The 72,089-nt window shown below is 36.2% G+C and overlaps 1 protein-coding gene and 1 non-coding gene across 2 annotated transcripts; one reads left to right on the top strand and one right to left on the bottom strand.

Moving 5' to 3' along the window:
* The first annotated feature begins 18,242 nt into the window (after positions 1-18,242).
* LOC145091661 (pleckstrin homology (PH) domain-containing protein) lies at positions 18,243-42,651 on the top strand. Its single transcript, XM_079029430.1, has 58 exons — positions 18,243-18,608; positions 19,728-19,831; positions 19,969-20,103; positions 20,179-20,229; positions 20,456-20,550; positions 20,619-20,736; positions 21,081-21,182; positions 21,257-21,442; positions 21,550-21,710; positions 21,903-22,073; positions 22,229-22,318; positions 22,403-22,727; positions 22,818-22,922; positions 22,996-23,088; positions 23,182-23,249; positions 23,651-23,771; positions 23,852-24,061; positions 24,140-24,343; positions 24,432-24,541; positions 24,626-24,722; positions 24,841-24,939; positions 25,109-25,273; positions 25,350-25,424; positions 25,498-25,941; positions 26,029-26,370; positions 26,471-26,602; positions 27,139-27,252; positions 27,327-27,511; positions 27,635-27,743; positions 27,928-28,071; positions 28,243-28,536; positions 29,132-29,779; positions 29,856-30,044; positions 31,457-31,560; positions 32,578-32,867; positions 32,953-33,037; positions 33,132-33,443; positions 33,517-34,360; positions 34,541-34,704; positions 34,824-34,986; positions 35,078-35,344; positions 35,569-35,766; positions 36,177-36,219; positions 36,523-36,632; positions 36,726-37,703; positions 37,796-37,869; positions 37,959-38,298; positions 38,385-38,483; positions 38,568-38,723; positions 38,820-39,001; positions 39,118-39,817; positions 39,891-40,027; positions 40,110-40,236; positions 40,335-40,556; positions 40,632-41,150; positions 41,232-41,729; positions 41,813-41,974; positions 42,076-42,651. The coding sequence occupies exons 1-58, from the start codon at positions 18,512-18,514 to the stop codon at positions 42,424-42,426; spliced, it is 12,708 nt and encodes a 4,235-aa protein (XP_078885556.1). The 5' UTR covers positions 18,243-18,511; the 3' UTR covers positions 42,427-42,651.
* Positions 30,565-30,638, bottom strand: TRNAR-ACG (transfer RNA arginine (anticodon ACG)). The gene has a single exon. It is a non-coding gene; the product is annotated as a tRNA-Arg (tRNA).
* Positions 42,652-72,089: the final 29,438 nt, after the last annotated feature.

The raw sequence follows: 72,089 nt of genomic DNA, 5'->3' as shown, positions 1-72,089 counted from the left end.
GGGAGCGTACGAGAGTACTCTAGTACCCATACTTTTATTTTGATAGAGCTTTCGAGTCAGCGTTTCTTTTATGAGGTGATCGACTGAGCTTCATATGTCAGCGTTTTCTTTCACGAAGTAATTAAGGGAACTTCGTAGACTGCCTAATAAAGTGTGTCGGTAATAGACCACTGCTAGGTATGTCTGGTGTTATATTGTTGGATAGGGTGCGTCTGGGGGTGAAATACCTCATGTATTCAGGCCACTGCTAGGCAAAGTTCGATGCTGGGATAGGTAGAGTCTGGGGGTATAATACCTCATGATAGTCGGACCACGCCTCGACATTGTTATCTAGATAACTACCCCAACCTTAAAATTTCTTGTGGTTCTTTCTTTTACGAACAAAGGTTTGTGGTGAAACTTATTCCATTCCCCTCATTTGATGTCTTTATTGATCCTCGTTTGCTGCTAGGGAGTTTCCGAAGCAGCTTCGTCAGTTGTTGTTCATATCGATTTCCTTAGGCTAGATCTCGTAAGATCATTGTATAGGGTCAGTATGTGGGGATCGACGGGATGGGATAGATCGTTTTATAAATATGGTATATATGCGTTAATAATATTAGTGGTTTTGCAGGATCGAGATATACATTATTATCATCATTGTTTGAACTAAGAGCTTTCGTACTCTGTATTCCTTAGGTGATTGGGTTCACCAGGGATATTTGAACTAATATTTCATTAGGTGTTTTTGAACTAGGTGTTCATTAATTATCGTGAACTGCGAGTTCACCATAGGTAATCTAAGAACCTTTGCATCACTAAAATTTGTGCCAATTCCTTAGGGCAATCCTTAGGAATGAATGGGAGAAGGGTAATCGGTTCTTAGGATAAATATTTAAGAAATAAATGGAGATAAAGGAGGTGGGTAATTGGATTGATTCTTTGATAATTAAATATAATAATTATATTATTGTGGGTTGAAAACCCTATATGCTCACCAGGCTCTCAAGCCTGACCCTCTCAGTTTTCTTTGTATTACAGGTTATGGCACGAGAGCATAAGTTGGATGACATAACGAGCGATTTTGGATTATAGGCCAGTAGTTATGAATAACTGTTGTAAGGTCTATTTTGTTATGTTTATGCTTTTGGTCTATATTGAGCATGACATCCCGAGATTTTGTTATAAAATGAAAATACATTTCTTTAAAGAAATGCTTTGATAAATCTTTATCATATTTTGGGAACAAATTCCGCAACTGTTTTCTTTAAAAGATTACTCTGATTTTAAAAAACAAAGAATAAACAAATCGGTCTTTTCTGGCCGTGAAATTGGGAATGTCACACAATTCATCCTCTAAGTGCATTCTGATAGCTAAGAAAAGGAGTTATGAATTGTTGAAGTGGTTAAATAATGAAGATGAGTTATACTTCGTTCCAAAACAAGTCTTAGAGTCATACTCCAAGACTGTAAGTTGAGTGACATATCTTAAAGAAAGGTTTTAAACACTTGTCAATTATAAGAGTAAAAGTGTCCTACTCTTGTACATTTGGAATTGGTAAGTTGTGATGTTTTGGATAAAACAAAGATCAACTTATGCCAATTGTGTGAAGTGTTTGTCATGATAAAGAATTCACACTATCTCTTGAATATTTGACAAGATAGTCTTATATATCATGAGGACAGTGGGAGTCTTAAAGATCCTAAAAAGTATTTCAAGATCTAATCAAGAATAAAAACTTGTAGTCTGACACTAGCACACGACGTGAGGTTTATAACCTATTGTGTTGACATATTTATGTTTTTGTGCCCATTCCAGTTAAAGTTGACTTTGCATATGAGTTCTTAGAGTTCTCAATTGGTTGCATAACCCCTTGGAGGTAATGGCAGGCCCTTGAGCTGCCAGGTGGCAAGAGGTTAAGATTGCAGAAGTTTAATCCATATGAGTTAGTAATGGGTTTTGAACAAACAATCCTATGTGTGCATGCAACCCTAGATTTGGATCTATGTTTTCATTATTAGATACACAACTTTACGAACACATGAAGAAACCCTAATATGTCCTAGTATTTTCGAAATACACATAGAAGGTTAGATCACATACCTCTTGTTGCTATATTGCAATAACAACTCAAATCTTCAAACCCTAAGTCTTGAAAGCAAGTACCACAAGTGTAGTACCTCTAATGGCTCACAAACACCACAAGCAATTGGAGAAGCAATAGAGAGAGGGAAGAGGTATGAAATCAACCCTAAGAACCCTTAGGAAGGCATGGACGAAATCATGTGCTAAAGGGGTGTTTATATAGGTGTAGAGATTAGGGTTTCAGTCCTTATCCTTATCTAGTTGCTTGACCACCAAGTAACCAAACGATAAGCCTTGAAAGCCCTTATCCTTTATCCTTTGGAAGATCTCAAGGATATCTTATCCCTTGAATTCGTCCAACCTATATCTAGGATAACCATTACCCTATTTTGTAAGTATCACATAATTACAATTCAGCCCCTCTAGTTTAATTAATTACACTTGATCACTAAGATAATTCTTAATTAATTATTGACCAATATTAATTAAACAAATATGATTTCTCCTTTAATATATAATTCTTATAACATATTAATAAATCATAATAACCTCTTTCTCTATTATTTCTTCAGTCAAGTTGCTCTAGTGAAGGCAACCCAAAAGGGCCATGCACAATCGGGTCAAGTACTTGACAAATATGGTTACGGGTTTAGACACTAATCCAACAGTCTCCCACTTGGATAAGTCTAGTAACTATAATAGTAAGTACAACCTGATTAGTAATCGTAGCTCTCAAAGATGCTGTCGAACTCTGATCTTATCAGTAACCTGTCCTTTAGATAAGGGATCGTAAATTCCTCCATTCTAGATATCGTATAGACGTGAGAAATGAATTGAAATCATTCTCTCAATTTATGTTTTGTTTCTCGATTTCCGATTTATGACGACTGACTAATTGAACAAATCAAATTAGCCCTAGCCCGGACGAACATTTACGTTTGTCATCACTAAATCATCGATGGGCCCACAGATATCGCTTTTACCCCACTTTGGGTAAAAGGAACGGATAAACATCGACTCAATGCTTGCTTGCACTCACTCACCAAATCACACACAACAATAAGTTTTATAACACCAAGTTATTGGTGCGTTTACATATTATCAATGTGTAACCGGTTCGCAAGATACAAATCACACATCTCGGTTTCAAGAATACAAGATATTATCATCTCACCAATCGCTCGTGACAAAATTCATGAAGCAATCTAGGTGAGCGTGGGTTTAATCCAATGCTCAAAATCATATTCATAAGCACTTATGAACGTTGTAGCAACCCTTTGCTATGTCTAATACACTTTAGACAATCTACAAACCAATTCATGACAGTCTTCATTCACACCTACTTCCAACGTATGACCGACTGTGGACCGTTTGAATAATTCGATTATTCTTAATAAACTCAATTATTCTGGAAGTCAAAACATGCAAAGAGAAACACAATGATAATACTTAATCTTATATGACCCCAAACTTGTGAGTATAAATAAAACACCTTTATTTAATCACCATATTGATTACTCATTATCCATTGTTTAATGTTTCAGATAATCAACTTTATAACTCGAATCATAACCACAATTGTCCCATGCTCCAAGCATGCACACTTTGGTTTCCTATGGTCCATACTTTGTGAAATAGATCAATTGAAAAACTTTTCAAATGAAACTCATTTCACAATCCCCAATCCTTATTATTAGTGTAAGAATACCAAATTCTTGCCATCTTTTAGAATATGTCAAATTCTAATATTTTATGCAATGATCCTCTTGTGAAGTCACGACCCAAAATCACAAAGACTCAGCCAACTAAATCACAAGGCACTCTATCAAAATTGTTACAGAACAATTTTATAGACGTGATGTCTCTCACTCAAAGTACATTCCTTTGAACATCATTTTGCATAAAATTTTATAATCTAGACATGAATTCTTAATTTCCAACTCCCAATTATGGAAACATTTCCATATTTACCACATGACAACTCATTCTTAATAGAATCTTATCTATTCATAAGAATAATGTCGATATTGTCCATTCATTACCATACTTCCAACTACTCACAAGCGACCAATCCTCAGCGAACTTTAGATCGTCCTTTGATAGCTGTTTAATTATCTTAGTCAAAACCGATTCTTGTCCTTCTTCCTTCTTAATGCACTAGACATTTGGAAAATTTTAGAATGGTCAAATATTATAGCATATGCAATTATTCCTATACCCGAAGTGTATGGGATATGATGCATAATGTCTTACATAAAGATATGATACTTTATCAATCTTCTGCCATAATATTTTATGTGTCATGTTCTCACTATTCGAACTATGAAGAGGAATACCTTAATCATAATCAAAATTTGAGAACTCACTATGTATCCTTGACTAAATTTATTAACATTCCACAATCTAAGCATATTATTCTTTCCCTTAATTATAGCAAAACAACTTTTCAAACCTTACAAATTTACAAAGTATAACTCTTGTTTTCTATAACTAATATTGCTAACTAGCAATACTTACCATAATAATCATGCTCCCACTTACATGATAATTATTTCTTTACCAGCATAACACTTATGCTCCCACTAGCTTCGACATGTATTCAGGAATCAGTTGAACTTCTAGAAAACAATTTCTTAAGTTCATATTTCTAATACTAGATGCTTTAATAAGATTGTATCTAAGCTTCTCAAATTCATACACTTTTCCTTGGACAGCTCATATGTATATGTCTAAACGATTCTAGGACTCATATCAATAAGTATAAAATGTTCAGACCCATTTGCCATTTCCCACAATTCGAACTATGAAGAGGTATGCCATAATCATAGTTGAATTTGAGAAACCCAGATCACATAATGTTATCTTCAAAATCTCTCTTAGTGAAAGAGTTTACTCACAATCATTTTCATGAATGAGAGAAACCTTATGACACTTAGATTTTGTGGTGTATACCCATCCATGTGCATTCATCATAACCATAATCACAAGATAATGTTAGTGACAAATTCAAAATTCTTATGGATAGAACTTGTTCTTCTTAATTTATTTCCATCAAGGGTCCCACCATTACTTCCAAGTTATGGAACAGCCCACCCCTTCATTTCAATGTACTTTCCATTGAACAAGGTGCCTTGCCCCTATACAACCCATTGAGAACTCGTAGAACTCACATGCATAATTAACTCAATTGGAATGGCACAAAAACAAAATTAGTGTCAACACAATAGGTTGTAAACCTCAAGTCGTGTGCTGGGGATGATTAATAAGGTTTATTCTTGAAACCTTTCAAGACCATTAAGACTCCCACTGACTCCTTGACATATAAGATTCTCTTGTCAAGAAACATTTCTTGAAAAACAAATATTCAAGAGTTAGTGTAGCTTTTATCTAGATAAAACACTTCACATAATTGGTCCTAGTTGGTCTTCATCTTATCCAAGACATCACAACTTACCAATTTCAGATATGCAAGAATAAGAAAATCCTTTTTCCAAATTCCACATTTGATGAATGTTATAAACCTTCTTAAGACTTGTCACTCAATTCATAATCTTGGAGTATAACTCTAAGACTTGATGTTGGAACGAAGTATGATTGACTTCTTGATTTAACCATTTCCACAATTCTCCATTTCTCTTCTTAGACATAGAAACTGTACTAAGACTCATTTAGAGGATCAATCGAGATATGGTTCTTAATCATTAAGACTTATCATAAAACATAATAAAAGGTACCCTCCATTCTTCTTAGAATAGAGAAACTTTTATCTTTCTGCCTATTTGATTCTTCTTATTCGTTCTGCTATTGATTGAAACTCTTTCAATAAGTCTTAGAATTATACTCAATCTTATAGGTATAACCATATTCACTAAACTTTAGTAAATCATGACGAATATCTTTGTCACTCTTGTGGTAGACTTGATCAACGTACGACCTAGTGTATTTGATCTCCTAGTCCTTCAATTGACACTTTGTCAAGGAATTAGTCCAAATTTCCCAAATGTGAAAGTTTCCATTCATCATATAATACTTGTTATACGATTCCAAGTTCCTATCCACTTGAAACTTAGGCGATGAGAAACTCTCCCTATTTGGTAAACTCTAGACACTTCCATAAATAACCTAATTAAGAATCAAATCCATTTTGCTAATAATAGAAGTACACAAACATCAATTTTTCATATATGCCATTGTAAGGACAAACAAATAAGATAAAACCAAAATTTATTTTATTCATAAAAGCAGCGGAAAACATGTCCTTACAATGCAAAAATCGAATGAAAAACTATGTAATCAAATACTCCTAACAAATATATCATAACTTCCTAAACTCAAAATCTGATCTTCGAATCCATGCGATCGTAATCCATTTCTTCGTGATCAGACTCATCTTGCTCTTCCATCAAACTTCTTCTCTTTTCTCTAATTCTGTAAAACATTCAAATGTAATCTTATCACATTATGTATAAAGAATAGGAATTTAATGGGGTTAGATAGTGGATTTTATACCTGAAGTAGAGCCATACTTCTTGACTCTCCCATCTCTTAGACTCTTCAGGTCCTTTGGGCAGCTTCGTATCCATTGCCCCTTCTCTTGGCAGCAGAAACAGGTGGGTTCTTCTAGAGTGTCCACGGAAGCCTGGTTGGTTGAATTATCAGACAAATATGCTCCATTACTTCGCCAAAGCATTTCTGATTCAACAGCAATAAGGATGTAAGTTAGGTCAATGAGGGTCGCGTTAGGATCCATCATATAATACTCTCTTATGAACTTATCATATGATTTAGGGAGTGACTGAAGAACCCAGTCCACAACCAACTTATTGGGGAAAGACGCACCCAACATAATCAACCTATCAATGTGTGATTTCATCCCTAGGACGTGAGCACACACGGGTTTACCATCTTCATGTTCCATTGCCAATAGGGTTTCGGTGATCTTGAACCTTTCAAATCTTCGATCTCGTGGGTCAGGGAGAACAACGGGAGGAAGAGGAGGGAGTGAAATCAAGCTAGTCCACATTGATCCTTCACTTTGGAACAAGCTTTTACTTTCAACATGAATACCTTTTCCTTGGGATTCGGGAAGACCACGGTTAGAATCAGACATCTACAAAACGGGAGAAATTTCAAGTTAGTTGATTGAATACTTAATGAAACACCCAAATGAGACATTAAGGTTAGGATCTAACAACATTATTTACACATTAGAAGATGGATGCCGTAATCCAACATGCAAATAACTTGGAGGTAAGTGAATGACGATTCACTAATTCTTCATCATGAAAAACATAAAGGCTTAAGTTTAAATGTATTAAGAATTCCTCGATTTCCTTTGAGATTCATTGAACTTTTCAATGGCATGTTTAAATCTCGATATGTCCTTCTCGTTTGTGACTGGGATGCCGAGGATCACAAAGTGGGTGTGAATAACCATGCAAATCTACATGGTGCCCTCATTGTTACAGTCACCTATTCGATGTGCCGGTAAACCACACACACTCCATCGAACTATGACAAACATTGAGTCACCCTTTGTCATCTCTGCTTAGAACCCAATTAGTGTGCCGGTTAACCACACGCGCTCCACTAACGTTTTAGCAAGGGTACAAAGTGTAATTTCATGGGATTGCATCAATTTCACTTTTGCCTAAAGTAACTAGGATTGGGAATTTGTAAAATCGTTTAGTTACTTTACATAGATTCATTATACTTATTAATGAAGAAATGATTGCTCTATCCTACCCGTTCGGCTAATGATCCTCCACCAATCAAGGAAGCCGTGGGTAAGAGTGGATACCCATTAAACGGCCATTTTATAGGCCATAACCTTATACCCCCTTTATAGATCGACTTTGTGAATGAGGCCTACTAACGGTAAGACTAGCATTTTAGTTATACATATATAATATTAGACTTTTAATGTTATACATAGTATAAGGGTGTATTTTACACTTTTAAAATACTAGGTGGTTTAAATTTTATAAATTACACTTTTAATAAAATATAAACCTCATCATTATGGAATTATTAACTCTCTTTTAATTATACACTTAATTAATTTAATAAAACCATAAGGGTGTAATTTGAACTTTTTCAAAATTAGGGTTTTAGAAATTAACATTTTTCAAAATTAAAATTTTAATCAACCAATTTAAATTCCAAAACTTGAGGGCAGGTTTTGAAACTTTTCAAAACAATTAGGTTTTAATCTCACTTTAAAATTTTCGAAATTTAAGACTATTTAAATTAAAATTTTTAATAGTAAAACTCTTGATTTAATAATTATCTTGAATTAAACTATTAATTTAAATTATTAAATCATAAGGGATTAAATCATGAAGGATAATTACCAATTAAATAAATAATTTATCCTAATCATTTTAATCCCTCTAAATTTCAAAAATTATGGGATAGGATAATTCAAAGTCTTTAATTACAATTTATAATCATTAAAGGATAATTACAAGATATAGGATAATCCAAATCCCTAAAATTTAGGATCTTATCTTGGGGAAGAAGGCTAATCTCGAAAATCCTAGGGTTTGCAAACCCTAGATTTTGAAATCTTGAACCAAAGGAAAGGATTTAAAAAACCCTTTCATAATTTTCGCAAATTTAGGGTTTAGAAACCCTAATCTCGAAATTCTTGCATCCTAGGGTTTATTGGCTATAAACCCTAATATGTCAAGTTCATACAATTGTATAATACTAATTGAAAACAAGTTAACCAAAGTCTCTAATACCACTAATGGGTTTTGAACAAACAATCCTATGTGTGCATGCAACCCTAGATTTGGATCTATGTTTTCACTATTAGATACACAACTTTACGAACACATGAAGAAACCCTAATATGTCCTAGTATTTTCGAAATACACATAGAAGGTTAGATCACATACCTCTTGTTGTTATATTGCAATAACAACTCAAACCTTCAATCCCTAAGTCTTGAAAGCAAGTACCACAAATGTAGTACCTCTAATAGCTCACAAACACCACAAGCAATTGGAGAGGCAATGGAGAGATGGAGGAGGTATGAAATCGACCCTAAGAACCCTTAGGAAGGCATGGACGAAATCATGTGCTAAAGGGGTGTTTATATAGGTGTAGAGATTAGGGTTTCAGTCCTTATCCTTATCTAGTTGCTTGCCTACCAAGTAACCAAAAGATAAGCCTTGGAAGCCCTTATCATTTATCCTTTGGAAGATTTCAAGGATATCTTATCCCTTGAATTCGTCCAACCTATATCTAGGATAACCATTACCCTATTTTGTAACTATCACATAATTACAATTCAGCCCCTCTAGTTTAATTAATTACACTTGATCACTAAGATAATTCTTATTATTGACCAATATTAATTAAACAAATATGATTTCTCCTTTAATATATTATTCTTATAACATATTAATAAATCATAATAACCTCTTTCTCTATTATTTCTTCAGTCAAGTTGCTCTGGTGAAGACAACCCAAAAGGGCCATGCACAATCGGGTCAAGTACTTGACAAATATGGTTACGGGCTTAGACATTAATCCAACAATTAGGATTTGTCACTAACCTAGTCTTGTGATTATGGTTTTGACAAATTCACGTGGATAAGAACACATACACCATAAAATCTAAGTGTCATAAGGTTTCTATCCGATTCATGAAAATGATGGTGAGGAAATTCTTTCACTAAGTAGATTTTAAGTAGATAACAATTGTGATATTTGCAGTTCTCAAAGTTGTTAGTGAAGCGTGCGTGGTTAACCAGCACACTAACATTGACTTATGAGAAATGAAAAAAAGTCTAAACAATTGAGACTATGATTATGGCATCCCTTTTCATAGTTCTGAAATTGTTTAGACACACCTGTGAGCTATGTAAGATAAGGTGTATGATTTTGATAAAAATCTTATCAAAGCAATCTAGTATCAAAAATCTGAACTTTGGTAAGAATGTCAATAAAGTATTGACTTCTAGAGGTCCAACTGTTTACTGGATACATGTCAAAGCTAGTGGGAGCATAAGTGTTATGATAATAATCATCATGTTAGTGGGAGCAAGATAACTATGATAAGTATTGCAAGTTAGCAATGTTAATTATAGAAAACAAAAGTTTCAATTCGTGAGGTTGCAGGGGTTGAAAAAGTTGTTTTGCTATAATTAAGGGAGAAGAAATTATACTTCATTTCAATTCTAAAAAGCTTAGATTGAGTTTAATAATCATTCTAAAGAGCTTATATTGAGGTTTTAATCACCTTTAATCAAGAATATATATATGAATTTCATGTTGGATTGGTTCAACTTAAGAAAATTCTATACATTGCGTTCTCAAAATTCGATTGTGATTACGGCATCCCTTTTCATAGTCAAATTTTGAGAATATGGCAAACAAAAATTATTATGGCAAAAGACTGGTCTAGAACCATGTTTTTATGTGAAACATCATGAATCGTGTCCCATTTACTTTGGGTACAAGATCTATTACATGTGCTATAATATTTATTCGTTCAGAATTTTCCAAATGCCTTGGGGCATCAAGGAGGAAAATGTCTAGAATTAGATATGACTAAAGTGATTAAGTAATTGTCGAGGACAATCTAAGGTTTACCAAAGATTGGTTGCTCAAGGACAGTTGGAATTATACTGTTAATATTGGAAGGACCATATTGACATAGTCTGAAAAGAGGCAACTCTTGTTCAGAAGTGATAGTCGAAATGGGAATATAGAGTTGTCTTCATAGGTGGAAGCAATATGTGTAAGGTTAAAGAAACTTAATGCAAGAAGCATGTTCAAAGCGATGCGCTTTGAATCTGAGACATCGTTTCCATGGAATTGCTCTCCGTTGGGATACTCTGTAATGATTGTTGCCAAGTCTTTGTGGCTTTGTGCATAATCATTACAAGAGGAACAATGCATATAAGTTTAAAATCTAAACAGATTTCGATAAATGTTAGGAATTCTTACATTTACGACAAGGATTTGGGAGTGTGAAAAGAGAATCATTGAAATTATGTTCAATTGATCTAGTTCACAAAGAAAAGGATTATAGACAAACATAGAGTTCATACTTGGTGTATGGGAAAGCTATTGTTTAGAAAACATAGTGTACATGCTTGGAGCATGGGACACCTAGTGTTTTAATTCAAGTATAACGTTGATAAAACCGAAACAATGAATAATGAGTAATTAGTATGGTGATAAATAGAAAGTGTTTTATTTATATTCATAAGTTTTGATACCATATTATATTCATTTCTTCTTATGTTTCACTTTGCATGTTTTGACTTCCATAATAACTATGTTATTCTTCCGGAATGACTAAGATATTCAAACCATCCACAGTCGATCATATGTTGGAAGTAGATACGAATCAAGATTGTCATGGGCTGGCTTGTAGAGGTCCAAGTTGGTGGAAAAAGTTGTGCTACAACACTCATGAGTGCTCATAAGTTCTGAGTATTGGATTCAACCCGCACTCATTTGAATCTCTTCATGGATTTTATCACAAGTGATCATGAGACGATAATATCTTATATTCTTCAAACCTAGAGATATGAGTTGTTACTATGAGTTAGTTGTACATTGGTTGCATGAAAACCCGTTCGGTAACTCGATCTTATAAATTGTGCCTTTGTGTATGATTCAACAAGTAGTAGAACAAGCCATATGAGTCGAAGTTTATCCATTCCTTTTACCTTCGGGATAAAAGCGATATCTGCGGGCCCCTCGATGATTTAGCGATGACACATGTGAGTGCTTGGCCAAGCTAGGACTGATTTGATTTCTTCAATCAGTCAGTCATCATAAATCGGAAATCGGGAAACAACAAATGGACTGAGAGAATGATTATAATCCATGTCTCAGTCCATATGATATCTAGAATGGAAGAATCTATGATCCCTCATCTAATGGACAAGTCATTGACAAAGGTCAGAGTTCGTTGACAAGGCCAGAGTTCGACAACGACTTTAAGAGTTATGATTGCCAGTTAGGTTTTGAAGTCATACTCAATAATAGTTCTAGACTTATCCAAGTGGGAGACTATTGGATTAATGTCTAAGTCCATAACTATATTTGGTATGTACTTGACCCGACTCGGCATGGTCCATTTGGGTTGCACTTCACAAACACAATTTATATGGTTAGTATTTTGAGAATAGTATATTTATGATTTATATTAATATATTATAAGTTCTAATATATTAATATGGAATCATATTATTTAATTAGTATTGATCAAGAATTAATTTAGAATTAATTATGTGTGTATATATATATATATATATATATATATATATATATATATATGGAATGGGCCAAGTTCATTTAGGTTGGGCTAAGCTATCATGGATACTCCATGGAGTTTTAACCCATGGATCCTATGAAATGAAAGGTCATGGGTATTAGGGTTTACATAAATGTAACTCTAATCCTCCATACTATATAAAGAGGCCTTTGGCACAAGAAATGGCGCTAGTATGTGAAGACATAAGAGTGGGCCGATTTTAGTGTGCATACATATTCTCTCAAGTTCTGCCAAGGTGTTTTGGTGATTTGTGATTCCACTTGTGGCTTCCACACTATTGGGGCTAAACTCTTAAAGCTTGAAGACATCAAGCTACATCAAAAGGTATGTTATCTAACTAGAACTTTGTAGTATAGGTGCTTCATAATATGCTAGTTAGGATGAAACATTGGAATATTTAATATTTGCATGTATAATAAAGAAAACATAGATCCAAGGTTTATAGGGTTGCATGTACACCATAGGAGTGTTAGAATGCTCAAAACACATCAATTAGTACATTGGTAGTTACTTATATACAATACTACAATACATCGTTATTTTCCCATTGCATTCACATTGTGATCTTCTCACATAAACGGTAATGTAAACTATATTTTGGTAATTATAGTCATACTTGGGAAAGATACACACTTTTACAAACAAACAACATACAGAACATTCGAGCCTTGGTAGAAGGTTACTTTTTAGTAGAAAATATAGGATTTTCTAGGAGATACAAACATTTACTACAAACACTTACAAACATTTACATCAAACATTTACAAACACTTTCATATAAACAATGACACTAAAATACTTATGAGCTCACCAGCTTTAATGCTGATCTATGCTTTCAAAATAACTTGTATTCTCAGGTCAGTAGTAGACAGGTACCGATGACCATGTTTTTGAGAAGACGGAGCTTTCAAGACTCGTCTTTATTTTGATTATTCGTTTTTGGTGTCTTATAAACTATACACAGAACACACTTGTATTAAAATTATATTATTAATGCAATTGATGATGTTGTTGCTTGTTTACTATTATGCATTGTTGTGATACTGTACACGACGTCCTCCGCCCCAAAACGTTTCCGTCGTTCCGGTTTTGGGGTGTGACATAATAAGGATGATGATTATGCATAATTTTTTAGGGGAAAGGTTAGTAAGCGATATCGGTGAGTAAAGTGATAGTAACAATTGGAATGGTGTCAAATGGAAATTTTTTGAGACAAGGTTGAAGGTATTTGTTGATGGAGGTGCAACCATGAACATGTTGAACAGTTTTTATGCTCGATGCTTAACTGCTCAGTGATGAATGTGAATTAGGCATGGATTTGGTCAAGAACGTACTACGTGAGCATTATAAATCATCTAAGCTCTTTTTGTTTGATATATATATTTTATGCAACTTGTTTGCGCATTGTGTTTCAAGTTGTTGCAATTGCTATTGAGATACGTATTGTTGTACAACACAATGTGTGAAACAGAGGTTCTTGATGTTTCTGTAAAATTTGTTTGGGAATTAGTCATAGGAAACATTCTATCTTTTTGTTATTGAATCATATTGATTATGGGGAATTAAAATACGCTTTTTCTCTATATGTTGATAATTTCCTTGTCTGTGGGTTTGTTTTCTGTGTATTTTGTAAATGTATGAATTATATGCATTTTATATTTGGATTTGAAATGATTTATTAAACAAATACATTTTATTCGACACAAAATAAAACATAAGGGTAATATGGTTATTTTCATCTTAGTCAGATGCATAATCAAACAATATGGTTTCAATCAGAACAGACTCAGTCAGATTTTCTAACTCAGTCAGGCCTATGATTCAGTCAGATCTGACTCAATCAACAACTATCAAACAACCCCTAAGTGAATAGTTATACTCTGTATTGTTATAGTATCACATGAACATAAAGATTGTATTTGAAAGTGAATTACTAGTATTGTAATTTGGTCTAGTTATAGTCTAGGGTTTGTCAAGGATACCTAGTTCAAAGTAAGTTGAATAAACATGTAGTTTTATATTGGGTTGTATGTGAGATTGAAACAGAGAGTAGAGCTTTGTTCTATGACACTATTAATAGTGTCGGGGTACCAATTACGTATCATAGTACTGTACCAATATTCCTTGTCTTTTTAGACAACCAGAAATGGTGTGTCTGTATCAGACTACTGGAGGGTATGTCTGGTCATCCGCCGTAGTAAGATGACAACCAAAGACAAACCATATTGTGGAACGCTAGCAAAATTATAATGTTAACAAATTATACCCATCCAAGGAAAATGATTGTATGTTCATTTAAGTACTCATCCCTCCATGGTTTCCCTTATTGACTTACGCCTACTACTAAGGAATCTTTGAAGTAGTATTGTCAACTCGTTGCTTGTAGTGATCCATCAGGATAGATCTTATAAGATCATTGTTATTGGATCAGTATGTGAGGGTCGAATGGATGGGTAACTAAGGGTAGAATGTCTTTTATATATATATATATATATATATATATATATATATATATATATATATATATAATTTAATAAGAGTTGGTTTTGCATGGTTAATACATGTAACTTATTATCATTAAAATATTATGAGATTGAAAACCCTATATGTCTCACCAGGTTTTCTAAAACCCAACCAACTCAAATTATATGCATCACATGTATCGATGTTAAGGTTACTGAAGCTTGAGTAAGATGCTAAGCGATTTAAAGAGACAACCTGCAATAGTATTTAAGACCATTATGTCTTTACGCTGTAACTTATGTTTTGTATTTGTAACGCTTGGTTTATGGTATGTATGTAAAATCATAATTTATTCACTTTCATTGAGGAACTCGATGAGTTGGGAGCCCCAAACTTGTCGAGTAGGAATAATTTGGGACTCGGGTTAAGAAACCTACTCGACGAGTTGTGAGGCCTCAACTTGACGAGTAGGATGACAGAAATGAAACCCTAATTTCCAGGGTTTTGCATCTTATTTAAAAGGCCTTAATGTTTCATTGTGGCTTCCCTCATCGTCCCCTCAATATAGAGAAAACCCTAATTGTGCCTCTTTCCCCATTTTGAGTGTGTGTGTGTCTAAAGAGTGTTCTTTGGTGCTTTTCTTGAAGGAGTGTGAAGTTGGTGGTGCAAAGTTGAAGGGAGAAACTCTAGATTCGGGATTTTCAGTGCTGTTGCAACCATTTGGAGGTATAAAGTCGATACCTTGACTATTTATTTGCTAGATCTCTTATTTGAGAAGTTTATGGCCTTTAGTAGCTTGTTTTGGTGTCATTTATGGATTTGAACATGTTATGAAGTTATGACTTCAGATCTAGACATTTCATGCCCTATTGAGACTTAAAGTTGCCAGCTTTATCAAGTCTTGGTCCTCCTCCATGCCCTAGGTCCCTTATAAAGCTTAGTTTAGTGTTTTTAACCTCTTGATACCATGCATGGACGTAAAGTTAGCAACTTTACGTGATATCTCAGCCCAAGGGGACCAAATCTATGGTTTGGAGGCATTAGACTCGCTTGGAAGTGACTAAATGAGTTAAGACTAAAGAAACTCGACGAGTTGTCTACCCAACTCGGCGAGTTGGATCGTGGTCCCCCGACCTTTTTGATTACTGAGCAAACCCGACGAGTTGAAGAGATGACTCGACGAGTTGGCTAGAGTTTTATCGGTTTTCTAAAGACAGAAGGAGCTCGACGAGTCCATAAGGGGACTCAGCGAGTTGTACTAAAAAGCCTCGATTATGTTGAGAAGGAGGAACTCAACGAGTTGAAGGAAAGACTCAATGAGTTGGATCGCACTTTCACGATTTTATGATTTATGGGAACTCGACGAGTTGAGTCAACTCAAAGTGTTGACTTTGAATTTGACTTGGACAAAGTTGACCCTTAAGGGGTTATGAGTATGAATGGGTAATTAAGGAAATCTTTTATGTATAGGAGCTTGAGCTGGGTTGATTTTCAGGAGCCGAGGACTTTCAACTACTTTCCAGTATTTGAGGTGAGTTACCTTCCTGGTATAAGTGGGTCGAAGGCACCAAAGTCGGCCTACTAGTAGTTGTTTACAGTAGAGATGATTGTCTTTGTGATAATTGTCTGGTATGCCAATATCTGTTGAGATTTATGTGCTAGTATACCATGTTATTATGTGGCAGTGGTAGGGGTGAAATAATCCCCATAGCCGGTTGAAAGACCGAAGGGGTAGGCCAGCACTCAAATATGCTAGGCAGTATGTGATTATGTGTTTATAGACTAGGACACTATGTGGTAGTGGTAAGGGGTGAAATAGTCCCTGTAACCGGTTGAAAGAGACCGAAGGAGTATGCCAACACCCTGATATGCTAGGCAGTTACCGGTTGAAAGAGACCGAAGGGGGTAGGCCAACACCCTGATTTGCTAGGCGGTTACCGGTTGAAAGAGACCGAATGGGTAGGCCCGCACCCGAATATGCCTGACAATATGTATTGTATGATATATGGTATGATGGGGGAACTCACTAAGTTTTGTGCTTACGGTTTTCAGTTTTGGTTTCAGGTACTTCTTCTTCGAAAGGAAAGGAGCCGACATGATTGCAACACATCACCCCATGATTTCCGCACATGTAATCTCTGGGAGTTATACTCCGATGATGTTTTATTATGACATGTTTTGATTATTGATATATTACTTTTGATATGGGTTGACACTATGAATATTTTCAGACAATTGGTTTTATAATTATTAAATTAAAAATAAAACTTTTGGTATTAAATTTTGGAATGTTACAGTATTAGTTATGACATTTTTTTTTTGTATTTTGAAACAATAGTATTCAAAATATTTTAATAAAATACAACTTCCGCAAATTGTTTTAATATATTAGGATTTTCCGCAAACAAAGATCATATGTTTTGAAACTGTAAAAAAAGGTTTTTTTTTTTTTTTGTTATAAAAATAGAGGATGCCACAACATTTTTATTTCGAACAACAAGAATTATATTTGTGATTCATGTAATAAAATAATAATCGATTCCTTAAACCTATAGGAAGACAAATCAAATTTTGGAAAATTGGTATACGTGCATTCCTTGAGAAACTCTAAGAGACCTTAAAAATTGGAGGTGTTGCAGTAATATATTCCATGGAGTCGATGTGTGTTACTGATCAGATGGTGGTAGCTAGGAAGTCAATGTGTGTCCCTTGTGGATTCTTAGAAGTGGGGGTAGAACATGCATGAGAAATGGGGAGGAGAATGAGCATTAGGTGTGGCCATATATGTTTTTTAAATGATAAATTATAAATTAAATAAAAAATTATGAAATTAATGACTTATAAAAATATTAAACTTTACTTATAAGTTACTTATGTCTTTTTCACATGTTTAATCGTTTATATTTTTTATACATATATGATCAATTTTTTTTTTTTTTTTTTTTTTTTTTTTTTTTTTTAATAATTAAATATATACACGAAATAAAACCTGTTATCCATATAAATCATTAACACTAAAACGATACCACACAAACCTTCTAAGTAACAAACGACAAACTTAGAAACCATATAATTAGAAAAAAAAAGACTGCTAATGCAATAATCATACATCAACATGACAACATATACTATTCTCGTAATTTAACTCTTAACATTTATTTAATAAAACATTACTTTTAAATGTAACATGTCTTTATGGCAATGTCGACAATAGACATAAACACCGGGTTTATTAACTAACCGAGTCTTGCGCAATGTCGACAACATATAACTCCCTTCAAAAAACCGGGTTTGTTACCTAACCGACTCCATTTAATCGTTGAAAATAGTGAGTAGTCAGCTGAACTCGTGACATCCATGGGATCTGATTAAAGGATATTTTATTTCATTCCTTTTTTGCTTCCTCCTGTCCCAAGTCGAATACGTGGGCCAACTCTGTCACGTTCTAGTCCCGTTGGAGGCGTTAATTCAGACGTGTCTTTCATAGCTCTCGTAATTCGTAAACCCTCTCTCTCTCTCTCTCTCTCTCTCTCGACTCGATACTTCACTTGCACCGAACGAATCCATCCTGATTCCTTTTCCCCCCAATTTCTTCCTTCCATTTCTCCCGTTGATACCGTTACCAGGATATGGAATAATCAACACCAAAATCAAAATCAAAGTCAGAATCAGCCTCTAAGATGTTGGAGGATCAAGTAGCGCATTTGTTGCAGAGGTATCTCGGCAACTATGTCCGTGGCCTCAGTAAAGAAGCTCTCAAAATCAGCGTCTGGCAGGGTATAAAATCATCATCATCATTATTCTTCTACTTTTTTGTTGATATACTTTTTTCGCTATGATCACTTTACTGACGGACTTTTTTAAAATTTCCCTGTGGTCGGTTTTTTTCATGTTTCGCGTGTGTATTGTTTGCTTTAGGGTTTATAGGTTTGTGCAGCCGGCGTCAATGTTACTAGTGTTTGTGTTATGTAAAAGGAATATAGAATGGATGCTTGTTTGGTAATATGAACAATGCTATTAGTTTCTGAATTTGAAATGATGGTTGCGTTGCTGGCGGTGGTACCGATTATGGCATGAAACTGGGGATAGAAATTCGGAATGTTACAGTTCTGTGAGACAGTCCATTAGAATTGCTCAATTGGTTTACTGACTTCAGACGGCTTCTGGCTTGCACTTTAGGGTGGTATGTAGTACTTCCAGTAGGGGTAAGTGGATGACTTTGGGGGCGAGTGATAACTGAACTGATGAGAGCCTGCCTGTTGGTTTAATGGTTTTGGGCGAATAAAACAGTAACATTTGTGTACTGTGAAATACTGAATGTTGTAACCTGCTAAGTGTGTGCCCTATTCATTTTTGGTTTACCATAACTAAGTTGAGTTCCAAGAAGGCCACTGTAGATATGTAAAGCTAGTAATCAACTTTGGCCTAGGATAATAGCCTTGAAATGGATAGAGTGGGCATTTTGTAATTCATTCATCAGTAATTACAGTAATGTGGTCAGATGTGTGAGATGAATGTGCTTTTAGGCTTAGGTGGTTCAGGAGGTGTTGGTGCATTGGAGTTATGTATTAATACTAGTTAATGGTTATGGTGTATATTACCGTTTATATGTCAGTTATTTAACATCCCAAGCCGAACTCAGAGTCTTGCATAATAACCTTCAAATCAAAATTAAAATGATGTAGGCCAGTTATCAGTAGCCCACTACAAATTTCATGCTATATCTTAATGAAGATCCTTGTATGATTGTATCTTGAATCAAATGTTGGTCTAGTTTGAAACCTTTGTTGCCCATCTTTTTGGTATATGCATATAAAGTTTCCAAAATTTGATTCCTTCATGTCAAATTTATTTCATACGCTATACTTTGAAATTCAATTGTTTGGTTTGTGACAGGCGATGTAGAATTAACAAATATGCAACTGAAGCCAGAGGCACTAAACGCGCTGAAGTTGCCTGTGAAGGTTAAGGCAGGGTTCCTTGGATCAGTGAAGCTCAAGGTGGGGGCTGATAAATCTTCTCTTAATCACATAGAGGATGTTGGAAGATGTCTGAAAGCATATTAATTAATGGGGACTTCTTATCTGCTTATCGTCTGTACTTATTTAAGTTTCTTTATGGTATTTATATTTCTCAGGTCCCTTGGAGCAGGATTGGTCAAGAACCAGTTTTGGTATACTTGGATCGTATATATTTGCTAGCCGAACCTGAGACCCAAGTTGAAGGGCATAGTGAGGATGCTGTTCAGAAAACTAAGAAGTCCCGAATACATGTAAGACATCAGCATACTGTTGTAAGATGCCTGATTTGATGATCCTATAATAACTTCTTATTATTATTGAAATAGGACATGGAAATGAAGATGCTGGAGAGTAGGCAGATATTGACCACAGAGATGGTATGCGCCTAAATTCAAAACCTCACCTATCCGGTACCATATAGTTTTCTCCTTTATAGAAGAAACACTAGCAATCTGCAGATAATTTGCCTCCTTGTTCTCTACTTTGCTACATTGAACTATTGAAGAAGTATTTATATCTATTTTAATGAGGATAACATGTTAAAATAATGCATGCTGACTTGCCCATTCAATCAAGTAACATGTTCATTTTATTTTCTTTAAGAATAAATCGTGGCTTGGATCCTTCATCGAAACAATAATTGGGAATTTAAAGCTGTCGATATCAAGTATTCATATCAGATATGAGGACACTGAAAGGTAATTAACTTCAAATTCTCTTTGTTGTCTTGTCACTGTGTTTCCAGCTAATTCTTTTTCTATTTTAGCAATCCTGGCCACCCATTTGCAGCTGGTGTGACCTTGGAGAAGCTCTCAGCTTCGACAGTTGATGATAGTGGGAAGGAGGCTTTTGTCACTGGTGGTGCATTAGAGCTCCTCCACAAGGTCTTTTTCTACAAGCTTTACATTGTTGGATGCAATTTCTTAATGTCATTCACATGTCCACTTTTCTTTTTAATAAGCTTTATTTACTGTTGTGATATTATTTGGAATTAACCTAACTTGTTTGAATTGATGTTTTTTTAAAAAAAAAAAATACTTGGGTATCATGTTTTGAGATTCTTTAGTTAGTTACTTTATTTCTATTATGGGTATTTTGGTCTTCTAGTATTTATCTATTCTCCAAGTTGGTGATAGGGTTATTGTTCCTTGTAATAGGACCATGATCTAGTGGGGTTCTAGTGAATTGTCATATTGATTATCGGTTTTGCTGTCATAACTTTTTCCAGTCTGTAGAGCTTGAAAGGCTGGCTGTTTATTTGGATTCTGATATAACTCCATGGCACATTAAGAAACCATGGGAGGATATGAAACCCTCTGAATGGGATCAGGTATATATATTCACCAGTGTAAATTGATCTTTTAGATTTCAGCCGCCATGTCATTGTACTAAGCTCTACTTCAGGTCTTCAGTTTTGGCACAAAAAATGGAAAACCAGCCAGTGCTCTTGCTCAGAAGCACACATACATTCTACAACCTGTAACCGGAAATGCTCAGTACTCAAAACCACGTTCAAATTCATCTATTCGAGATCAACCTTTACAGAAAGCGGTAGTGAACCTGGATGATGTCACAATTTGTTTGCCAAAGGTCAGCAAGTCTTTATTCTATCTGGTGACTTCATTGTGCGAGTGAGTGAGTCTGATGATTATTTTATCTATGTTACTCTAATAAACATTCCTTTCACAAATTTACAGAGTGGTTATAGAGATGTGCTGAAGTTAGCTGATAACTTTTCTGCGTTCAATCAGCGATTGAAATATGCTCATTTTCGGCCTCTTGTCCTGGTGAAATCAGATCCGAAAGCATGGTGGAAGTATGCCTACAGAGTTGTTTCAGACCAGATTAAGAAAGCAAGGTATTGACTTGACCTCCCCTCTAGCATCTCACAATCTTAATTATTTAGTTACTTTTTTTGTTTCTCTATTTGTTAAGAAAATATCTTGTTTTGAGAAAATGAGTTTTCTAACCATCATTCTTTTAGTTTCATATCAAACTACTATCTTATGCCTGGGAATTTTCCAATATATAATACTATTTGTGGTGGCAGTGGGAGAATGTCTTGGGATCAGGTCTTGAAATATGCAACCTTACGTAAAAGATACATATCTTTGTACGCTTCACTGCTAAAAGCTGACCCTGGTCGAGATGTCATTGATGATGATAAAGACATAGAGGAACTAGACCGTGAACTTGATATTGAGCTCATAGTTCAATGGAGGTATAATTTTCTTTCCGAGGTTTTAGTTATAGATCTTTTAGCATGTCATTATTTCTCTTTTAGTCAAGTTGACCAGCATGTTGAAAGTAGAAAAGGACTCCTATTTCACTACATCAAATCTAATCCATTTACTTCGTCCCTTGTGGTATGTGTAGGATGCTTGCACACAAGTTTTATGAGAAGTCGCAGTCTGATATTGCCATGAAGAAAGAGCAAACAAAGAAATCATGGTTTTCATTTGGATGGTAGTACCTTCACCCTATTTTCTTTACTCTATATCATGTGGCAAGACTTTTGTATATTTAAGTGATTGCACTGTGTGGTTTTAGGGGCAATGGAACTGCTGAAGATGATAATCAACCTTTGCAATTCACGGATGAGGACTGGAAACAATTGAATGACATTATTGGATACAAGGAAGGTGATAATGATGAGCAGTCGGGGAATAAAGATGAGCAGGGGGATGTCCTTCGTACATTGATAGAGGTTCACATGAAACATAATGCTTCAAAACTTACTGAAGCTCATGAGTTTGTTGCTGAGTTGTCATGTGAGAACCTCGATTGTTTGATGAAGTTTTACAAAGATGCAAAAGTTATTGACATGAAATTGGGATCTTACCGATTGTCATCTCCTGATGGTCTCCTTGCTGAGGTTAGGCTCTTAATACATTTGTGTATGTGTGTCTGACTGCTATAGTATATATGATTGTTTAAATACTTGGGTTCTGATTTTTTGATGCAGAGTGCGACATCCTCTGATTCATTAGTTGGGGTCTTCAACTATAAACCATTTGATGCTAAAGTGGACTGGAGTATGGTTGCTAAGGCATCTCCTTGTTATGTTACAGTAAGTTTTATTTTCATTAGGTATGTACTCTTTAAGGAAATAGATTTTGATCTGATAAGATGTCTTTTCTCAGTATCTGAAGAACTCCATCGATCAAATTACAAACTTTTTTGAAAGCAATGCTGTGAGTCAGAAGATAGCATTGGAAACTGCTGCTGCCATGCAGGTTTTGTTTCTTGAATAACGCAATAACGTTCTTTCCACTATCTCTGTGTGCTCTTTTCATTGTACGTTGCTGACAGCCATATTATTTGTTTAGCTTACAATCGATGAGGTTAAGCGCTCTGCACAACAGCAAGTAAACAGGGCCTTGAAGGAGCATGCCAGGTGTGTAACTTACTTCATGTGGTGATATTACCTTTGGCCATTAAGGAGAACATCATATTACTTGATTATAGCTGTTCACTAGATGTGAATTTTGTCTCCATCTTTTAAGTTGTGTGCCTGGGGGTGGACATTTCTCTAAAATAACTTTCATATTTCTTTGGAATTCTATTTGCCTTCCTCGACCCTTTCCGATTTCATTAGTAAAGTTTATGATGATAGGCATGTCCGTTTCTCTTTCTAATCATACCATCTGCTTTTTTGAATGGTTATGTGTTGATGATTGATGTGGATGTATCATAATGTTGTTGTTGTTGTACTTATACATCCATAGACAGTTCATATAACCTAAGAATACTTCATTTACAAAGCAAAGTGTGACACTTGAGTTAACTTGCTACTAGGTTCTTTTTGGACTTGGATATAGCAGCCCCCAAGATCACCATTCCAACTGAATATTGTCCGGACAATCTTCATCCCACAAAACTCTTGCTTGACCTGGGAAACTTGATAATCCGTACTCAGGTTGGTCCATAGTGATCTCTTTGATCAGCCCAAATATCCTTAAATGTAACTTTTTCATAAAATTTCTCAAACATGCACAGGATGATGATGATGATGATGTTTCTCACGAGAAGGATATTTATCTCCAATTCGGTGTAGTATTGAGTGATGTATCTGCTTTTTTTGTTGATGGTGACTATCACTGGAGTCAACGTTCGGTGACAGGAGGATCTGGCGGTTCTTCGCAGTCTAGTATCGTTAGTTTGTTGCCTATTATTGATAAGTGCGGTGTGACTTGTAAGCTTCAACAGGTAAATTCATTTCAAGTTTGAAACATGATTGTTATTATTATATGTTGTCAGTTGATAACACTTCATCTCTGTATCTAGATCCAATCAGAGAATCCATCTTTCCCCACAACAAGATTGGCCGTGCGGCTTCCTTTCCTAGGATTTCACTTTTCTCCGGCGCGTTATCATCGACTGATGCAAGTTGCAAAGATCTTTCAGGGAGAGGATAATGATAACGAAGGTCTTGTCCGCCCTTGGGATCAAGCTGACTTTGAGGGCTGGTTAGATGTTCTTAATTGGAAGGTTGGTTTGATTCTAGAACCACTCCTGCTTTCATCCAATCCAATCTTAAACTTTTGGAATTTTTTTATTTATCGTTATTTTGTTGTAGGGTGTGGGAAATAGGGAAGCTGTCTGGCAGAGGAGATATTTCTGTTTGGTGGGCCCTTTCCTGTACGTGCTTGAAGCGCCTGGCTCTAGGTCATACAAACAATCTTTCAGGTGCTTATATTTTGATGTTGATGGTTGTACTTAGCATACTTCCGGATTGGCTGTTTTGATGTTGATTACTTGTCTTATTTGCAGCCTGCTTGGAAAACAAGTATATGGCGTCCCATCTGAAACTATTGGCGATGTAGAAAATGTGTTGGCTGTCTGTCGTACAGAACGATCCATCAGCAAGGTTGTTTAGCTATTCTCTCACAGAGCATTTTGGTTAACCAAAAGAAACAATATTCTTATGTGTAATCTATTTAGTTGGCTTGATGGTCTGTTTCTCATTTGCATACGTTCATCTGTAGGTTGTGGAAGACGCAAATGCTCTGATATTACGATGCGAATCAGAGGAATCAAAGACAAACTGGAAACACTTATTGCAGGGGGCTATTTATCGGGCATCGGTAACCATTTTTGGCTCTCTTTGATTTATAGCTATTTGTGTGATTGCACTTGCTAAGTTTACCTTGCACTACGATGTCTTTACAAATATACTAGTATTGTTTTCCTTTCATATATTTTAATGTGAATGTCTGGAAGAAATTACAGGATCCTTTACCTGTTTCCATGCAGGGTTCCGCTCCCATCACTGGTCTATTGGAAACTTCGTCAGAGTCGGAAGATTCAGAAATTGAAGAGGTTCAGAAGCTTGATATGAAGGATGTTTCAAATACAGAGAAACTGTTTATAACCGGTGTTCTAGATGAGCTGAAACTGTGCTTCAATTATAGTACACAGGTAAAAGTGCTTTTGAAGTGGCTAGTTGAATTTGCACTGGCACAGGTAAACCTGACATTTCCTTTGACTTGTTTAGACGGACCGGAATCTTATAAAGGTGCTTCTGGCTGAGGAGATTCGTTTGTTTGAACTGCGGGCAATAGGTGGTCGGGTGAGATTTATTTGCATTACATTTTACAAGTCTGTAAATTTTATTTCTCATTTGAGTTCATGCTTCTGAACAGGTTGAGATTTCAATGAGAGCAAGTGATATGTTCATTGGAACTGTCCTGAAAGCATTGGAGGTAGAAGATTTAGTATCATGCAAGGGGTCCCGCAAACCTGTTTACTTGGCACGGTCATTTATACGTCATGCAGATGCTCCTTCTGTGTTTGATACTATCGAAGATCAGAGTTATGGTGGCAGCGATAAAAATCAAACTGAAGGAGATGATAGGTTTTATGAGGTATCTGATAGCCTAAATGATCCAGGAGATAGCCCAGGGCCATCAAAAGGAACAATTTTGAAGACCCCAAGTTTTACCCGTATTGCTGGTTTGTTACCTGATGATGTTAATCAAGATGGGGAAAATAATTTGGAAGTTACCGACACATTAGACAGTTTTGTGAAAGCTCAAATTGTTTTCATTGATTCAAACTCTGCTTTCTATGATAACGTTGATAAACGTGTGAGTTTCTTTCCCCGCTTTCGTTGGTTCTTTTTTTGTAAGCAATTGTTGGAACTCAAGGTCCTTTTTTTTTTTTTTAAACTTCAGGTGATGGTTACTCTAGCAACCTTATCGTTTTATTGTAGAAGGCCTATACTTGTAGCAATTATGGAATTTGTTAGTGCTATCACTGTTGAGGATGACAATCTGGAATCTTTCAGTGATCATTCTTCAACAGATGATGTGAATGATAGTTCTCGGGAGGTTGAAGTCAATAATCGGTCACCTGCTGTTGATGAGTTGAAAGTCACAGGTCTGCTGGGAAAGGGTAGGTCTAGAGTGGTATTCCTTTTGACACTGGAGATGGCACGTGCTCAAATTTTGTTGATGAAAGAAGATGGAACTAAGCTCGCTACTATGTCTCAAGATAATTTCACAACTGATATAAAGGTTCATTTGACTTCTTTCTTTAAAATACCAGTGAATCTACGTATTAAAATGGTGTCCTTCTAAAATAGTTTAATTTGTGTAATTATCTTTTCTTCCTCAGGTTTTCCCATCTTCTTTTAGCATAAAGGCATCCCTTGGGAACCTGAGAATAAGTGATGATAGTCTTCAGAGCAGTCATATGTATTTCTGGGCATGTGATATGAGAAATCCTGGTGGTAGTTCATTTGTGGAGGTAATGTAATTCGATTTTTATTTTTATTTATCTTTAAAAAATGGCTGTAGTGAGGTATGTGAAGGGTCTGAATATCTGATACCCTGTTCTTTGAGGTATAATTTTTGTAGTATGAAAGTTCCATAGCTCACATGCCATCTTGATGTGTAGTTCCGATCTGTTTTGTTTGGTTGGTTTGGTGCATAAGTGCATTGAATGGGCATAGAAGCAGCAGAGTGTCAGTTTTGTCCCGAATTGACACAACTTAGCTCGTCTTTATTGGAGCTTGCTTTCCTTTCTTGCTTTAATCTTCATCTAGTTATTTATTGACCCACAATAGAATGAATTGCTTGTGTCCATGTTTGTAATGCATGCATGTGGCATACTGTACTCCCTGCAACATGTAAGCACTATGCAGATTGGTGTTTTGAAACAATGAGTATATGATAATATTAGTTAATGTATTTGTTCTGATTGCTTCTTCTTGTTGGTTTCTGCCATTTACACCCATACACATGTCAAATTGATCACATTTTTCTTATTTGTCAAATCTACAGTTGGTTTTCAGTTCGTTTAGTGCTGATGATGAGGACTATGGTGGGTTTGATTATAGCTTTACTGGACAGCTTTCTGAAGTACGAGTGGTGTTCTTGAGTCGATTTATTCAGGAGGCAAGTTTTCTCTTCTTCTTGTTATATCTGATGTATTTTGCTATTGCTTAGGTTGGTGTTTTGTTGGCCTGTAGATTATCAGTTACTTCATGGGCCTTGTTCCTAACAACTCAGTGGCTGTTGTAAAAGTGAAAGATCAAGTAACAGATTCAGAGAAGTGGGTTAAAACAAGTGAAATTGAAGGCTCACCTGCTATAAAGTTGGACCTTTCGTTGAGGAAACCAATAATTCTAATGCCTCGTAGAACAGACAGCCCCGAGTAAGAGTTAAATTCTGTAACTAATTAATCATGTTTTGTGCCTGATCATGTTGTCTATATGTAAAATGGCCTTACTAGTCTTTGAGGGTTGTCACATATATCGTCCTTGTTTTGTTGTTGCAGTTATCTGAAGCTAGATATTGTTCATATAACTGTTCAGAACACTTTCCAGTGGTTTGGGGGTACCAAAAGAGAGATGAATGCTGTTCATTTGGATATAATGTCGGTCAAGGTGAGTCCTAGGATTCGACTTTGGGTTAAGTACTAAAAAAGTTGGCATGGTAAAATCTGTGTTGTTGACTATTTATTTTTCTTAGTTTGGAATCTGGTACTAGAGGAAGTAATCTAATTGCTTAACATAGAATGGAATCTGAATGATCTTTAAGGTTTCCCTAATGAGAGCTTTCTTTTGGTAGTTTGAGGACATCAACTTAAATGTTGGCATGGGAACCGAATTGGGTGAAAGCATAATACACGATGTGAAGGGCGTTTCCATTGTTATTCGGAGGTCACTTCGTGATTTGTTGCATCAAGTTCCAAGTATAGAAGTTGCCATTGAGGTATTACAACTCATCTTCGTATGTAAATATGTAATATGATTTAAGAGAGATGCTGGTGACACTGTTGCTGTCTCATGTCTGCGAAAGCTTCAAAATTCAAATTCACTGTTGTAATATTCTTGAAGGTGTCATTTTTCAACTTATATGATGTGTTTTTTACCACTTATTCAGATAGGTGAACTGAAAGCGGCTCTCTCCAATAAAGAGTATCAAATTATTTCAGAATGTGCACTGTCCAACATCTCAGAGACTCCGAATGCTATTCCCTCTTTGAACAACAACAGTGCTGTGTCGGCTTCTGCTGATGTTGTTGAATCTTTAGTTCTTCAAGATTCAGAAGGTCGTGAACATGGAGCTGAAAATGAACAGACTTGGATTTCTATGAAGCTTTCTGTTGTTGTTGGTCTTGTTGAATTGTCTCTTCATTATGGGATGGCTTCGGATGCAGCTCTCGCGACACTGCAGGTACTCCTTGACACTTAAAATTTTTCTTTGCAATTTCATTTTCGTCAATCTTGTGCAGATTCAGTGTTGCACTGCATTTTAGGGGTTGTTTCTTGCTGACTTAAAGAGCTGTGATTGAACTAGAAATCTGAAAATGAAAGCTTGCATTTGATAGTGAGGTTTAAGCCTCAATTTATATACAAAGGGAATACCAAAACAGGAAATGTTTAAAAGCAACTTAAGACACAATAAAACCCTATTCTATTTCTATCCTTAAATGAGCTAAGCCAAAAAAAAAACATGCTTAATGTATCAAGACACCAACCCATGCCTATCTGCGCTTCTCGTTTTGTTCACCCAACTCCTCTCATGTTAAACTTGATGAATATTGTGAAGTTTGTTTATTGGAATGTAAGGGTAAACCGATCATTTAATCTCATTCAGAAGGTTTATTAAGTCTAGAAAAGAAACAAACCTTTACGTATACAGCACTTGATCAGTTGATCCAGAGTGACAAACATCATTACTCATTAAGCCACTTCATCTTTACATGACTTAATGGAGAAAAAAAAGAAACAAACTCTTAGTTGTTCGCTTATGTGGCTCTTTGTCTCAGGTGAGTGGGCTATGGATGCTTTATAAAGCTAATACACGGGGAGAAGGTCTTCTGTCAGCGAGCCTGAAGGGATTCACTGTGAATGATGACCGTGAGGGGACAGAAGAAGAGCTTAGGCTAGCTGTGGGGCAGCCCAAGAGTCTGAGATACAGTCCAGATTATGAGGTTCACAATGAGGAGAACCAAATGGCGAAGGCAGACGAAGTGAAATATGATGAGATATTAGGAGTTCCCACAATGTTAATCCTTGATGCTAAATTTAGTCAGTATTCAACCTCATTGTCATTATGTATCCAAAGGCCACAATTGCTTGTTGCACTTGACTTCCTAATGGCGGTTGCTGAGTTTTTTGTACCTACTGTACGTGGCATGCTGTCAAATGAAGTGGATGAAACATCATTATATGTAGTTGATGCACTTGTTTTGGATAAACCAGTTTTTAGTCAAAGCGATGAGGTGTTGATACTCTCTCCTCAGAGGCCTTTGGTGGTTGATGGTGAAGATTTTGACCATTATATTTATGATGGTAGAGGTGGAACTTTGTTGTTACAAGACAGAGAAGGACAAATGATCTCTTCTACAAGCATAGAAACTATTATACATGTTGACAGTGGTAAACGATTGCAATTCAAAAATGTCACCATCAAGGTGTGTTTTCGCTTTTGATGCTGGTTTGATTGTTTTTCTTCTTCCAAACTTATGAAAATCAAATTTATTCATGCAGAATGGAGAATATCTAGACTTATGTGTTTCCCTAGGGTCCAACAGCAGTTTCTCAGCTTTGGAAGATGATCAAGTTTTTTTGGAAGAGGAGGAAGTTAGCTCACCAAATACTCAAGAGGAAACTACAAAAGATTTGCCTTCTCCAAACAATACAATGAGCAGACCCACAGAAACTTCCATCGAGTTGCAGGTGAATGTATTTTTCTGATAGCAGTCCATAGCATAGCGTAAGGTTAATTTTTCAATGATTATATCATTACCAAACCTGGGTCTATAAACCTTTTGCTTCCCGAGCAAACACCACTTGAACTTGACATTACATTCGTTCTTCCTTCTAACATCAATTTTTTCGTATCATCTAAAGAAAAAACTCATCTCAGTTAGTGAATTGTAGGCCATCGAAAAATAAGAGAGAACTTAAGACAATACTTCCATCAATGTTAATGTTCTTCCCTCCAAGTTTGTACTTGCTCTGCTATTCTGCCCCATCCTGGCTGAGGAAGAGTTATGGGCGCGTAAAAAAAAAATACGCTGATGGGGGGCGGGCATACTATGTGTAATGCTTCACTCATTTACGATAAATAATAAATAAAAAGGCCATTCCATTTCGACAAAAGACCCACACCCAAGTTCCATAGCTTTTGGTCCACTATCCCGATCATGATTTTGCTACCCCCAGAGGGAAAGGCCCTTCCCTTTTGGGCTGGTTGTGGGCGAGGAGGGATTCGAACCCCCGACACCGTGGTTCGTAGCCACGTGCTCTAATCCTCTGAGCTACAGGCCCCACTCCGTTTGCTATTATGACGCCGATTTAGAATTATCCTTTTTCTCTTTGTATAATCTGTCATTACAACATATCACTTAATCCATAGACATTGGCTCTAAAAGATGTACAAATATCCCTTTACTTTCGCCCCAGTCCCAAAAATCAACATTTTCTCTCTTATTTCAGTTTAAATTTACATCTTAGCTCATGTGCAATCTTGAGAAGATATCTATTACATTTATTTTGTCCCCCAAAGTCTCTTATTCAACCATGTGTCATGTTGCACATTACATTATCTTGGGAGGAGGGAGTATGATATTATTTTGTGTACACCTTGTAATAATGTGGCTTAATATCTGACAGTCAACTCTTATTTGTGTCTTCAATGATATTATTTTCCAAGATATGTGGATGGTCTTCTCTTATTGCGATTAATTCGCTATTGATGCAAATTTATACTGCATTAGCACAAACAAATACTATCAAGAAATTTAACTGTAATCATTTACATTTTCTGATGTCAGTTCAGATCATTTTTGTAGTAATTACTTTTATCTCCTTAACATTTTTTCTTAAACACTTCAAAGCTTCTAAGCTAAATAGTCTAAAATCATTTTTGTGCCCTCAGCACTGCAATTTATAGAACGACCCTTAATAATAGGACTAACTACTGTAGTACTAAACCACTTATGTTATTCTGTTTAACACTCATGATAACCTTGTTCATGAAGCTACTAACAGCAGGGGTGCTTCTATGACATGCCAATATTTCTCATCTTACTTCTCTGCTCTGTTATTTGCTAGTATGTCTGTTCTTATACATAATTTTTTTGCAGGTTATAAGCCCCGAGCTTACATTCTATAATTCATCAAAATATGTAGGAGAGTCTCCTCTCTTCACAAACAAGTTTTTGCATGCAAGATTGGATGCCTTCTGCAGGTCTCTCTTTCTTGCCTTCATGAATTTTGTTGATTAAATTTCATGGGTGCCTTAAATTTGTATTTGGTCCTTTTCATACTAAAGCTAGTGTTGCATGTTACTGGATGATTTGGGTATTGGAAAATGATAGGCCCTGATTCTTTATTGAATAAGACACATATTCCATTGATAATCAAACTATGAACTGATAAGATAGATTAGGGTTTTCCCATTCATTCGAGAGGAATGGACTCTCCAAGAAGAACAAAGTTCTTAACAATATAATTCTTAGCTGCTCAACAAAAACCTCAAGAAGCAAATAAATAGAAAACAAGACTCAGGGGAGTGGTCCCAAAACATACCTAGGACAATGTCAGTGCTCCCACAAACAAAACAACCAATAACAACCATAACTCCTAAAAAGACCATTCTATCCCTAAAGCCAAAAAGATAGCAGAATAATAATTATAAAGCAGATCAACTAAAAGCCCTCTAGGATTACTTGGGGCTTATCAGAAAAATGCTTATAAATTTGTTCCTTTCTCTGGCATATAGGTACTGAAACTCAAACATGATTTTGCAATAGTCTATTTATCATTTTTCTTCTTATTTTCTATCCCTAAATGAATGTCTGTCTTCTAAATACGGCTAAACATAAATCTTCTCTTTTTGATTAACAAATCTTCACTTTTTGTTTAATAAAATGAATAAGCAACTATTTTCTCACTCCATTTTGTGTGTGTTAGTTTGTATGTGGTGGATGGGTCCAAAACCTGGCTCCCCGGAAACCTATATCCAATATATTCTAAACTGAAGGAAAGAGGCCAGTACTTTCTGAGAGAAATCTGAAAGGAGTAGGTTAATTCTTATGGTTGGGTGAGAGGAATTGCTGCATATTTTGAGAGAGTTTATGAATAACTTTTTGTTCTGTTTCATGTTTATAAGCTGGAGGTTGAGGGTTTTGTTCTAGGTTTATGATTTACTTCTTAAACGATCAACTTATTAAAAAAATCTTTCATGTTTATCTGCTGTCTATAGGCTCGTGCTGAAGGGCAATACAATAGAAATGAGTGCAAATGCTCTTGGTTTAACTATGGAGAGCAACGGGATCAGAATTTTAGAGCCTTTTGATACTTCTGTCAAGTTCTCAAATGCCTCTGGGAAGACAAATATCCATGTTGCAGTTTCAGATATATTCATGAATTTTTCTTTCAGCACATTACGGCTATTTTTAGCAGTTGAGGAGGATATATTAAAGTTCCTGAGGATGACATCCAGGAAAATGACGGTTTCCTGCTCCGAGTTTGACAAGCTTGGCACATTTCAAAGTAAAGATCTTGTCTACTTATTTGTTGATTCTGAGAAGAATACTTGTTTATCAGTCAATTAAATTAAAAATTCTGAGTGTTCCAGGTGCCCACAACAACCAAACATATGCATTTTGGAGACCGCATGCACCACCTGGCTTTGCTATTCTTGGTGACTACATGACAGCAACGTTCGTGAATCTTTTAAGATTTAGGGTTTTCCATATTACAGTTGTGTATGTGTACTGTTCTTTCTTATTATCATCATTTGCCTCTTTGTTACAGTGACAAGCCACCATCAAAGGGAGTTCTTGCTGTGAATACTCGCTATGTAAAGATCAAGAAGCCCGAGGCCTTCAAACTAGTTTGGCCCCCTTCTGATTCTGAAGGTGCTGGCGACCTTGAGCTTGTCCCTGAAGATGGGGAAGAAAGCTGTTCCATTTGGTTTCCGGTTGCACCAAAAGGATATGTTGCCTTGGGATGTGTGGTTTCTCCTGGAAAGACACAGCCTTCACTCTCCTCTGCCTTCTGCATACATGCTTCTTTGGTATCTCCATGTGCGCTGAGGGACTGTATTGCAATTAACTCTGGTGACATGTATGTGAAATTCCCAATTCAGTAAATGCATACATATCGAGTATATTCTATTGACTTATTCTTTACTTTGCAGAAGTTCTCCTGGATTGGGATTTTGGCGTGTGGATAATTCTCTTGGTACCTTCCTTCCAGCAGATCCAGGGACTTTGAACATGTCTGGTAGAGCCTATGAGTTGCACCATATACTTTTTGGGTTTCGTGGAGTATCTTCAAAATCATCAAAGGGTTCAGACTCCCCAGCACTTCCTTCTAATCGTGATAATATTCAATCAGAGAGGTCATCAACTGCAACTTCTGGCAGGCGGTTTCAGGCGGTTGCTAGTTTTCGTTTGGTATGGTGGAATCAAGGTTCAAAATCTAGAAAGAAGTTATCCATATGGCGCCCTATTATTCCTCAAGGGATGGTGTATTTTGGTGATATTGCTGTTACAGGCTATGAGCCTCCAAACACATGCATAGTTCTTCCTGAAGATGATGAGACTTTTAAAGCTCCTATTGGTTTTCAAATTGTCGGTCAAATAAAGAAACATAAAGGAGCTGAAAGTATATCTTTGTGGCTGCCTCAGGCTCCCCCTGGCTATGTTTCCTTGGGGTGTGTAGCCTTTAAGGGCTCACCAAAGCAATCTGATTTTGGCTGTTTGAGATGCATGCGCAGTGATATGGTCACTGGGGATGAGTTTTTGGAGGACAGTATATGGGATACCTCTGATATACGGTTCTCCAAAGAATCGTTTAGCATATGGGGAGTTGGTAATGAGCTTGGAACCTTCATGGTCCGCAGTGGCTTTAAAAAACCTCCCAGGAGGTTTGCTGTAAAGCTTGTGGATTCCGATACACCCACTGGTTCAGATGACACAGTCGTTGATGCAGAAATTAGAACCTTCTCTCTTGCACTTTTTGACGATTATGGTGGCATGGTAAGCGTTATACTTTTCATTGCTGAACTTCCTTTCCTTCTTGATAAACTTTAAACCTTAAACTGCTTGTCATATTATATTATATATTAAGGTACAATTTTATGCATTTATAAATGGTTTAGTGTTATCCACCACATTGATAACTCGGATCTTAACTGTTTCATATGTTTGGAATTGCAGATGACACCATTGTCTAACATATCATTGAGCAGTATAGGATTTAGTCTCCATAGCAGACCTGATTACCTCAACGCCACTGTTTGCTTCTCATTGGCCGCCAGATCATATAATGATAAACTTGAAGCTTGGGAGCCTCTTGTTGAACCTGTTGATGGTGTCTTAAGGTAGATTATCTATTTCTCTAGAATTTTGCAAATAGATTTTAGTGATAAATTTCTGAAGGGATCCCTTTTCTCTTTCTCTCTCCTTGTTTAATGTCTTCTTGTTTGGTTTCAATATACAGGTATCAAAATGATGTCAATGCTCCAAGTGCTGCATCTCAATTACGGCTCACCACTACAAGGGATCTCAACATAAATATAACAGTGTCTAATGCTAATATGCTTATTCAAGCTTATGCAAGCTGGAATAATCTTAGCCAAGTTCATGAACCCTCTAGTGTTAGGGTAATTTTCTGGTTTCCTTGGTGCATAACAATTTTTTTTAGTATTCCTGGATTAGTGAGTGATTCTTTCTCTCATGTGGTCCGTATAACAGGAAGCAATCTCTCCATCATATGAGGGGCCTATCATCGATGTTCATCACAAGAAAAATTATTTCGTGATCCCGCAAAATAAACTTGGACAGGATATTTTTGTTAGAGCTACTGAAATCAGGGGACTTCCACATGTAATCAAGATGCCATCTGGAGAAAAGAAGTCTTTGAAAGTACCAGTTTCCAAGAACATGTTGGATTCCCACTTGAAAGGAAATCTTTACAAGAAACTACGATCAATGGTGACAATCATCATCTCACAGGCACAGGTGTGCTCCCTTGTCAATCTTTGATTTCTTTATTAATGGACAATGGTTGATTTACATTAGCTGTTGGGCTTCATTAGCAAATCATTCTCCCTCTTTTTGTACAAAAAAAAACTAGTTAACTGGGCTGTTACTAAACTTGTTGTTGGGTTATTTTTTTTTTCAAACAAGTTTAATGTTGCACATATTGTTATGTTTTCATGATCTTACATTCTCTTTCATATCAGTTTCCTAAAGTAGAAGGACTGGGTTCTCATCAATATGGCATTGCCGTCTGTCTTACTCCTGGCCAAAACTCCTCCAATGGCATCCTTCTTGGTCGGCAAAGTGCACGTACATGTGGTGCCAGCTCCAGTAGTGAAAAATCTTCTGATCTTGAATTGGTTACATGGAATGAGATTTTCTTCTTCAAAGCAGATTCACTGGTTAGTAATTTACATTTTTTCTTTATGTTCGCCCTTAACTGAAAGCAAATCTGGTTTATGATGGAAGGCATGTTTACAATATCCATCTTCCCTAGATGATGGTTTCTGATTTTAGTTTACATAACCAACACATCATTGACCAACTTTTGTAGTTTTTGGTTTTAATCTACTACTACTACTACTATGATGTCCATCTTCCCTGTAGGCTGTGTATCACTCCTTTAAATTTGTATTCTGTAAATTTTGTGTTGCTTTTGGATAAACTTTTGATTGTTGCAGAGGTGCACTACTCCTGCCATGTATTGTTCTGTTCAGGGTTCAGTTTCATTTCTTATTCCAATATAGACAACCTGTCAAGATTTTACACATGAAATCAATCTTTTAAATCACTATCTACCTATTTTGTGCAGGATGGCTATATGCTGGAGTTAGTAGCAACAGACATGGGGAAAGGTAGATCATTTAACTGCAACCATGCTTATTTTTCGTTCAAAGTCTTGTAATATTTTTGAGTGTTGATAGATGATGCTAACAGAATTGTGCATCATACACATACTGTATCCTTTTGGTGGCATATATACTTATCTGTTTCCAGTGTTCTTTGAGTAGCATATGCATACAGGCCTGGCTCACTTCACTGTGCACTGAGATAATTGTGCAGAGTTGTATACTTGTCATATCTATATGGCGTCCTCCATGTTTTAGCCAATTTAGACTACTCATCTATTTCTAAGCTTACATTTATTGTTCTTATAGGTGTTCCTGTTGGATACTATTCTTCTTCTTTGAAGGAGCTACTAGAAGCCCAAGATGATTCAGCAGGGAATGGATCTGAGTGGCTCGAGTTGTCACCAGCTGATTCCACTGTGAGATTCTTTGTAGTAATCTTTCAAGTATCTCTGTCCATATTTTTGTTAATAGCTCCAATCAACTCTGTTTGTTGGTTGTTAATATTGCAGAAGACAACTCAAGCAGACACATCCTCAGTCTCATGTGGAAGAATAAAGTGTTGCGTCCTTCTTTCACCAAGATCAGTAGTAGCCAACACAGATAAAGGCTTCATTAGGGACCGAAATTCTGGGTCTCTACAAGTCGGGCCTACCAAGGAAGGCCCCTGGACCACAGTGAGACTAAACTATGTTGCACACGCTGCCTGCTGGCCATTAGGAAATGCTGTAGTTGCAAGTGAAGTCCTTGTAGAGGATGGAAATAGATATGTGAATATCAGATCTTTGGTTTCAGTTACCAACAACACAGATTTAGTACTCGAATTGTGCCTCCAGCTTGATGCTTCTTCTAAAGAGAATTTGGATACCTTAGAAGATTCCAGAACGGATTCCCCAAAAGATGCCATAGAGACAGATGTACAGAAACAGATTGTCATTGGAGAACTGAAACCTGGAGAAAGTCTTCCACTTCCACTTTTTGGACTTGTCCATTCTGGATTATATGTTCTCCAATTAAGACCTACTCTAGATGATGATGATGATCACAAGGAATATTCATGGAGCTCTGTAATGGATAAGCATGCAGTGTCAGAAGATGATAGTAGGCCCAAAGAAACTTCTGGAATACATGTCTCAAATCTGAATGAGTCTGAGGAACTTCTATACTGCTCTGAGATAAGTGGAACATCTTCAAATCCGTCACATGGAATGTGGCTTTGTTTGGCCATTCAAGCATCCGAGATCTCTAAGGACATCCGTTCTGATCCTATTCAGGATTGGAATATTGTGGTGAAGTCCCCTCTATCTATCACCAATAATCTTCCTCTAACAGCTGAATTTTCTGTTCTTGAAATGCAAAGAAGTGGCCATTTTAAAGCATGCTCCAGAGGTGTATTTACTCCAGGTGAAACAGTGAAGGTCCTAAATGCCGACATTAGAAACCCCTTGTACTTTTCTCTGTTTCCACAACGGGGGTGGCTCCCAATACACGTGAGATATTGCATTCACATTTCCTTTAGTTTTTCCCATTCAATCCTTAAAACATTTTTTTTTCTCCAATTGACATGATTTGTCTTTTGTAGGAGGCTGTGCTCATATCTCATCATTCTCTTGATCCAGCAAAAACATTAGGTTTAAGAAGTTCAGTTTCTGGGAGGTTCGTTCATATATATATATTTTTTTGTGTATCTTACTTGTTTTGCTTTTTTGCTTATTTTGATATGCATTTGTTGTTGGTATATGCAGGGTTGTTCATATAGTTCTTGAACAGAACTATGAAATGGAAAGGCCTTTGGCACCCAGGACTCTAAGAGTTTATTCTCCATATTGGCTGACGATTGCTAGATGTCCGCCACTTACATTCAGGCTTGTAGATATGTCTGCAAAAAAAGCAAAACGAAACCCTTTCAAGTCAAAAAAGACAAATGAGGTAATCTTAGAGGAGATCACTGAGGAGGAATTTCACGAAGGCTATACCATTGCTTCAGCTCTCAACTTCAAACTGTTGGGCCTGTCTGCTTCCATTAGCGACAATGGGAATGATCATTTTGGGGATGTTACAGATCTTTCTCCACTTGCTGACATGGTAATAGTTTTTATCTACTTACCAATGATTTTGTTTTTTTTTCCTGTGAACTATATGAATTCATTTTTCTCCTATGTCTTTCTTAGGATGGTTCGTTGGGTGTCTCTGCTTATGATGCCGACAAGAACTGCATGCGCCTCTTCGTATCATCAAAAGCAACCCCCTATCAGTCTGTTCCAACAAAGGTTGGTTACCAACAGCTTTTTAAAAAAATTTAGTTGGTTTATATTTTGTCCAGAACTTAAAACCTTTTTCATTGTCCACTTTAGGTAATCAGTGTGCGTCCGTTTATGACATTCACCAATAGACTTGGTGAAGATATATATTTGAAGCTAAGCAGCGAGGATGAACCGAAATTGTTGCGAGCATCTGATGTACGAGTCTCCTTTGTTTACCGTGAGACTGACCAACCTAGCAAGCTACAGGTGAGTAGGGGTCCTTTGTGTGTGTGTTTCTTTCATTATGCAGGTTTTATCTATTTATTATAGTGATACATTCCTTACATATTGTTTATCTGGTAGATCCGTGCTGAAGGCACAGAATGGTCATTTCCTGTTCAAATTGAGAAGGAAGACACCATATTTCTTGTTTTGAAGAAGGAAGATGGCAGTCAGGAAATTTTAAGGACTGAAATTCGAGGTTATGAAGAGGGATCACGTTTCATTGTTGTACTCCGTCGTGGACCAAGAGATGGCCCTATTAGGTACACACACATCGTATAACTTTGTATATTTATCAACAGGAAGAATAATTCAAGCCCACTTGTACTTATTTCCATGCTTCTGTCCGTCTTACTTGTGGAAAAATTATGTTCGACAGGATTGAAAACAGAACAGCTAGTAAAGTTGTTAGAATTCGCCAGTCTGGTTTGAATACTGATGATTGGATCCGGTTAGAGCCTCGTGCAAGCACCAAATTCTCATGGGTGGATCCGTATGGTGAAAAGTTTATAGATACTGAGGTGCACAACAATAATGAGGTTACAGTATGTAAGCTTGATATGGATAAATTGGGAGTTAGTTCAGAATGTTGTGAAGGAACGGGATTACTCTTTCATGTTGTAGAAATGGGTAACATCAAGGTTGCTAGGTTTGTGGATGACGTGGCAACAGGTTCACATACAGATGGGCTTAGTAGATCTATGGCAAGTTTTGAAAATTGGAAGAGTGCCAACATGCCAACCACAGAAAAGGAAACTGCAGCTCCTTTGGAGCTCATTGTTGAACTGGGAGTCGTTGGTGTTTCTCTTGTGGACCATAGACCAAAAGAGCTTGCGTACTTTTACCTGGAGAGGGTTTTTGTATCTTATTCAACTGGCTATGATAGTGGGACCACAAGCAGGTTCAAGCTGATACTTGGCCATCTGCAGCTTGACAACCAACTTCCTTTGACATATATGCCTGTGCTTTTGGCACCTGAAGAAGCCTCTGATATGAATCACCCTGTTTTCAAAATGACAATTACAACATGCAATGAGACCCCTGATGGTATCCAGGTCTACCCATACGTCTACATACGGGTAATCAGCGGCTCCCTTGTTGTCTTTAAACTTCCCTATATATATACTTCATGTTTTGGTGTTAATATTGTAGGTAACTGACAAAATTTGGAGGATAAACATTCATGAGCCAATAATCTGGGCTTCGGTAGAGTTCTTCAGACATGTTCAACTTGATCGTCTCCCCCAAACATCTAGTGTGGCACAAGTTGATCCAGAGATACGTGTCAAGTAATAAATCTTCTATAATTGTTAACAATACATGTTGTGCAAACAAAATGGTAAAACCATATTTTTATTTTCTTTTTTACAGTCTGATAGACGTTTCAGAAGTCCGGCTAAAATTATCCTTGGAGACTGCACCAGCTCAAAGACCTCATGGTGTTCTAGGTGTATGGAGTCCTATACTATCAGCGATTGGGAATGCATTCAAACTTCAGGTTAACTCTATGGATTCAGCCACTCTGTTTTCTGGTGGCATTGTCTATAGCTGAATACCACTGGAACTCATAAAAATGTATTTTATTTTTATGTGCAGCTCCACCTTAGGAAAGTAATGCACAAAGACAGATATATGAGAAAGAGTTCAGTTATTCCTGCCATTGGTAACCGCATCTGGAGAGATCTTATCCATAATCCTTTACACTTAATTTTCTCTGTGGATGTGTTGGGTATGACAAGCTCCACATTGGCTTCTCTAAGTAAAGGATTCGCTGAGCTCTCCACAGATGGACAGTTTCTACAACTGCGCTCAAAGCAGGTTTGACTTTTTTTTTTTCCCTAGTCAAACACATTACAATAGAAACCATACCTAAATGATAAATTATGTTGGCAGGTATGGTCAAGAAGAATAACAGGGGTAGGGGACGGATTTTTACAAGGGACAGAAGCTCTTGCACAAGGTTTTGCTTTTGGGGTGTCTGGCGTAGTGAGGAAACCTGTTGAAAGCGCGAGACAGAATGGTATTCTTGGACTTGCTCATGGGCTTGGGAGAGCCTTTCTTGGATTCGTGGTACAACCGGTGAGTGGAGCACTGGATTTCTTCTCATTAACTGTGGATGGAATTGGTGCAAGTTGTTCCAGGTGTTTGGAAGTTATAAACAACAAAACCATCATACAAAGGATTCGAAATCCACGCGCCATTCGCGCAGACAATGTCCTCAGAGAATATTGCGAGAGAGAAGCTGTTGGCCAGATGATACTTTACCTAGCAGAAGCCAGCCGTCGGTTCGGATGCACCGACATATTCAAGGAGCCATCAAAGTTTGCATGGTCTGATCTTTATGAAGACCATTTCCTTGTTCCATACCACAGGATTGTTTTGGTAACCAGCAAACGAGTCATGTTGCTTCAGGTACGCCTTCCCCTTTTCTTATATGATATCCCCAATTCGAAACACAATATAATATATATAACATATACATTAATTATACAGTGTCTGTCTCCTGATAAAATGGACAAAAAACCATGTAAAATCATGTGGGATGTCCCATGGGAAGATCTAATGGCACTGGAGTTGGCAAAAGCTGGTAATCCAAAACCTTCTCATCTAATCCTCCATCTCATAAACTTCAAGAGATCCGAAAGCTTTGTGAGAGTCATCAAGTGTAGCACCGAAGATGAATCGGATGAAAGCGACCCCCAAGCTGTTAAAATATGCTTGGCAGTTCGTAAAATGTGGAAAACTCATCAATCCAGCTTAAAAAGCCTAGTTTTAAAGGTCCCTTCCAGCCAGAAACATGTATCCTTTGCTTGGAACGAGACGGATTACAGAAACAACACCCGTAACCAAAATAAGTCCATTATAAAATCAAGAGATGTTCTGTCCACAACCACTGACAAGACCAGTTTCGTTAAACACATTATCAACTTTTCCAAAGTCTGGACCAGCGATCAAGATTCCAAAGCCCGACATCCTTTTTCCAAAAAGAATGTTAGCACCACCCCCCATCTCAACCTTATCTTTACTACTTTTGTTTCCCAATTAAAAAATCTAACATCTTTTTTTTAACTCAGGTTGTAGAGGACAGCACGATATGTAGCTTCTGGCGTCCAATCTGCCCACCCGGGTATATTTCAGTTGGGGATATAGCTCGCATTGGGACCCATCCTCCAAATGTTGCTGCAGTGTATCAGAACACAGATAGACTATTCGCACTTCCATTGGGCTATGATTTGGTACTAAAAATTCAATTTATCATCCATCCACCCGCCCTTTTGGCTTTGTTTTTTTTTTTATTGAATAATTATAATATAAAGAAGTGGTTGTTTGGATTTAGGTTTGGAGAAACTGTGCTGAGGATTATGCAAGTCCAGTATCAATATGGAGACCTCGTGCCCCAGAAGGTTATGTTTCGTGTGGTTGTGTTGTTATGTCGAGTTTTACAGAGCCAGAAGCTGATGCTTTGTACTGTGTGGCGGAATCGATTGCTGAGGAGACGACATTTGAAGAACAACAGGTTTGGTCTGCACCAGAGTCGTATCCATGGACATGTTGTGTTTATCAAGTCCGTAGTCCAGCTCTTCATTTTGTAGCCTTACGTCAACCAAAAGAGGAAGCCGAATGGAAGGCTATGAGAGTTATTGATGAATCGGTATCCGTGTCAGAAGCTTCATCGTCTTCTTGTTAATGTAAAAGTAAAACAATAACTATTGATTTCATTCTGTACAGAATGTACAAAAACTTTGAGTTTCTGTTTGCCTTTTGAATTTTGGTTTGTTGGTACATAAAGAAATAAGATAAGATGATCGATCAACAGATATATGCACATAAACAAACCTCGTGAGCGAGTAAAATGGATACATGCATTTTCAGTTAAAACTATCAAATGTATGAATATGTATTTAGCCTTTAAGTAGGTATTATTTCCATAAATAGGATTTCACCAGGTGACCTCATGAGGAACCTACACCATATTTTGCAATAATTTGGTTTTGCCAAAGATGGTCGACACATTGCTTGTTGCTATACATACACTCTACAAAAAAAAAATCATTTTACTTTGGGAAGATTCAAATCCTATATATGCTTTCTCAAAAACTAATCCAATCGTGTTCGTCAAACTCAATGCTAAAATGAGCATACACAATTGGAAAATATCATCTCAGCTCTCCGCACTTTACAAATGAAAGCGACAATAGGGACCTAGGACGTACAAATATCGTTTTTTTCTTTAGATATTTACAAAACATGGAGATATTTTCATGCCCCCTACCCGAAAACCCCACCATCGACATTCGACCATGCACTGCCACCGGTAGAGGTAACAAAATGGGTAAATTGTCGACCGCTTACATTTTTACTACTTTAGTGTGGTTTGGAACAGATCATGTGACGAATACTTTATTAATTTTTATTTTTAAATTTTTTTGTAAACAATAGATTTGTTCAAACTAGTTTTTCCAACTAAAGCAATTTAGGATGCTGATGACAATATAACCTTAAACCTAAAATTTGACTTCTTACAACCAACATACATTGTTCGCCTTATGCTTTAAAAAGTTACAATTTCAATACGAATACATATTTACTTTTTTGCTTTTGTTTTTCTTAATTAAAGCTATAAGTACATACAGGGTATAATTATACTCATGTTTTAATTGTTATAAGATACATTGTAACACTTCTTTCATTCAATAAAGTATATATTCCGGATCCGCTTTCTTTTTAATCTTCATTCGTAATGTATAGCTCCAATATCTGGTATCATAGCCTTTTTGCAGGACCTGATTGAAAATAAAATATCTTGAAAAGATAATTTATGTGGAACATAAAGCGTTTACGTTTCCGTCGAGAGATAACCACAATTTATATATATAAAAAATGAAAAAAATAGAAAGTGAAGTCAGAATGATAGATGCCGATTATGGGGACCATTAGTATTACGATCGACAAAAATATATATTTCCTTAGGGTGTCAAATTTTCCAAAAAAAAAAAAGTGTCTAGTCATAAAAGTGTCACCATTTTGTTGTCATTATTCATGTGTAATATATACTTGGCTAACATGTTTTCTAGTAAAGTTAAAATTAAAAAAATAAACATATCGACACGGTATAAGACTTGTTAAGCAAGTATTTGAATTAAATACGGACAATATCAAGTTATCGACCTACTTAATTATGTCAATTTTATTTTGGAAATTATATACTTTATCTCTGCTCACAACATTATACGTTTGTTATTTTGCCTAAAATAAAACATTTTTAATTCTCGACCACAGAATTTAAATTCTAAGAAACGTACTATATCCAAGTCAAAAAAAAGAAAAACTGAAATAAAAATATGACAAAACTTCAAAAATGGTCCCTGTGGTTTTCAAAAATATCAAATTTAATCCCTAAGTTCAAAAAACCTCACAGATGGTCCCTGTGGTTTCAAAACTTTTAACATTTGGTCCTTCCGGCTAACTCCGTTACCATTTAGCTGTTAAGTCAGGGGCATTTTCGTCATTTCACTACATAGGGACCATTTATGAGGTTTGTAGTTACTTTTTTTTGAAAAAAAAAGAAAAAATGAAATATAAAAGGGTCTCTCTCTCTCTCTCTCTCTCTCTCTCTCTCTCTCTTTTCTAGGTTTGTTGTTCACCCTCCTTATTTTCTTGGTTTGTTAATCATAAGAACCATATTGTCTAAATCTCCATGAGAGCTCCACCGAACTAGTTCGTCCTTCACCACCATCGCCTTCGGCGGTTAATCCTAGGCAAACACCCGCTGACATGTCGCCATATCAATTGCGATAACCTTATCTCTTCACCTTTCTTCCCCTCCCATCAAGAAAGTATCCATCAAGAAGCCCTCCACTGTTGCTGAAAAAGAAACAAGTGTGTCAATTGTTGGTTCTAACCTACCCTTTCTTCCCCTCCCAACAGTTACCTACCCTTATACAAACCAGTTTTGGAATCGATTTGTTCATATACAAAAGGGAAAACACCAATGGTCACCTCTAACCTAAAATCAAAATCAATCTTGAAATCTATAGTAAGATCCAAACCAAAATCAACATCAAACAATTTAAAACCAAAATTGATGAAATTACAACCAAAACCAACATCAAACATGTATCAAAATACCTGACATCGTTTAAATCTCAAAGAGTTGGGTGTTGTCTTGTGAAATCGCACAAAGAGAATTCTATGACAGCTCCACCAATCGTTTACGTTCCTGTTGTAGAGTTGGTCACCTCTGACCTAAAATCAAAATTAATCTTCGTTCTCGTCTCCTCCAGCTCTAGTGATTGCTTCGACTTTTATAGTTACTGCTTTGGTGCCTAGAAAGAAGAAGACTAGGGCAAAGAAGCACAATGCTTTGGTGGATCTAACACCAAACGTCGGCGTTCCGTTGGTCGTTCCTGATCACCATCACGAGGCACAACTCCCCTTTTCCAACGATCGTCTTCAGAACCACCGGAATCTTGAAAACCAGGACCGGAATTAGAAGACCTGGTGAGTGGCATGGGCTCTTTGCTCGCTGTCCAATTATAAATCTCTTCAGCTCTAGAAATCTCGTCATAAGTAGGCATCATAGGTTTCTTCGTCACTGCCCAATTATCGACCTCGTCTGCCCTAGATGGTTGATCATATTTCGAAATCCAAGGGGATGAAACTCTACGATCATCACCAAACTCGCCATAAGACTGTTAGCTTATCTCACTGGAGTTGTGGCTTCGTGGAAAACAAGGGTCAATCAAAAAAATAATAGAGGGTGTTTGGGGTTGTGTCTTAACAGGGGGGAGAGAGAGGGTGGGACCCCTTGCATATTAAATATTATATATTTATTTATTTAAAAAAAAGTAATTAAAAACCTCATAAATGGTCCCTGTGTAGTGAATTGACAAAAATGCCCTTAACTTAACGGCTAAATGGTAACGGAGTTAGCCGAAAGGACCAAATGTTAAAAGTTTTGAAACCACATGGAAGATCCGTGAGGTTTTTTGAACTTAAGGACTGAATTTGATATTTTCGAAAACCACATGGACCATTTTTGAAGTTTTGTCTAAAAATATTTGTTGCTTTATAAATATTGCAATATTTTTATATTTTGAATGTCTCATAAAAAAAAATAGAAAAAGATTATTTTTTTTGGTTATTGTTTCAAATAACTTGATGCTATCGAATCAGGTTTATAAAGATTTTTTAATTTAGGGCGTGTTTGCCACGAAGCTTTTGGAAGCGTTTGGGAGCTTCTAGCTTAATTTTTGATAAAACGCTCTAGTTTAAACAAAAAGCTTGACAGTACGAGCGTTTAACTTTTAGCTTTAACAAAACGCTCAGATTCTAAAAGCTACTTCATGTAGCGTTTAACAAAACGTTCATGAACTTTTGAAATCAATTTCCATAAGTACCCTTAATATATATATATATATATATATATATATATATATATATATATATATATATATATATATATATAATCAATTTTCTTTTTATGTAATTTTATATATTTCAAAAACTTCCAGCTACTATATGCTATAAAGATTTTTTATTTAGGGCGTGTTTGGCACGAAACTTTTGGAAGCGTTTGGGAGCTTCTAGCTTAGTTTTTGATAAAACACTCTAGTTTAAACAAAAAGCTTGGCAGTACGAGCGTTTAACTTTTAGCTTTAACAAAACGCTTAGATTCTAAAAGCTACTTCATGTAGCGTTTGACAAAACGCTCATGAGCTTTTGAAATCAATTTCCATAAGTACCCTTAATATATATATATATATATATATATATATATATATATATATATATATATATATATATATATATATAGTTAGGTTCAAATGTTTTCACTATCTATTGTGTGCATATATATATATATATATATATATATATATATATATATATATATATATATATATATATAATCAATTGTCTTTTTATGTAATATTATATATTTCAAAAGCTTTAAGCTACTATACACCCATAGTAATTGCTAATTTAGAAGTTTATTAAAGTCTCAAATATTTAAAAAAATTATACATCTACTCAAACAATGTAGTTTTATAAAAATTATTACACATCAACTTTAAATGGATTTTCGACCTCACGCTCCATCATTTAAACTAAGGGTGAGCATACGACCGATCGGTTTGGATCCGAAACCGGAATTGATAATTCGAGAGGACTGATAACCAAAATGGTTGGCCTACACCGATGTCGGTCTTGGTTTTTATGATTAATATCTAGTTGGAACCGGTACATATGCTTATGCAGTTGGTACAAGTAGAAAATGTTGAAACAAAACAATTCAGCTTCAATACCCTATGATCTTGGGACTATAACTCAATCAATATGTATCCAAATAACATGTTTTTATAGTATAAAATAGAATATAAACAATAAACTATATGTTGGAGAAAATTAAATGTCGTTCCGACTTCAAATCATAGTGTAACACCCTGTTTCAAGATGTTTCTTAATTCATGATTGTGGTCCGTAATTTGATCATGTAAAGACTTTGGGATTTAGGGAATAAAGTTTAGACCTAATTTAATGTTGATATTATTGGTTATGAGATCTAAGCCCTTGATTTGTGTGTTGGAACATAAGGGTAAAATGGGAAAAGTTATATGTCGAGTTTCTTGCATGGATTATGGTTTTAGTTTGGCCTGTGTTAAGCCAAAATTAACTAGATAAAATTGTGGGGTTCGTCAATACATTTTTGTGCATATAAAGAACGCCAAAAATGAAGAAGTTATGGCTGTTTGAAGTTGAATTGGAAATTGAGAATTTTGCCCTATGCTGGGCGTAGGTGCTGAATTCTTGACACGAGCTTAATGACTTACACTGGGTGTAGCCGCTGCAGACCAAAACCTTAACCCTAAGATTTTAAGCCGTATTTAAAGGCTCTAACTTATTAGGATCATTCCCATGACCAGCCTCCATCACCTCATATCGTTCCTTTGAAACCCTAACCACCATTTGTGAGTTTTGAAGCTTTTAGAGAGATTTGTGTGCTCTATGAAGGAAGAAGGTGTTTGTATCACCAAGTGGGAAGCTTCAAGGTGTGTAGATGTAGGATTTCTAAGCCAACATCTATCTTTTTAAGGTATAAAGCTTTCATCTTGATGCTTGTAAATGTTAGATCTAGTATGGTTGTGAGTTTTATGCTTTTTTCCCCATAATCGTGGTCCTTATGAGTATGAGTTACACCAGACCTTTTGAATGCCTCCTTCTGATGTTTTTGAGGTTATAGAGTCATAAAAATGATAGATTGGTCACTCTCATCAATCCATGCATGTGTTCTTGAGCAAAAAGTGACAATATGGACTTAGAGTTTGGTTTTGTGCTCTTCTTGGCTATGCAAAGGGATAAAGCCATAAACTTTATCCATTAAGACATTCATTTAGATCAGATCTGGGAGTTTGAGAGTTTAACATGCTATATTAAGAGCTTAATAAAAGTTTTTGGGAAACAAGGGCTCTATGTTCGGCGTAGCCTTCTGCACGCTAAGCGTAGCTCTACGCTGGACGTAGATTGCTATACGCTAAATGTAGCTCTATGTTGGGCGTAGATGATGGGTTTTGGTCATAAGAACATCCTATGTGCTCATACAAACCCTAATGCTTGGATCTAGGTTTCTCTATTGTACATGCAAGTTATCCAAGACTATAAACCCTAGATCTAGCATATGATAATCAATATAACATATAATTAGGGTTTAGATCATACCTTGATTGTTATGTAGCAATAACAATCACAAATCCTTCTTGTATTGACTTTAGAAAGCTTAGAGTCACAAATGTCACTCCTCTAATGGTTCACAAACACCAAGAGCAAGAGGATGAGGAAGAGAGAGGATGGAGGCTGCCCAAAACGTGTTCTAACCCTAGAAGAGAAGTTCCCCACGTTTTTGAGCCTTAAGGGTTCTATATATAGTGAGGCTATTAGGGTTATCTAACAAGGAAACCCTAATTTGGATGCTTAAGCCCTAAGCAACCCATGGACTCCTTTAATTAAGGCCTTGGACGATTTCTCATGGGTTTCCCCATAGAATTCGTCCACTCCTCAATATATGGCAATCCATAGCCCAATTTGCAATTATCTTATAATTACAATTCCAGTCCCTTAAGTTTAATTAATCTCTTTTAGTCACAAAACTAATTACCAATTAATTATTGACTAATATTAATTAAACAATATGATTTCTCCTTTAATATATTATTCTCATAATATATTAATAAATCATATTTAATCATTTCTCTCCATAATTCATCCTATCAAGTTGCTTTGGTGAAGGCAACCCAAAAGGACCATGCACCATCGGGTCAAGTACATATCAAAATAGTTATGGACTTAGACACTAATCCAACAGTCTCCCACTTGGATAAGTCTAATAACTATTATGCGTATGACTTTAGATCCTGATCTGCAATCGTAGCTTTCCAAAGCCGCTGTCAACTCTGATCCTATCAGATACACGTGTCCTTTAGATAAGGGATCATATATTCCTCCATTCTAGATATCGTAAGACATGATTTCTAATCATTCTCTTTGTACTATTTCTCAACTTCCGATTTATGACGACTGACTAATTGAACAAATCAAATTAGCCCTAGCCCAGCCGAGCATTTACGTTTGTCATCACTAAATCATCGAGGGGCCCAAAGATATCGCTTTTATCCTTCTTTGGATAAAAGGAATGGATAAACTTTGATTCAATGCTCGCTTGCACTTACTCACCGAATCACACACAACAATATGTTTTATAACACCAAGTTACTAGTGCGTTTACATATTATCAATGTGCAACCGACTCGCAAGATACAACTCACACATCTCAGTTTCAAGAATATAAGATGTTATCGTCTCACCAATCACTCGTGATGCAATTCATGAAGTGATCCAAGTGAGCGTGGGTTTAATCCAATGCTCAAATCATATTCATAAGCACTCATGAACGTTGCAACAAACATTTGCTTATGTCTAATACTCTTTAGACAATCCACACACCAATTCACGACAGTCTTCATTCATACTTACTTCCAACATATGAACGACTGTGGCCCATTCGAATAATTTGACTATTCTTAACCAATTAAATTATTCAGGAAGTCAAAACATGCAAAGTGAAACACAAGAATAATACTAATCCCATATGGCCTTAACCCCTTGAGCATAAATAAACACCTTTTATTTATCACCATATCGATTACTCATTATTTGTCGTTTCGTGTAATCAACTTCTTACTTGAATTATTACACTTGTCCCATGCTCTTAGCATGCACACAATTTTTTACCTATGGTTCTTACTTTGTGAAATAGATCAAATTGAACACATTTCCAATCATTCTCATTTCACAACTCCTAATCCTTTTTCATAAGTGTAAGAACATCAAATTCTCGCCACTTATAGAATATGCTAGATTCTAACACTTTATGCAATGATCCTTTCGTAATATCACTGCACCAAAGTCACAAAGACTATTGCCAATGAAATTACAAAGTCCTCTATTGGAGATTGGTACAATACAATTCCTTAGATGTGATGTCTCTCACTCAAAGTACATTCCTTTGAACATCCTTTTTCATAAAAATTTCTAATCTAGACATAGATTTTCTATATATTCAATTCCCAATATGGACACATTTCCATATTTCCATATGACAACTCATTCTTAATATAATCTTATCTATTCATAATAATGTCGATATGGTCCATCCAATACTATACTTCCAACTACTCACAAGCGACCAATCCTCGGCGAACTTTGGATTGTCCTTTGATAGTTGTTTAATTATCTTAGTCAAAACCGATTCTTGTCCTTTTTCCCTCTAAATGCGCTAGACATTTGGAAAATTTTAGAATGGTCAAATATTATAGAATTTGCAATCGATCCTTTACCCGAAGCGTATGGGACACAATACATAATGTCTTACATAAAGATTCGATACTTCATCAATCTTCTGCCATAATATTTTATTTGCTATGTTCTCAAAATTCGAATTGTGAAGAGGAATGCCGTAATCATAATCGAAATTTTAAGAACACACTATGTACCTTTGACTAAATTTATTAAAATTTCTCAACCTAATCCTTTAGATTTGAAATGAAGCATAATATTCTCTCCCTTAATTATAGCAAAACAACTTTACAACTCTTGCGACTTTGCAAAGTATAACTCTTGTTTTCTATAATTAATATTGCTAACTTGCAATACTTGCCATAATAATCATACAATCATAACATTTATGCTCCCACTATCATGATTATTATTATAAACATAACACTTATGCTCCCACTAGCTTTGATATGTCTTTAGAAACCATCTCAACTTTTAGAAAAACAATACTTATTGAATTTCTTAAGTTCATGTTTCTAATACCTAGTGCTTTGATAATCCTTTATCAAGGCTTCTTGAACTTATACACCTTTGTATTAGATAGCTCATATGTTTGTCTAAACAATTCAGACTAATTGCCAAACCTCACAATTCGAATCATGGAAAGGGATACCGTAACCATAATCGAATTCGAGAATGCAATTTCCATAATCACTATCTCCTTAAAATCTCTTTTAGTGAAAGCATTTCCTCACAGTCATTTTCATGAAGGAGGGAATCTTATGACACTTAGATTTTAATGGTGTATGTGTTCTTATCCATGTGAATTTGTCAAAACCAAAGTTTACGACAAATTCAAACTCATATGGACCAAACTTTCTTTAATCTTGATTTCTTGCCTTATGGTAGCATAGCTGCCCACCATGTCTTCCAAGTAGTTAAGCAGCTCACCTTTTTCCTATCAATGTACTTTCCATTGATCAAGGTCCTTGCCTTTTATGCATTCAAATGAGAACTCATAGGACTCACATGCATAATTAACTCAATTGGAATGGCACATAAACAAAATAGTGTCAACACGACAGGTTGTAAACCTCAACTCGTGTGCTAGTGATGATCGATAAGGTCTATTTTGATTTGTTCTTGAAACTTTTCAAGACCATTAAGACTCCCACTGACTCCTTGAAATATGAGATTCTCTTGTCAATAACCATTTCTTGACAAACAAATATTCAAGAGTTAGTGTAGCTTTTATCAAAACACTTCATAAATTGGTCCTATTCGGTCTTTGTCTTATCCAAGACATCACAACTTTCCACATTTGATGAATGTTATAAACCTTCTTAATACTAATCACTCGATGTCACAATCTTAACTCTAAGACTTGTTATTGGAACGAAGTATGATTGACTTCTTGATTTAACCATTTCTCCAATCCTTGATTCCTCTTCTTAAACATACAATTGTACTAAGACTCACTTAGAGGATCAATTGCGATATGGTTCTTAATCATTAAGACCTATCATAAAGCATAAAAGCTACTCTCCCTTCTTCTTAGAATGGAGAAACTTTTATCTTTCTGCCTACTTGATTCTTCTTATTCGTTTTGCTATTGATTTAAACCTTTTTAATCAATTCCGAATTACACTTAATCTTATAAGTATAATCATATTTACTAAACTTTTAGTAAATCATGACGAATATCTTGTTACTCTTATGGTGGACTTTGACCAACACACAACTTTGTGTACTTGATCTCCTAGTCCTTCACTTGACACTTTGTCAATGAATTAGTCTAATTTCCAAATATGAAATTTCTCATTCATCGTGCAATCAATTTGCATGATTCCAAGTTTCTGTCCAATTGAACCTTGGGCGATGAGAAACTCTCCCTATTTGGTAAATTCTTGACTTTTCCATAAACACCTTAAATAAGAATCATATCCATTTTGTTGTAGAAATATTCAAACATCAATTTTCATAACGATTTCATTGCAAGGATATAAACAAATAAATAAATAAGTCAAATCAAAATTTATTTTATTTATAAAAGCAGCAGAAAAACATTTGTCCTTACAATGCAAAATCCATTGAAAACTATGTATTCAAAAAGAAAATTCCTAACAACTTTATCATAACTATCTAAGCTCAAAATCTAATCTTTAAGTCCATGCGATCGAGATCCATTTCTTTATGATTAGATTCATCTTGCTCTCTCACCAAGCTTCCTTTCTTTTCACCGATCCTGCAAAACATTCAAATGCAATCTTATCACATCATGTATCAAGAATCAATGAATAGGAACTTAACGGAGTTAGATAGTGGATTTTACCTGAAGCACAGCCATACTCTTTGACTCTCCCATCTTCTGGAATCTTCAGGCTCTTAGGGCAGACTTGTATCCAACGGCTTTTCTTTTGGCAAAAACGCAGGTCGGTTCTCCTAGAACGTCCTCGGAAGCATGGTCGGTTGACTCTCCCAACAAATACGCTCCATTGCTTCGCCAAATCATTTCTGATTCAGCAGCAGTGAGCATGTAAGTTAGGTCAATGAGGTTATCGTCATGATCCATCATATAATACTTTCTTTTGAACTCATTATATGATTCAGGAAGTGACTGCAAAACCCAATTCACAGCCAACTCATCCGGGAATGACACACCCAACATTATCAACCTATCAATGTGTGATTTCATTCCTTGAACGTGGGCACACACGGGTTTACCATCTTCATGTTTCATTTCCAATAGGGCTTTAGTGATATTGAACCTTTCAATTCTTCGATCTTGTGGGTTAGGGAGAACAATTGGAGGAGGTGGAGGAAGTGAAGCATGCTTTCTTGTTCCTCGATCGAATCGTGGAATACCATCTTCATGTGGAATGCTTGTTCCACGGGATTTGGGAAGACCATAATTGTCGAACTTTGACATCTACAGAACGGGAGAAAATGAATTCAAGTTAGTTGATTGATTGAGTCCTTAGTAAATCACCCAAATGAAATACTAAGGCTAGGACCCAACACAATATGCTACAACCTAGAAAAGGGATGTCATAATCTAGTTGCAGAATATTTGAAGGTAAGTGAATGACGATTCACTAATTCCCACCATGAAAAACGAAAAAGAAATTTAAGTTTTAAATCTATGAAAACTCCTAGATCCTTTGAGATTCATTGAACATTTCAATGGCATGTTTAAATCTCGATATGCCCCTCTTGTTTGTGACTGGGATGCCGAGGATCACAAAGCGGGTGTGAATAACCATGCTAACTTACATGGTGCCCTCACATGTTACAGTCATCTATTCGATGTGCCGGTAAACCACACACGCTCCACCGAACTATGACAAGCATTGAGTCACCCTTTGCTACCTTTGCTTAGAACCATTTAGTGTGCCGGTAAACCACACACGCTCCACTAACGTCTTCGCAAGGGCACAAAGTGTAATTTCATGGAATTGCATCAATTCACTTTTGCCTAAGTAACTAAGATTGGGAATTTGTAAAACATTTAGTTACTTTTATACTTCATTATACTTATAATGGAAGGTTTCGTCCTATCCTACCCGTTCGGCTAACGACCCTCCACTAGTCAAGAGTGCGGTGGGTAAGAGTGGATACCCATTCAATCGCCATTTTATAGGCAATTTCCTTAAACATCCCTTATCGACCAGCTTCGTGAATGAGTTCTACTAACGGTAAGACTGACTTTTACTCATACATATATATAAAGTTAGACTTTTAATGTTATATATAGTATAGGGTGTATTTTACACTTTTAAAATACTAGGTGGTCAAATTTAATAATTATACCTTTAATTCAATTAAATTGTAAACCAAAACTTTTATGGATTTATTAAACCTCTTTTAATTATACACCTTAATTAATTAATAAAACCATAAGGGTGTGATTTGAACTTTTCAAAACAATATTAGGGTTTTAGAATTTAACATTCCTAAATTAAACCTTTTAATCAACTTTTAAACTCCAAAACTTGAGGGCAAGTTTTGAAACATTTTTCAAAACATTAGGGTTTAGAATTTAAATATACATCAAAATTAAACTATTAATCAAAATTTAAATTCCCAAACTTGAGGGCAAGTTTTGAAACATTTCAAAACATTAGGGTTTCAACTATTTAAATTTCAAAACTAAAACTTTTGAGTTCAAATTTAAACTATAAAACCTAAAGGGGGAAAATATGAAGCTTTTCATAATACAAGGATCAAATAACAAATATATAAATTAACAATTAATCACATAATTATCCATATTTGATTTCTTTAATGATTTCTTGCAAAACAATTTACCAATTTAATGAAAATAATTAATCAATTATCACATAAGGAAACAAATATTTTATTAATTGATAAATATCTTCAATTAGATCAAGAATATAGTCATATATATCAAAAAATTAGATTTATATTGATCTAATATAATAAGGCAAGTATCCTCAAGCAAAAACAACAAGAAATCCCGGTTTTCCCTCATTCTGACCAGCCGACTCGTCGAGTCAGGCATGGACTCGTCGAGTCAGCATGGACTCGTCGAGTCAGCATGGACTCGGCGAGTCCAGCCCCCAGAATCCCAAAATTTCGATTTTCAATTACATCAAGCATCAATACAATAGAAACCAATCAAGGCTCTGATACCACTGATGGGTTTTGGTCATAAGAACATCCTATGCGCTCATACAAACCCTAATGCTTGGATCTAGGTTTCTCTATTGTACATGCAAGTTATCCAAGACTATAAACCCTAGATCTAGCATATGATAATCAATATAACATATAATTAGGGTTTAGATCATACCTTGATTGTTATGTAGCAATAACAATCACAAATCCTTATTGTATTGACTTTAGAAAGCTTAGAGTCACAAATGTCACTCCTCTAATGGTTCACAAACACCAAGAGCAAGAGGATGAGGAAGAGAGAGGATGGAGGCTGCCCAAAACGTGTTCTAACCCTAGAAGAGAAGTTCCCCACGTTTTTGAGCCTTAAGGGTTCTATATATAGTGAGGCTATTAGGGTTATCTAACAAGGAAACCCTAATTTGGATGCTTAAGCCCTAAGCAACCCATGGACTCCTTTAATTAAGGCCTTGGACGATTTCTCATGGGTTTCCCCATAGAATTCGTCCACTCCTCAATATATGGCAATCCATAGCCCAATTTGCAATTATCTTATAATTACAATTCCAGTCCCTTAAGTTTAATTAATCTCTTTTAGTCACAAAACTAATTACCAATTAATTATTGACTAATATTAATTAAACAATATGATTTCTCCTTTAATATATTATTCTCATAATATATTAATAAATCATATTTAATCATTTCTCTCCATAATTCATCCTATCAAGTTGCTTTGGTGAAGGCAACCCAAAAGGACCATGCACCATCGGGTCAAGTACATACCAAAATAGTTATGGACTTAGACACTAATCCAACAGTAGATTAGTGTGCTACGCTGAGTGTAAGTCAACTGAGGGTTAACCTTTGAATTTTGACCGATTTGACTTTTGGTCAACCATGTTGGGACTTAGTATTGGAAGGGCAAAATGGTCTTTTGCCCAAAGGAGGTTTATGTAACACCCCGTATATTAAATAAATAAATAGATAAGGGTTAATATGAATAATAATCCTAAAGTAAATAATATTTAGCGGGGTGTTGGTGTTGGGGAGCCAATTGATACAATTTTAGAAGTTGGTAAATTATTGGGACTTAATTTGAAGAGATTTGAGAGGCTCAGGGGCTGAATGGTAAGTTTTGGACCTAAAATGAAAGGAATTTATAGAATCAGGGGCTAAAGGGTAACTTTTGGATTTACGTTGAAAATAATTTAGTGGGGAGGGACCAAAAGTGTATGTCGGTGCAACACAGTTTGAATTGGACACGAGTTTAACCCCTTATCCTTCTTTTCTTTCCCTCTCGTTGGATATTGGAGCCCTAACCATAAAATCATTTTACCATCGGCCGCCACCATCAATTGTAGCACCTTCAGCCGCTGCCCCTGTCGTGACCGAGCAACACCCTCCGCCAGCAACCACTTCGCCACCGAAAACGCAACGCTAATGCCGGAGACGTCGTGACAATCGAATGAACCATCAAGACTGAGTGTTGAAGCTTTGATTCGTCGCTGTGCTGGGCGTGAGCGAAAGGGAAGCTATCGGTAAGTATAAACGCCACCCACCTCTTATCTCTTTCATTCTTGTTGTGAATGCGACGTCGTGAACATTGGCTGTGGTCGCCGGTGGCCTTAGGTCGCCGCTTCTATGGCTTCGGTTATCGTCTGCCGCCCAATGAGGTTGATTTGGATGTGTTTGTGTGTTCGGATCGCTTTTGTGAGTGTGTACGTGGGTTTTCTCGGATCACATTTGGGTTTGTTAGTTTGGATTTTACTGGGACCCACAGTTGGACTGTTAGATTGATATTATGAATTATGTTCGACTTCATTGTGTGAATGGCCTAGTGGAGTGACAGACTAAATGGGTTAAGTGAGAAACACTTAAAACTAATCGTAATTTTATGTGAAATCCCTAAATTTGCTTAGGCCTTGAGTTGGGCTTTTCTATTGGGCTATTGACGGGCCATCCATGAACAATCATGTGGACTAGAATATTTAGATGGACTTTGGGGTAAGGCCCATATGAGGGTTTGGGCCCAATTTGGAAAATTGGGCCATAGTTGGGTCATTAGTGGACCTTTGTGGACCCATTTGGTATTGGGCCTTGGTGGGCCCAATGGGCTTGGGTTATTTATGGGTCGGGTTGGTGGACCATATTTAGACCTAATATGTGAAGGTTTGGTCTTAGATCCTAGTGGGGTTAATTGTGGGTTTGGCTCAGTGTTAGAGGCCGGAGTACAACGACAACATTTATAGGATTTGTTCGCCGTCCGAGGTGAATCTTCTCACTATACTTACCCGTGTGGTAATTTATGTGTGACCGGAGGGTCTTATTTGTGTTACTGACCGGAGGGTCTTAATTACATTAGTGACCGGAGGGTCTTAGTACATTGTAGACCGGAGGGTCTTAGTACATTATTGACCGGAGGGTCTTAGTACATTGTAGACCGGAGGGTCTTAGTATATTATTGACCGGAGGGTCTTAGTACATTGTAGACCGGAGGGTCTTAGTACATTATTGACCGGAGGGTCTTATCTGTTTATAACGTGATATGTGTTATTGTGGATACTGTCTTTGTGACTTATGATGTTATAGTATTTTGTGTATATGTTGATCTTATGTGCTTATACTGATACATGTGATATCATGTATTCTGTCTTGTGATTTATGTTGTATATTATCCTGTGCATTGTTGGGATATGACCAGAGGGTCCACCCGAGTTGTGGGATCGGAGGGTTCCACTGAGACACATTGACTGGAGGGTCTTATTCGAGATATATCCATGAGAGGCTAATGAGATGTGTGTGGTAGTTTGGGGACTCACTAAGCTTTGTGCTTACCGTGTTATGTGTTATGTGTTTCAGGTACTTCTGAGGATCACGGGTAGGCGCCGGCTTGATTGTACACATGAGATGGAGTTATGTTTCTGAGGATCCTGGATTTTATTCAAACGACTATAAACATGTTGTTTTTTTTTATTATTATTTTTTTATTTTTTATAATTTGACATTTGGGGGATATTGTGATACATGTTGATGAGATTTATGTGATTTTAAAATGAAAAAAAATTGTTTGAAAATTTACGGTGTTATAGTTTAATTGTGAGCCTAGACCTTTCGTGAGTTAGTTATTACCTTAATTGTTAATTAGTGTTTTATTATGTGTATGTTAGAAAGAGGAGACTTGATATCGTCGGCTCCAATGGGTGGTTTATCTTGTCTTCAGGGTTGAGGTGAGTCTATTCATGATACTGTGTAGGATGCTAGTTGTCTTTGTGACTCTTGCATATGTATGTTGCGCTGGGCCCATTTGCATGTTGGACTTGGCCAATTTGTATGTATGTTGGGATGGGCCCATTTGTATGTAAGTTAGGTTGGGCCTATTTGCATGTTGGCTTGGGCCCATTTGTATATATGTTGGGCTGGGCTCATTTGCTTGTTCTGTTGGGCCTATTTGTATGTATGTATGTTGGATTGCGCCCATTTTCATGTTGGGCTGGGCCCATTTGTATGGTATGTTGTATTTTGGAGAACTTACTGAGCTTTATGCTTACGGTTTTATGGTTTAAAATTTTTAGGAACTTTCAGCTCCAAAGGGAAGGGCCCGACTTGACCGCACAAATCCGTTGATGGCTTTTTCCGTACTGATTACTATTATTTTACTTTGATGTTTGAAAGATATATTATAACACCCTGTCCCGAATCGTTTCCTAATTTGGGGCCGCGACCCGAAGGCCGGTTATCATAAGGCCTAGTGCCTTTGAGAAAAAGATATTTAGACCTATTTGGGTGTGTGTAAGGTATGATAGATGATTTGGGAGTTCGGTTTGTGATTTGGAGCCCAAGGGTATAAGCGTAAAGTGGCAGTCAGGCCTTTTATGATTTTTGGATTATTTTTGGAAAGTTTTAAGGAAAGGATGAGTTGATAAAAGTGTAGAGCTTCTCGTTACCTTTCCGGGGATATAAGGATCGTCGAAAACGAACTAAGAACAAAGAAGTTATGGCTCTCGGAAGTTTGGGTGGTAAGCTAAGTACGCTGGACGTACTCAGGAGTATGCTGGGAGTACTAGGGTTAAGCTTAGTACGATGGGCGTACTCAGGAGTACGTTGAACGTATTGGGCAGGTTGGTCGCGTAAGCATTATGGGGTATGCATGGCGTACAAGAAGTATGCTGGGTGTACTCCAATCACACCCAAACCCTAATTTAAGGTCTTGGACCCTATTTAAGCACCTTAACTCACCACCAAATCCTATTATCTTCATCCTCCATCCCCTTCAACCCTAAAAATGAAACCTCAACCTCCTTTGGTGTGATTCTTGAGTTCATGGTGGTATTTCATGCATTTTGGTGCTCATGGAAGAAAAAGGAGTTTCTTGAAGAGGTGTGGGATTGCTTGGAGCCTTTAGATCCATTCTTGGTGCACCTTGATCTACCTTCTTAAGGTATAAAGCTTCAAACTTGATGACTCTATTCATAGATCTTGTTATGGTATAATTTTATGAGCTTTTGTCCTAAAGTTTGGATCTTTGTGAGTGTCACACCCCGAAACCAATGGCGGAAACGTTCCGAGGCGGAGGACGTCATGTATAGCATCACAACCAATGAATAACAACAATCATAGCAACACAACCATGACGGTGAATACTTAGGTAAAAAAACGTTTACATCTGTTTTAATACTTAGTTTGAATTACATCCAATAGTTTTACATTGTAGAAACTTAAAAACTCTAAATGCTTTGGTTCCTCGAAAATCCAGCAAGTACCTGTCTACTGATTTCCTGAGAATACAATTAGTTTGAAAAATATCAGCACAAAGCTGGTGAGTTCATAAGCAGTAACTTGTAATGAAAACTTATTGATGAGCGAGCCGAAATGATTATGTAGTTTCAATAAAATCCGATATTTTCTTTAGTGAAAAACGTAGTGAGATCGATTTTGTATACAACCATGAATGTTCGTTTCTAAAAATCGTAGAGATATGCAAAATACTACTGTTGGATTAGTGTCTAAGTCCATAACTATTTGGTATGTACTTGACCCGATTATGAGCATGGTCCTTTTGGGTTGCCTTCACCATAGCAATATGTAGGATGATTTAAGGAGAGAAAGGTTTAAATATGATTTATTAATATATTATGAGAATAATATATTAAGGGAGAAATCATATTGTTTAATTAATATTAGTCAATAATTAATTGTTAATTAATTTTGTGGCTAAAAGAGATTAATTAAACTTAGGGGACTGAAGTTGTAATTATAAGATAATTATAATTGGGCTATGGATCACCTAATAATATATAGGTTGGACGAATTCTATGGGAAGCCCATTAGAAATCATCCAAGGGATATGTTTAAGGAGTCCATGGGCTGCTTAGGGACTAAGCAGTCAAATTAGGGTTTCCTAGTTGTAAACCCTAATAGCCTACATGTATATAAAGGGTCCCTATGCCCCAAAAACGTGGACAACACTTCCATTAGGGTTTCCAGCCGTTTTTGGTGCCTCCCCTTTCTTCTCCTCTTCATCCAAGTTGTATATGGTGTTTGTGACTCCATTAGAGGTGCAGCACTTGAGGCACTAAGCTTTCTAAGGCCAATCCAAGCAAGGAATTGATTGTTATTGCTATATAACAATCAAAGGTAATTCTATAAACCCTAATTCAGTTTATAATATGTTAGATCTAAGTTTGTTAGTCTTGGATTCAAAGCATGTACAATAGAGAAACCTAGATCCAAGCATTAGGGTTTGTATGAGCACATAGGATTATTCTTATGCCTAAAATCCATCAGTGGTATCAGAGCCTTGATTGGTTTCAGTTGTATGTGATGCTTAACTACTTTATTTACTGAAAAACATTTTTTTTTGGCCCCTGCCCGACTCAACTCGGCGACTCAGTATCTGGACTCGGCGAGTTGACCCCTACTCGGCGAGTCCAGATCTGACTCGGCGAGTCAGTTCGTCAGGCAGAGGGATTTTCGGGTTTTTGCTGCTGTTTTGACTTGGATTTGATGCTTAATTCGTTTTTTTGAAGTTAAAATCCGATTTTTATTTTAAATTAATGATTATCCTTGCCAAAACAATAGATAATTTCAAATCTTTTAAATATTGGTTGTTTATGTGATAAATATGGATTATTTAAATTTATTTGGTAATTATCTAATGACTAAAATAAGATTAGGTCAAATATAGATAATAAATAAATTAATTGTTTAACTTATATTATTTGTTATTTGATCATTTGTGATGTGAAAAAGTTTCAATTGCCCCTTTAGGTTTTATAGTTTAAATTTGAACTTAAAAGTTTTTGTTTATGAAATTTAAATAAGTTAAACCCTAATGTTTTGAAATGTTTCAAAACTTGCCCTCAAGTTTTGGAATTTTAAATTTGATTAAAAGATTAATTTTGAAATGCTAAATTCTAAAACCCTAGTAATTTGAAAAGTTCAAATCACACCCTTATGGTTTTATTAATTAATTAAAGTGTATAATTAAAGGTGATTTAATAATTCCATAAAGTTTTTGGTTTACATTTAATTTAATTAAAAGTATAATTTTACTAAATTAAACCACCTAGTATTTTAAAAGTGTAAAATACACCCTATACTATATATAACATTAAAAGTCTAATATTATATATATGTATGAGTAAACAGTCAGTCTTACCGTTAGTAGGCCTCATTCACGAAGCTGGTCTATAAGGGGTGTTTAAGGAAATTGCCTATAAAATGGCGATTGAATGGGTATCTACTCTTACCCACCGCACTCTTGACTAGTGGAGGGTCGTTAGCCGAACGGGTAGGATAGGACAGAAACCTTCCATTATAAGTATAATGAAGTATAAAGTAACTAAATGCTTTTTCAAATTCCCAAATCATAGTTACTTTAGGCAAAATGTGAAATTGTATGCTAACCCATGGAATTACACTTCGTACCCTTGTCAAACGTTAGTGGAGCGTGTGTGGTTAACCGGCACACTAATTTGGGGATGACATTGGTGGCGAAGGGTGGCTCGATGCTTATCATAGATCAATGGAGCGTGTGTGGCTAACCGGCACATTGATTAGGTGATAGTAGCATTGAGTGCACCACGTGATTTGTATGGTTATTCACACCTTGTTTGTGATCCTCGGCATCCCAGTCACAAATAGTAGGGCATAATCGAGATTAAACATGCCATTGAAAAGTTCAATGAATCTCAAAAGATCTAGGAGTTTCAATTCATTTAAAACTTAATCTTCTTTTTCGTTTTTCATGGTGGAAATTGGTAAATCGTCATTTACCTACCTTCAAATATTCTGCAACTAGATTACGGCATCCCTCTTCTAGGTTGTAGAGTATTGTGTTGGATCCTAGCTTGATGTTTCATTTGGGTGTTGCATCAAGAATTCTAATCAATTTAACTTGAATTTTCTCCCGTTTTGTAGATGTCTACATCTTACAATGGTCTTCCCAAATCCTTTGGAACAAGCTTTCCATATGAAGATGACGTTCCGAGATACGATCAAGGAAATGAGAGTCATGCTTCACTTCCTCCACCTCCTCCAATTATTCTCCCTGACCCACAAGTTCAAAGGCTTGAAAAGTTCAAGCTCACTCAAGCCCTTTTGGCAAGTAAACATGAAGATAGGAAACCTGTGTGTGCGCACGTCTTAGAGATGAAGTCACACATTGATAGGTTAAGCATGTTGGGTGTCGAGATTTCAAGTGAGTTGGCTGTTGACTGGGTTCTTCAGTCACTTCCTGAATCATATAGTGAGTTCGTTAGAAAGTACTATATGATGGACCACGACGTGACCCTCATTGATCTCACCTATTTGCTTATAGCTGCTGAATCAGCAATGATTTGGCGTGCTAGTCAAGCAAACTTGTCTGGTGAATCAAACTCCCAAACTTCAATGGACACTGGCAACATTGGAAGTCCAGAAAGAACTAAGTCTGTGATTGTCCGATGTGTTGTGCCAAAGGAGTCCATTTGCTTTTATTGCCAAGAGAAAGGGCATTGGAGACGAAGTTGCCCTAACTACCTGAAAGATCTAAGAGATGGGAGAGTCAAGATGTATGGCTCTACTCCAGGTAAAATCCATTACCTAACTCTTTTGAGTTCCTATTCTAGATTCTTAATACATGATGTGATAAGATTACATTTTGATGTTTTGTAGGATCGAAGAAAAGAGAGGAAGCTTGAGAAAAGAAGTGAGCTGAATCTAATCATGAAGAAATGGATTTCGATCGCATTACTTGAAGAATGGATTCTTGAGCTACTACTTGGAGTTAGAATAGATTGTTAAGAAATATGTAATAACATAGTTTTCAATTGAATTGCATTGTAAGGACAAAATTTTTTCCGCAATAAAATGAATTTTGATTTTATCTTATTTATCCTTGCGATGGCATGTATGAAAAATTGATGTTTGAATGTTTCTATTATTAGCAATAATGGATTTGATTCTTAATTATGTTATTTGTGGAAATGTCAAAAGTTTACAAAATAGGGAGAGTTTATCATCGCCCAAGTTTCAATGGGACAAAAACTTGGAATCATGCAATGTGTATTGCATGATGAATGAAAAACTTTCACATTTGGGAAACTTAGACTAATTCTTTGGCAAAGTGTCAATTGAAGGACTAGGAGATCGAGTACACTAGGTCGTACGTTGATCAAGTCTACCACAAGAGTGACAAAGATATTCGTCATGATTTACTAAAGTTTAGTAAATATGGTTATACTTATAAGATTGAGTATAATTCTGAGTTAACTGAAATAGTTTCAATCAATAGCAGAATGAATAAGAAGAATCAAGAAGGCAGAAAGATAAAAGTTTCTCCATTCTAAGAAGAAGGGAGAGTACCTTTTATTGTGTTTTATGATAAGTCTTAATGATTAAGAACCATGTCTCAATTGATCCTCTAAGTGAGTCTTAGTGCAATTGCATGTCTAAGAAGAGAAATCAAGAATTGTAGAAATGGTTAAATCAATAAGTCAATCATACTTCGTTCCAATATCAAGTCTTAAAGTCAAGATTGTGACATTGAGTGAAAAGTCTTAAGTAGGTTTATAACACTCATCGAATGTGGAATTTGGAAAAAGTTTTCTTATTCTTGCACATTTGAAATTGGTAAGTTGTGCTGTCTTGGATAAGACAAAGACCAACTAGGACCAATTGTGTGAAGTGTTTTGTCTTGATAAGAACTACACTAACTCTTGAACATTTGCCTTGTCAAGAAATGTTTCTTGACAAGAGAATCTTATATGTCAAGGAGTCAGTGGGAGTCTTAATGGTCTTGAAAAGTTTCAAGAACAAATCAAGAATAAGCCTTATCGATCATCACTAGCACACGACTTGAGGTTTACAACCTGTCGTACTGACATTATCTTGTTTTTTGTGCCATTCCAATTGAGTTAATTGTGTATGTGAGTTCTATGAGTTCTCATTTGAATGCATACTACAGCCTTAGTCGATGGAATGTACATTGATGTGTAAGGACAAGTTACTAAAATACTTGGAAGACATGGTGGGCACTCGTGTTACCATAAGGCAAGAAATCAAGATTAAGAAAGTTCAGTCCATATGAATTTGGATTTGTCACAAACCTTGTTTTTGGCAAATTCACATGGATAGGAACTCATACACCATAAAATCTAAGTGTCATAAGATTTCCTCCTTCATGAAAATGACTGTGAGGAAATGCTTTCACTAAGAGAGATTTTAAGAAGATAGCGATTGTGAAAATTGTATTCTCAAAATTCGATTATGGTTACGACATCCCTTTCCATAGTTCGAATTATGAGATTTGGCAATTAGTTTCAACATTTGGAACTTAGTAACATAAGTTCTGAATTGTTTAAACACACATATGAGCTATCTAAGACAAAGGTGTATAAGTTTAAGAAGCTTAGATAAAGGCTTATCGAAGCATCTAGTATTAGAAATATGAATTTCAGAAATTCAATAGGCATTGTTTTCTAGAAGTTCATTTGTTTTCTGAATACATGTCAAAGCTAGTGGGAGCATAAGTGTTATGCTTATATGATAATAATCATCATGACAGTGGGAGCATAAGTGTTATGCTTGTATGATTATTATGGCGAGTATTGCAAGTTAGCAATATTAATTATAGAAAAACAAAGATTCAATTTGCAAAGTTGCATCGGTTGAAAAGTTGTTTTAATATAATTAAGGGAGAGAATATTATACTCCATTTCAAAATCTAAAGCTTAGATTAAGAAATTTTAATAGTTTCAGTCAAAGGATACATTGTGAGTTCTTAAAATTCGATTATGATTACGGCATCCCTCTGGTTCGAATTATGAGAACATGACACATAAAATATTATGGCAAAAGATTGGTAAAGTATCATATCTTTATGTGCATTAATAATTTACCATTCTAAAATTTTTCAAATGTCTAGCGCATTAAGAGGGAAAAGGACTAGATTGGATTTTGACTAAAATTATTAAACAACTATCAAAGGACGATCCAAAGTTCGCTGAGGATTGGTCGCTTATGAGTAGTTGGAAGTATGGTATTGGATGGACCATATCGACATTATTATGAATAGATAAGATTCTATTAAGAATGAGTTGTCATATGGCAAATATGGAAATGTTTCCATATTGGGAGTTGGATATTAAGAATCTATGTCTAGATTAGAAACTTTTATGCAAGAAGGATGTTCAAAGGAATGTACTTTGAATGTGAGACTTCATGTCTATGGAATTTTCATGTAACAATTTCTAAGAAAGCACTTTGTAATTTCATTAGCCAAGTCTTGGTGACTTTTGTGCTATGACTTTACGAAAGGATCGTTGCGTAAAATGTTAGAATCTAGCATATTCTAGTAGTGGAAGAATCTTGTGATCTTACACTAATAATGGGGATTGAGGAATTGTGAAATGAGAATCATTGGAAAAGTTTTCAATTGTTCTATTTCACAAAGTAAGGACCATAGGAAACATATTGTGCATGCTTTATGCATGGGACAGCTGTTGTTGTAATTTAATTAATAAGTTGATTTTCTGAAACAGTAAACGATAATAATGAGTAATCAATATGGTGGTTAAATAGAAGTGTTTTATTTACTCTCACAAGTTTGAAGCCATATAGGATTAAATATTATTGTTATGTTTCAATTTGCATGTTTTGACTTCCATAATAACTAGGTTATTCAAACATCCACAGTCGGTCATACGTTGGAAGTAAGTATGAAGGAAGACTGTCATGAATCTGTCTGTAGATTGTCCGAAGTGTTTAGACATAGCACAAGTTTGCTGCAGAGTTCATGAGTGCTTTGATAAGATTAAAGTATTGGATTAAACCCACGCTCACTTGGATCACTTCATGGTTTTATCACGAGTGATTAGTGAGACGATAATATTGTATATTCTTGAAACCGAGACGTGTGAGTTGTTATTTGTTGGTCGGTCACACATTGATAATAAGTAAACGCACCAGTAACTTGGTGTTATAAAACTTATTGTTGTGTGTGATTCGATCAATAAATACAAGCGAGCATTTGAGTCGAAGTTTATCCATTCCTTTTACCCAAAGTAGGATAAAAGCGATATCTGTGGGCCTCTCGATGATTTAGTGATGACACCTAAGCGCTTGGCCAAGCCGGGACTAAGTTGATGTGTTCAATTGTAGTCTGTTATCAGTCGTCATAAATCGGAAGTCGGGAAACAGTATAGAGAGAATGATTGAAACTCATGTCTTTAGTCTATACGATATCTTGAGAATGGAGGAATATATAATCCCTTATCTAGAGGACACGCTATCTGATAAGATCAGAGTTAGCAACGGCTTTTGAAAGCTACGATTGCTGATCAGGTTCTGAAGTCATACGGAAAATAGTTATTAGACTTATCCAAGTGGGAGACTGTTGGATTAGTGTCTAAGTCCATAACTATTTGGTATGTACTTGACCCGATTATGAGCATGGTCCTTTTGGGTTGCCTTCACCATAGCAATATGTAGGATGATTTAAGGAGAGAAAGGTTTAAATATGATTTATTAATATATTATGAGAATAATATATTAAGGGAGAAATCATATTGTTTAATTAATATTAGTCAAGAATTAATTGTTAATTAATTTTGTGGCTAAAAGAGATTAATTAAACTTAGGGGGACTGAAGTTGTAATTATAAGATAATTATAATTGGGCTATGGATCACCTAATAATATATAGGTTGGACGAATTCTATGGGAAGCCCATTAGAAATCATCCAAGGGATATGTTTAAGGAGTCCATGGGCTGCTTAGGGACTAAGCAGTCAAATTAGGGTTTCCTAGTTGTAAACCCTAATAGCCTACATGTATATAAAGAGTCCCTATGCCCCAAAAACGTGGACAACACTTCCATTAGGGTTTCCAACCGTTTTTGGTGCCTCCCCTTTCTTCTCCTCTTCATCCAAGTTGTATATGGTGTTTGTGACTCCATTAGAGGTGCATCACTTGAGGCACTAAGCTTTCTAAGGCCAATCCAAGCAAGGAATTGATTGTTATTGCTATATAACAATCAAAGGTAATTCTATAAACCCTAATTCAGTTTATAATATGTTAGATCTAAGTTTGTTAGTCTTGGATTCAAAGCATGTACAATAGAGAAACCTAGATCCAAGCATTAGGGTTTGTATGAGCACATAGGATTATTCTTATGCCTAAAACCCATCAACTACTTCATGTGGCTAGCTAAAGCTAATCATGAAGTATACGTATTTAAATGTAAAACCGTAGCATAAATGATTCGATTTTAAAAATAAAAAAAAAACATGGCTCGGCCAGTATGCATAGTGTGTTTAGTTCTATTTGGTATAAATAAAACTACTGAAGAAAACCAGGTTGGTAAACTATCGGTGATTTATACATAATGTGAGTCGTATAACCATGCTTGATATGACTAGTGACCTTTCCAACGTTCTTCAGGCGTTGATGTTAAATGACATTTGTACATCTCAGGCATGCCCGCCTAACTGTAGCTAGCAGTCCAGATGTGGGATTGTTAGTCCCGAATAGATCTATTCACAAACCTCACGCTCTCCCTCCAGGAGACTCTGGTTATACAGTGGTAGGATTTATCCTTCTACACCTAAGGGTACAGTAATGAAGTAGCGCCTCACAGTATCGTACAATCTAGTTTACAAGTAAAGTAGTAGCGTTCTACCGTAATGGAAATCCGAGTGTATACCACGTATAATGATAAATTACAGTTATGAAAAATCATGATAAAACTGTAAATAGTTTCTATTCTAGTGCATATGTTTAGTAGAGATAGTTTTCATGCTTGATAAGTTCTTAGAGAAATTCCCAACTATACCGATTATAGTTTGTATAAATAATGAAGCGAATATCGAATCCGTAAAAACTATGCAACTTTCGTGAAAATGTCCCTTATGCTCGACATAGTACAAAAGGGAAATAAAGTATGAAATTTTGCATAAGTTTTATGTATATTCCTGAAAACATTTATGTTTAGCTTATAAGAAAAACATTTATGTTTAGCTTGTATTCCCCTCCTGAAAACCTTAAAAATACGGAAAAATGTAGGGGTATGAACTCACAGTTGTTGCGTGGAGTTGTTGACTGAAAAGAAGGTTCCCGAGTTGTTGCACGTGACACTTAACGAAATCCTATTGTCAAATAAATACATATATGCATCTAAATTAGCGATTTCGATGAATAAAGTGTCGGAAAACACTTGAATTTGGTTGAGGATGTTACCGAGACTTGTTTGAATCAAAGGAATGAGTTTACAGCCTTAGAAATCGAGTTTATGGTCTCTGAAGATGGGTTTACGGTTTCTGAAATGAGTTTACGGTTTCAGCAGGTGGCTGAGTTTACAGCCGTACACTCAAGAAATGAGTTTACGGTCTTTGAAGCTCGGACCGTAAACTCGGAAAACGAGGTTTTGAATGTTGATTTCGATGCGAGGTGTGATTCCAGACGCTCCAAAGTGCTCCAAAAGGTGTTCTTCGACGTTTCCTGGAGTCTAAAAACGTTTTTGTGAGTTTACGGTTGAAGAACTTAGAGAGAGAAGAGGAGAGAATGTGGCCAGAAAATGTTCTAAGGAGAGTGGGGTATCGTATTTATAGGGTGAAAAATGGGGTCCACTCGTCACTGACCGTAAACAGGGTTTACGGTTGTAAACTAGTTTACGATTGTAATCCCATTTAGACCAAAAATGTTTGATTTTTCGAGACTTTCGGGTTTCCGCGCGATTTTTGGTTTCGACTCGTAAATAATTAAATTAAATATAACTAGATTATTTTAATAAACCAAAGAGTTTGACGAAAAAGTTAACAAATTTGAATTTTTATTAACGGAATCGCGTAACGGAAACGGGATAAGTTTCGGGTTGTCACAGTGAGTATGGGGTACTCCAAAGCATATTAGTTGTCCTTTTTGTGGTCTTGAAGTGTATTGAACCATAAAAATGTTTGCTTGATCATTTCCTTAGCACCATGCAAGAGTTAAGTGGTTCTGAGTGTTGTGAAAGGAAGGATTTTGGAGATTTAGCCCTCTTTAGCCATGAAAAGGCTTAAAGGTTTCAAATTTATGGTTTAAGACATCATTTAGGGTTAAGATAAGTGTTTGGATGCCTTTGACTTAACATAATAAGAGCTTAATGTGGATTTTTGGCCTATGATGAGTACACTGGGCATACTCAGAAGTACACTTAGTGTAATGTGAGTTTCAGGCTTTATGGGCTTGTACTTTGTGCATTGGGGGTGAGTACACGGGGTGTACTCCCCAACATGTATATTTTGGGCCTTTTAGGGTTTGGGCCTTGTTGGGCCATTAGACTTCTGAACTTGGTCCTCGGATGAACTATGGACTTTCTTGGAATTAGGTCTATAATGGTTTTTTGACCTAATTTGGAATTTGGGTCTTATTGGGCCTTGGGATGCCATTTAGGAATTGGGCTTTTGAACAAATGAGTTGGGCCTTGGTTTTGGGCCAAGTAAGAAAAGGGTAAAAAGGCCTTTTACCTTGGTCATTGGCAAGTAATTCAGATTCTTGATTATGGTTTGGGATTCAATTATTAATTGGATAATATTTGATGGTGCTAGCACGCGGGGATTTCCGGATCAACGGTCCGAGCATTTTTCTAAGATATTCAACCATTTCATGTGAGTTTTCCTCCCTGTACTTATGGGTTGAAGGCACCAAGGCCGACCCTTTGGATTTGATATCCTGTTATGTGATAGTATGTTATCGTGTTGTAGTGATATGTTAGATCGCTATCCTGGTATATAGGATGATGCTATGCTTAGTGATCGGTAGATCTGCCTGTTATCCGCTTCCTGGATAATGTTTATATGTGGTATATGTAGTTGTAGTGTGGGTGGGTTGAGACGGTACTACTTTGTGCTGTCAGTCAACAAACCCAATAATGTTTATATCGATAAGTTGTCATGGTTTACTGGGCTTATATGTACACTGGATATGTGTATGTTGACATGTTGTGTGTGGTTGGGTTGAGGCGGACCAGTGTAGACTGAAGGCCAAAAGACTCATGACGTCCTGGATAGACTGCAGGCCCGAGGGGTGTACCAGCATGTCGAATTCCTAGAGAACGTTCTAGATAGGCTGAAGGCCCGACCAGGCGTATCAGTCATGCTGAAGGTTCTGTGAGTGTACCAGATAGTCTGTAGGCCGACAAGGCGTTCGAGTCAGGCTGAAGGTTCTGTATGCATGCTGTTTGTTTGCTATGTGTATTGTGTGGTGGTACTTTGGGTAAACTCACTACGCTTCGTGCTTATAGTTTTGGTTTATGGTTTCAGGTACTTCAGTGGACCGTGACAAGGCGAAGACGTGACCGTACATATATTTGGTTTTACAACTGATTGGATCTTCAGAGACTTTGATTTTAAATAATGTTTTGGAAATAATAGTTTGTAAATACTTTCATTAATAAATGAGTCGCTTTTGAAAGATTTAAATTGGTTGTGATTTTCGAAATGTTACATATATTTTACTCTGATTGGTTTTTGAACAAATGTTTGTATGAATTTAATGATTTAAAAATGAAAATTTTATTCATGTTTTTTTGGATGTTACAGATATAGTGATTACAATTTAAAGAAGATGATAGATTTGGTCTGCTCACCTTCTGTGACAGCCGGAGTTTTTACTTGGAACTGGTGGCACCGAACTGGTTTATACCGGAACTGATATAAGCCAATATTAACTGGTCCTCTTAAGAAAAAGCGGTCCCGTTTCTGCACCCGTCACAATTCGGTCCGGTCTAACTAGAGGTGAGCAAGACTACAAAATTTCCCGATCTTAACCGACACCATTTATGTTAATTTGAGATGATACTAGAATCTAAATACTCTAAAATCATGAAATCCTAGATTTAGTACTGTCGGTACCGGTGCTAGTACGGAAATCCGATAATATTCTTTCGGTTCAGTCATGCTCATCCCTAATCCGACTAGGACAATTAGTCTCACCTAATTTAAACCTAATAGCTCGGTTTTAGACACGAAGAGAAAGAAATGTTAGCAAATTTTACAATAGACCCCTTTAAATTTACACACATGTCACGTAGGACCCTAACCTTTTGCTGTGATTTAAAGCCACACACAAGTCTAAGCATAAAAAATGTGGGTGCAAGTGACTTGGAACGAATGGTGGCGAAAGAAGTAGACGAACTGCCCACCATGTGACAATTCATTTTATCAGTATTCGGAAAAAGTGTCGTGTGTTTTCAAGAAAACAATCACCGATGTGACCAATTTCTAGTAAATTGAAAAGTTAACAATATAAAATAGAATTTCCACGCAATATTGCAAATACTAGCCATTCAAATGTGTTTGAATTATTCGTTATGTATTTTTACAACGAACAAAAGTTCTTTGATCTAATTCTAATAATATCCTAACAT

The sequence above is a fragment of the Lactuca serriola genome, chromosome 3 (assembly GCF_051521515.1).
Source record: "Lactuca serriola cultivar US96UC23 chromosome 3, Lser_US96UC23_V15, whole genome shotgun sequence".
In the NCBI taxonomy this organism is placed as follows: domain Eukaryota; kingdom Viridiplantae; phylum Streptophyta; class Magnoliopsida; order Asterales; family Asteraceae; genus Lactuca; species Lactuca serriola.
The sequence above is the reverse complement of the archived record's forward strand: the minus strand, read 5'-3'. Positions and strand labels throughout refer to the sequence as shown.

Bases quoted from the DNA above. Each gene is read 5' to 3' on its own strand.
- LOC145091661 (XM_079029430.1), top strand. From the start codon at position 18,512: ATGTTGGAGGATCAAGTAGCGCATTTGTTGCAGAGGTATCTCGGCAAC. The intron at 35,345-35,568 runs GTGTGCTCCCTT...CTTTCATATCAG, and splicing joins TCATCATCTCACAGGCACAG to TTTCCTAAAGTAGAAGGACT. The intron at 41,151-41,231 runs GTACGCCTTCCC...TTAATTATACAG, and splicing joins AACGAGTCATGTTGCTTCAG to TGTCTGTCTCCTGATAAAAT.